Source organism: Eleutherodactylus coqui, chromosome 9, assembly GCF_035609145.1.
Source record: "Eleutherodactylus coqui strain aEleCoq1 chromosome 9, aEleCoq1.hap1, whole genome shotgun sequence".
NCBI lineage: Eukaryota > Metazoa > Chordata > Amphibia > Anura > Eleutherodactylidae > Eleutherodactylus > Eleutherodactylus coqui.
In genome coordinates, this window is record NC_089845.1 from 1,213,245 (window position 1) to 1,285,333 (window position 72,089).

Here is a 72,089-nt window from a genome sequence, read left to right on the forward strand (position 1 = left end):
TGCACGGTGGCTTGGCACGAGGGGGTGCTTTGGGAAACAGCTGGTGGATTATTTGCTCGTGCCCTGCCTCTACCCCTGGCCACCCCACTGCCTCTTCCAACCTGTCCTGTGGCTGCAATTGCCTCCCCCTCTGAAGACCGGTCCTCAGTTGGCTTATCACACCAGGTGGGGTCAGTCACCTCATCGTCCAGCGGCTCTTCCTCCGAATCCTCTGTGTGCTCCTCCCTCGGACTTACTGCCCTTACTACTACCTCACTGATAGACAACTGTGTCTGATCGTCATCGTCCTCCTCACCCACTGTAAGCTCTTGACACAGTTGCCGGAAGTCCCCAGCCTCATCCCCTGGACCCCGGGAACTTTCCAAAGGTTGGGCATCGGTCACGACAAACTCCTCCGGTGGGAGAGGAACCATTGCTGCCCAATCTGGGCAGAGGCCTGAGAACAGTTCCTGGGAGTCTGCCTGCTCCTCAGAATGTGTCATTTTCATGGAGTGAGGAGGCTGGGAGGAAGGAAGAGCAGCAGCCAGAGGATTCAGAGTTGCAGCAGTGGACGGCGTAGAAGACTGGGTGGTTGATAGATTGCTGGATGCACTTTCTGCCATCCACGACAGGACCTGCTTACACTGCTTGGTTTTTAATAAAGGTCTACGATGTGGACCCAAAAATTGCGGTATGAAGCTGGGGATCCCATAAACTGTCCTCTCTCCTACTCCCGCAGCAGCCGACTGCGATTCACCTGGACCAGGAACTCGGCCTATGCCCACACCCTCACTTGGGCTCTGCTTCCTCGACCGCGACCGCGTCCACGTCCTCTGCCCCTACCCCTCAGCATGCTGGATTAAGAATCGAGCAGAGACAGAGCGGTGTAAAAATGTTTGGGAATCATTGCTGCACAGTTGCTGGCTGCCAGCGGTAATATAACGCTAAATAAAGCCAGAGATAAATTATAAGGAAGGATGCAATCAGGACTAGCAGTTGAGATTCACCTCCAGTCCCACAGGCCACACAGTAATGTGCACACTGGGTTACAAGCAGATGTAAAAAAGGAGCCCTTTTTTAAAATTAGTTTTTTTCCATTGCAATGCAGGCAATGGATCATGTATTGGACTCTCCCTCTATGGCTGTCTGGCACCGTACACTGCGCCTGCAGCTGTCTGGTAACACACAGCGGAGAAAAATATTAGTGCTTTTTAAACATGCACTTGGAGGCAGAGAGCGCTTACGTTACACTAACTGCACCCAGCAAAAAATGACACGGAAGCGTGAACTGATGCCTTGCAGTGCAATGCTGAGGTACTACAACTCCCAGAAACCACGGAGTTAAATGCACAGGTAGACAGGAATCCACACTACCACTGTCCCTGCCTCACCAATACTTCCCCTATACTACTTAGTACAGACTGCAGCCTGAGAACGCTATAGCTGTAATGGGGCTGCACACCCGATATACCAAAAAAAAAAAGGCAAACTGCTCCCAGCACCCACAGCAGTAGTGCACTAGGTGAGCTGTGACCCTAAGAAGGACGGTTGGGGTTCTTGTAGACACTAACACCCTCCCTAAACCAGCAACAGCAGCAGCAGCACTGTCCCTGATCTCTCTTAGCGTGTGTCTGTGGCGAGCCCCAGGCGGGGCAGATTTAAATACTCGGGGGTCACTTGATCTCGCCAGCCACTCACTGCAGGGGGGTGGGATAGGGCTGGAACGTCACAGGAGGAAGTTGTAATGCCTTCCCTGTGTTTCTATTGGCCAGAAAAGGGCACAAATTTCTCAGGGAAGGAAATGCAATTGACTCGAGTACCACGTGGTGCTCGTCTCGAGTAACGAGCATCTCGAACACCCTAATACTCGAACGAGCATCAAGCTCGGACGAGTGCGCTCGCTCATCTCTAATTATAATCATTAATAACTTCAGAAGGGTCGTGATCCAGGGATTATTCTGATTGCTAGATTGGAAAGAATATTTTCCCCATAAGGGCTTAGTCAGACCAACACATTTTTCATACATTACAAGCGCGGGGAAAAAAATTGCACATTGCGCATAGAAAAAATTGTGTGAGCGGGTGCATTTGAACTCACATGTCCTATCTTTTGTAGGTGCAAATTTTATGTGCATGTAAAAAACGCACATGTGACTGCTTTTATTGGAAAGCATTGGTTCTTATAGATGCGAATCGCAAACGCGCCTAGCATGCATGCACAAAAATGCTCGTCTGACTGAGCCCTAAAAGAGGAAAATTGGCATCTACCTTGTTGGGGTTATTGCCTTGCTCTGGATCAACATTGGGTGGTAATAGTGTGCACTGGATAGACGTGTCTTTTTTCATCGTAAGATAATATATTACTATGTATTAATAATGGTAGGATAGAACATTCTAAATTAAAACTACTTGTTACTTAGGGCTGCTGCACACTGGCGAGAGCGATATTGGGATGTGATTGATGCCACAATATCGCTTTCGCAATGCTTCTTGAAGCCCTAGATGTGAGGCGTTTCTGCAGAAAAACAGCCTCCCATCCCTGCAGAGCTGAAGGAATCTCCTGCCATGAAAATCCTTGCCCCCTGAAGCACTCCCTCTGACCAATCAGAGGCAGCGCTCAGCTGTCATTCAATGCTGAGCACTGCCTCTGATTGGTAACAGCGCTCAGCCAATCAGAGGCATCGCCTACAGGAGGCTGGGAATTTCAATCCCCAGCCAGAAGAGAAGCAGAAGAGTGCTGGGATCTGCAAGATGACACACTGGAGATGACAGCGCTACTAAGGTGATGTGTTCTTCTTTTTTAGTTTTTTTTCTACAGTTATCGATTATTTTCGGGGGGATTCATGTTTCAATCCCCCTCCCTCCCTTAAAATCCTCGACACAAAGAGTCCCCTGCCACTGCTGTCACAGCAGTGCCAGACTATCGCGATACTCACCCATTGATTTCAATGGGGCTATAGCTGCTGCCGCCGGCCCCATTTGGAGGCAATGGGCGAGATCTCAAAAATAATTTTTTTTTGAGAAATCTACTAATTCTTTGCTTAAGAATGATACACTGTATATTTATTTTGAGAAATTTGTGCTTATGGAAGTGATTTCCAATAGTATTTTCAAGTTTGACCTATAATACAGATTTATTGAGCAAAATGTGGCGTGCAAAAAGTTGAACGTTTTGGCACAAGGGTTGCTTGTCTAAATCAGCGTGGCCACCCCAGCTCGACAGATTTATGTATAATTTATGACAGAAACTGCCATAAAGAGAAAGGAGAAGGTGAAAAATGTCTAGCCTAAAACATAACTTTTCATAATACAAAGTTAAGATATATGGTGCCTTAACGAATCATAAAAATAAACAGGTTTTGTTTTAACATTAGAAAGTCTTATTACCTTTCTTGCTACAAAATGTTGCAATTTTATCATGCAGGAAAATCACGGGTAGCAGCGATGCACTGCTCCTTTTTTTCCAAGAAAAAAGCATCACGAACGCTTCAAAATTGTGTGTACATAGCAGCGGTATCGCTGTCGCCTGTGTGGAAACAACCTAAGTTTGATTTTCTGGCCTAGAAAAAAGTATTTGGTGTTGATTGCAACAAAATCACAAAATGATTTGTAAGAGAATAGTACTAAAAAACTGGCAGTGGAGAAGGCGCAACACTCCAGGTTACAGCAAATAGGAAGTGACCAAAGGTTTGGGAAACTTCTTTTATTTAATAAAGTATGTGATCAGCTTATGAAAATGCGTTTCAGGGATAACCCCTTCGTCAGTTCAGCTAGTGTTTAAAACAAGCGATTGGTGGGTCCCAAAAGGGTTAATGATTAGATCAGTTTGCCTGTGGAGTGCGGGTCAGCCAGGACAGGAGCAGTTCAACTTCCCATTCAAACCAATGGAAGTTTTAAATCTATATACATAAAGGTGAAAGCCCTCACTGACTGATTGACTCACTCACTCACTGACTCACTGATTCACCACTAATTCTCTAACTTCCCAATGTTGTACAATCATGAAATTTAGGCAGGAGCATTCTGTTGGTCCTAAATAAGAAAAGTAAAGGGGTCACAACTCGAAAATTCAATGCTAAGTGCAAAAGTATTGGCACTTCTGTGTAATGTACCAAATCTCTAACTTCCCGATGTCGTATAAACATAAAATTTGCCAGGAGATTTGAGATTATCATTCTTTAGTTCCTAAATGGGAAAAATAAAGGGGCCACAACTTACATATTCCATGCTAAGTACAAAAGTATGTGTAATGTACGAAATCTAATTCTCTAACTTCCCGATGTCGTACAAACATGAAATTTGTCGTGCAAACATGAATGCTGTTATGTGACTGGTTGTTATATATTATACTGCTGAGGTAACATGAAAGCTGCGCTGTGATTTGTTGTTAAAGATTATACCGCTGAAGTAACATGAAAGCTATGCTGTGATAGGTGGTTACATACTGCTGAGGCAACATGAAAGCTGTGCTGTGATTGGTTGTTATATGTTATACTGCTGAGGTAATATGAAAGCCGCGCTGTGATTGGCTGTTATATATTATACCGCTGAAGTCAAAGTAACCTTGACTTCATAAAATTTTCTGTGCAAACAACACATAAACACCTGTATCAAATTAACTCGGATGAGGCCGGGTATATCAGCTAGTCTAATATAAATAAGCCTACATGCTTTTTCTTGCACCCCTTTGACCCCTTTGCTGTAACTTTGGTGTATGATGTTGGTGTCATTAGATGACACTCATGCTCACTGGTGCAGTAAAATCATCGAATGTGAGTTTAATACATTCAGGGACCTGTTAGGTGGGCTGAAAGTTACAATGTTAAGTCTATGGGTGGCGCTGCTGTGCTACAGGCATGTGCTGGAGTGAGTAAAGTGTTGCTAAGCAACACAGCATACAGTGCTAAGCTGCATCATACACTGTTCAACCAAGTGCGATAGAGAGATAGAGAGAGACAGCAATAGAGAGACAGAGTGAGAGAGCGATAGAGAGAGACAGTGAAAAAAAGAGCGATAGAAACGCTGAGAGAAAGCGATAGACAGAGAAACAGAGAGAGCATAGAGAGATAGAGAGAGCAATTGACAGAGAGAGAGCGATAGATAAATAGAGAGAGATAGCAATAGAGAGACATAGAGAAACAGACAGAGACAGAGAGTGATAGACAGGCAGAGAGAAAGCGATAGACAGACAGAATGAGAGCAGTAAAAAAACAAAATGAGAGTGATAGAAAGACAGAAAGAAAGAGCAATAGAGAAACCCAGAGAAAGCGATAGAGAGACAGAGAGAGCAATAGAGACAGAAATAGAGAGTGACAGAGATAGCGAGAGACAGACAGAGAGGAATAGACAGACAGAGAGAGACAGAAAGAGAATGAAAGAGACAGACTAATACCGAGACAGAAAGAGACAGATAGATAGACAGAGAGAGAGACAGATAGAGAGACAGATAGAGAGAGGCAGACAGAGAGAGAAACACAGAGAGAAACAAACACACAGGGGCAGACAATGAGAAAGACAGACAGAGAGAGACAGTCAGACAGAGAGAAAGACAGAGAGAGAGAGATAGAGAGAGAAAGACAGACAAACAGAGAGAGACATGTAGGCTTTTTTTATATGAAATATCTGCTCCAAATACAAAGTGACCCTCTAAATAATCACCTAACCAGCAGATTTATAAGTTCACAACCACCACTTTTGAAACATTTTATGTTCACGTAGCGACAACAGGTCAATCTAGTTACATAAATAGGGCCACCTTCCGTTTTCTTTCATGCGCATGAAAAAACATATTGCACTCGGATGACACTTGCAAAAAATGTAAAAACTGAATAAAAACTAAAGTAAAATGCAGAAAGTCGCAGTGAAATCAGTTGGTTTTTCACTGAACAAAATTGCACTTGCCCGTGTGAATAAGGCCTTAGGGCTCAGTCACATGGGCGTTTTGTTGCCCGATTTGCAGGTGTGCTTGCAATCTGCAAATATATATACCCAATGCTTTGCAATGGGATCAGTCACATGAACGTTTTTTATGCGGATGTGCCGAGAATTATTTGACACAATGATTCACAGAACGCATGTAACTGCGTTCTGCACAAATCGTTGTGTTCTATATATGCGCTCTATGGGGCCGGCGGCAGCAGCGCCGGCCCCACTGAGAACATATACTAAAGATCGTTCTCCTCTGCCACAGTTGTAACAGCTGTGGCAGAGAAGAACAATGTTCTCCCATTGTAGAAATCAGACCTCAGGACAGCAGGGTTTCACTGGTGCAAACATTTAAAACATCCCAAGGGATGTATGTTTATTCCTCACGATTGGATAATACAGTGACATTGCGACTGCTAGCTGCATTGTCATTCAATAGCTGAGAGCTGTCTCTGATTGGTCACAGTGCTCAGCCAATCAAAGGCAGCACTCACTCACCCATTTAAGAATTCATGAATGGGTGAGTGAGTGCTGCCTCTGATTGGCTGAGGGCTGTGACAAATCAGAGGCAGCCCATTCAGCAAACAGGGATTTTAAATCCCTGCCTGCTGAATACTACAGAAAGCAGTTCAGGAGAAGAGCCGGCTGGATGCGGCTGATCTCCGGCAGCTGCAAAAAGGTGAGTATATATATATATATATATATATATTTTTTTTTTTACACTTTTTTGGATGGTTTTCAGGGAAGGGCTTATATTTGAAGCCCTTCCCCAAAAATTAATACAGCGCTTTCTGGCAGCCCATTGCTTTCAATAGAGGCGGTTGTATTGCTGGCTCCATTGAATTTAATGGGCGAACATTGTTCTTCTCTGCCACAGCTGTGACAGAGGATAGTGGGCAGCGCCCGTGTGACCGAGCCCTTTGGGCTGATAAACGCTGCTAGCAGCGTTTTTTTCAGCTGTGACGCTGGCTTCAGTCATGCGATTTTTTTGAGCGCATCAGTTTTGCGCACAAAAAATCGCAAGAAAAAACGCCCGTGTGACTAAGCTCTTATAGAGATCATTTTTTCTAAGCCCACCCAGTCTATAACATGTCTTCCACTGCCTCCTTTGTTCACTTACTGTAGGTGGTAAAACATATGGAATTCCATCCATTCAGGGCAAGAACATATCATTTTTCTACATATTACATTTATTTATATGACATCAAAGCTAAGATATAAGGGTACAGTTCCAGAATGCGGAAACAGCAGCTCCAACTGCAGCAGCCGATGCTGAAGGATCTTGCTGAAACTACTGGTGAGATCATGCTGCTCACTGTGGCTTCTCTGGATTCAAGCACTTACCGCATTACTTGCCTTATATTGATTCTAAAGTTAAGCTTTTGCTTTTCACTTCTGTACTTTGCTAGGCCAACCATTAGAGACACTTAAACCAAACTTTGGAAATGTGCAAAATGTATATTGACGTGATACTAATCGCTTATCACTAACCATGAAATATCATGCGACATTACTTAAAATTTCATGATTGCACAGAACCCTCAGGGTTTAAATGTTAGACATCTGCTTTCTGCCAATGAGTTTTAAACTATTTATGTTTGACATCTGTTATCTATAGAGAATGAAAATCAGATGCCCTATGAAGTATGATGACATTCTTAGGTGTTGAAGCTTGTAGAACCAATTCCAAATAGATTGGACTTTGATTGACTATATTACCCTTTGATTTAGTTGCACTTTTACTGGTGTAGGATAGATGCTAATAACTTGGTAGGGAGAAGTGAACATACGTAGAAGAAATACCAACAGAAGGGGCTGAATTTGATTATAATTAACCCATTTGTAACTGCAATACACCTTTTTAGTGAGCTCACTGCAGTGTCCGAGGAGCGGCCCTCAGCCTAGGAGACAGCGGGGTAGAGTTTAGGGCTTGTCACTGGAGCTCTACCAACTCCCATCCTGAGGGTAGCACGGGACCCGTCCAAGTAGCTGAGGTAAGGCCTACAAAAGAGTAACCCACGGTGCGGTTTACCTTGATGAGGAGTTGTCACGGAGGATGAAAGAACTGGTCCACACTCACAGAGCAGGCAAAACTGGGAACAGTCGGCAGTGCTCCTTTACTTGTACAAACTTATTTACAGTCCAACACAATACAAATCAGGCCAGCAGGACAATCATTTTAGACAGGGGCGTAGCTAAAGGCTCAGGGGCCCGGGTGTAAAAGTCCAGCTGGGGCCCCCGCCTCCATTTGTATTTGTACCCATACCTAATTGTGCTAATTTACATACATGATCTAGCCCCTTGGCCTAAGCTTTCTAAACATGACTATGTGAAAATCAGCTGGTAGCTACCTTTGGCTGGTCTCACATGCCGCGAAAATCACATGAGATTTGTGTGCTGCGAGGTGCACGAATATGAACCCCATTCTTTTGAATGGGGTCATACACATGAGCGATTGTTTTCCCTGCATCGCACGAAAATATCGTTGCATGTCCCATCTTTGGGTGTTCCCTTAGAGCACCTCTCATAGCCCGTTGTTTTCAGTGGGGCCAGCACAGCATCACACGGCATACGAAGTGCATGCAAGTGTGATGTGATGCAAGGTTTACCCATTGAAAACAATGGGATACACTCTGCGATCTTCCGCCATGGCTAAAAACATCACTACTTCCCCGATGTGATGCGGACTGGTTTTAACACAAAAACCCCTCACATCCGTGGGCACATTGCACGCTGGTGAGCGTGATATGGGGCATAGTTTCACAGCCTGATATAAGACTCATCCGTGTGAAATTAGCCTAAGACCGGCTGCCGGATGGATTTGCATTGCAGAATGCGGAGCGGGCATCCGCCTCCTGATTCCGCAGCAAATACCGCCCATAAATATGCTGTGGAAAAGCGTTTTTACCTGTACACGAGCGGAAATTAATTGCGATTTTCTGCTCATCGAGGAAAAATCTTTGCATACTCTATTTTAGTGCGGATTCCGCACAGACAGCCTCCATTGAATATGGCGGGGGCCTCTGGTTTTCCCCAGCACAGGAGCCCGGTCGCCATTGTGACCCCTGCGACCCCTCACGGTAGCCAGTGACTGTAGAAATCACAAAGTGGTGCGACAGGCAGGACATTCCGGGTTCACCAAGGAATCTACAGTCTCAGTTATCTGTAGGGCTCTGTGCCCAGCACAAACACCTCTTTTGCTCCATTGAGCAACAATATTGCGGAAAGGTCATGGGCATCTGCGTCATCACCTATCGATGGTGTCAGAAAAGTAGGGATTTATTAAAAAAGCAAGCAACTGTACTGCACATGTCTGAAGGCTCGCCGTGTGGACCATCCGCAGTACAGAAAGAAATGACAGATACGCGCAGACGCCGGCCAGGCACAGGCTCGGATAGCGCTGTGAGCTCTCGGATGTGCTGTTCAGCCCAGTAGTGTGCAGCCGACCTAAGGCTCTGTTCATGGTTGTTGCTGCATTTTTGAACTTTAAATAAAATCACATAAAAAAACTGCATACACTAATAAAAACCGCATGTGGTTACAAATAGGACATGCGTTTTTTTTTTTTTTTAACTACATGCAGGTTTCTGATGCTTTTTTTAGTTGTGTGTTAAGTGTTCAAATATACAGTATATACCCAGCAGTATATATATATAATTATATACAGGAGATCTCCAGGTTACACAAGTATGCTCTATATTAGTATATACAGTAGATATATGTCCCCCTGTATATAGTGATATGGAGCATGCTGGTGTAACCTGGAAATCTTTTGTATATAATTATATATGTACAGCTGGTACAACTTAGGCTCCCTGTCCATGGCTGATATTCCGCTGCGGGGAGAGCTGACAGGTCTTGGATATAAGCCTATCTGAAATATAGGCTCACCGCGGAGAATCGTGGCAATCGCAGCATGCCACGCTTTATATCCTGTGAGCAGAGAATTGCTATGATTCTCCGCTCGTGGACGCTGGCACGGTGCTTTCCATAGTAACCCCATAGAAAGCATTACAGAGCGTGATCCACGGGCGATTTATCGCCCGCAGATCATTGCCCATGGACAGGCAGCCTTATAACAGATATACATATTTAATTACACTCCCTTCTCTACTCATCTCTGGAGCGATGTCTGGTCAGCCTGTAAATAAAAGTCCAGGACCTTTGATCACATGACCAGAGCTGGCTTATGTGATCTGCATTGCTATGCAACCAAAGGTTCTCCTGCACTTTTATTTATCCGCTGTGCATCCATCGCTTCAGCGACACAAGCCCCTCCCCCTGGTAATCGCTGGCTGGCAGTGACTGATTGGCTGCAGCTGTGACCACTCACAACTGCAGCCTATCAGTGGGAGGGCCGCGTGCCGTGGGAGTCTGCAGCCTACAATTGGCTGCCAGCTCCCCGGTGACAACTCTCCCCTCTGCGAGTGCCGACTTGCGGCACTGCCTCCCCTCCTCCCTTCTCTTCTCTCCCTTCTCCTCCCACAACCACACACTGTCGGCTGCACCAATCATGCTTCCGACAGTGCTGGTAATGCACGCAATGTGCATTTTGAATATAGCGGGGCCTCTGGTTTTCCCCAGTGGAGGGGCCCAATCGCCTCTGCGACCCCTCACAGTATGCCAGTGATTGTAGAAATCACAAAGTGGTGCAACAGGGAGGAAATCATGGGTTCACTGAGGAATCTACAGTCTCAGTTATCTGTAGGGTTCCGTGCCCGGCACAAACACCTCTTTTGCTCTCTAGCTGTCTACCCGTCTGCACTCACGTTTGGCATACACTCCACACTGCGATGGTGGCTCACTCTCTCTTTCAGTACCTCAGTGGGATAATACCACTGGCATCTCCTGGGTGTAACAGGCCCAGGGCCGGCTGGGGATGTCTCTCAGCCTCCTCCATCTCGACCCACATAGACTGAAGGTGTCTGGGTGGGTTCCTTGCTAGGCTAGGGCCAGAACAGAACACTCATTCACACTCCCCTGCAAACACATATATCTCTCATGGTCACATGACTCCAAACTTACAGCTTAAAACAATACATTTCCAGACACAGATGGCTCATTTGTGGACATTAACCCATTCAGTGCTGCAAACTCCAATACACATTTTGCTGATTCATTGCTCATTCAAAGACAAGGGAGGTAAACAAGTGACTCAGGAGTTGGTGTAAGAAGGAGGGATTTGGGTTCCTGGAGAACTGGGCTGACTTTGCTGTCAGCTACAGGCTCTACCGTAGGGACGGGCTGTATCTCAATGAAGAGGGTGCAGCTGTGCTGGGGGAGAAGATGGCTAGAAGGCTGGAGGAGTGTTTAAACTAGGGACTGGGGGGAAGGGCAAAAGAGAAATAGGGGGGTAGTCAGTGTAGCTAGCGACCTGGGTCTAAGCAATGGGAAGGGGGGTCGATCAGGGGATGGGGTTAGTATAGTTAGAACTGACAGATCAGCCAATAGTACCATTAGCAACAAAACAAATTTAAAGAACAAAAAAACTGTATAAATTGTATGACTACGAATGCAAGAAGTCTGATCAGTAAAGTGGGTGAGCTTGAAGCGAGAATGACTGATGAAAACTATGATATAGTCGGAATAACGGAAACATGGCTTGATGATAAGTGCGATTGGGCAGTGAATTTACTGGGTTACAATCTCTTCAGAAGAGACCGTGGGAACCAGAAAGGGGGAGGGGTGTGTCTGTACGTTAAATCATACTTAAAGGGCTGGAATCGGCACATGTGACGGGGGCGGAGCTTCGCGATGACGCGTACAAGGGGGCGGAGCCAAAATGCCGGTGATGCCGAGCGGAGCCGAATGGAGAAGATAGATCTGCGCAAGCGCGTCTAAAAAAGCAAGAAGACACCGAAGTTAGACGGAACCATGGCAACGGGGACGCTAGCAACGGAGCAGGTAAGTGAATAACTTCTGTATGGCTCATATTTAATGCACGATGTATATTACAAAGTGCATTAATATGGCCATACAGAAGTGCTTAACCCCACTTGCTTTCGCGAGACAACCCCTTTAATGCCGAGACTATGGGAGGATATAGGTGTAGGAGATAAACATGTGGAATCTCTATGGGTAGAAATACAGGGAGAAAAATAATAACAAAATCCTGATAGGGGTTTTCTATAGACCACCAAAAGCAACAGAAGAAACTGAAACCTTACTACTAAGGCAGATAGAAGAGGTGTCAAACCGCAATGAAGTAATTATTAGAGATGAGCGAACGCACTCGTTTCGAGTAATTACTCGATCGAGTACCGCCATTTTCGAGTACTTCAGTACTCGAGTGAAAAGTACTCGGGGTCGCCTGGGGGCGGGGGGCGCCGTGGGTGAGTGGGGGGTAGCAGCGGGGAACAGGGGGGAGCCCTCTCTCTCTCCCTCTCCGCCCCACTCCCCGCTGCAACCCCCCACTCACCCACGGCGCCCCCCGAATTTTTTCGCCCGAGTACGGAAGTACTCGAAAATCGCGGTATTCGGGCGAAAAAGGGGCGTGGCCGAGCACGTTCGCTCATCTCTAGTAATTATCATGGGGGGCTTTAATTATCCAGATATAATATGGGAAAACGAAACCTGCAAATCTCATAGGGGTGATAAGTTCTTGAGATTAATTAAAGATAACTAACTTATCCAACTTGTGCGGGAACCAACGAGAGGGAGGGCCAGTCTGGACTTAGTACTAACTAACAAACCAGACCGAATAAAGGGGGTACAGGTTGAGGGGCACTTGGGGAACAGTGACCACAATATAATCAACCTCCAGCTGTCATTCAATAGGAAGCCTTATCAGGGAGCGACAAATAAACTCAACTTCAGTAAAGCAAAACTTGATCAGCTCAGAACTGCTATCGGTAACCTTAATTGGGACAACATCCTCAAAAATATCAGTACAGAGGATAAATAGGAAAAGTTTAAAAGGATCCTAATTACCTCATGTGAGCAGTTCATTTCCTTTAAAAATAAAAGAACTTCAAGTAAAAGGAAACCAATGTGGCTCGACAAGACGGTAAAAGGGGCAATAAACGAAAAAAAGAAAGCGTTCAAACTACTAACGCAAGAAGGCAGCGAAGAAGCACTAAAATCATACAGGGAAAAAACAAAATATGCAAAGATAAGATCAAAACTGCTAAAGAGGAGGCAGAAAGACTGATCGCCAAAGAGAGCAAAAATAACCCTAAACTATTTTTCAACTATATTACAACAGCAAAAGGATTTGCAGGGAGAGCGCTGGCCCTTTAACATATAATGCAGGAGAAATCATTGAAGATGATGGAGGGAAGGCAAATCTATTAAATAATTTCTTTTCAAGCGTATTCACAAACGAAAAGGAAATGCCACACGAGATGCAGGGGAATAAAATGAACCCCTCACAAAATATCCCATACCTAACGCAGGAGGAAGTGCAGAACCGGTTAAAGAAGATTAAAACGATAAATCACCAGGCCCAGGTGGAATACACCCAAGGGTACTAAAGGAACTAAGTGATGTGATAGCTAGGCCGCTATACCTAATATTTGTGGATACTATCAAGACCGGTGTTGTACCATTGGATTGGCGCATTGCCAACGTGGTTCCAATTTACAAAAAGGGGACCAAAAGTGAGCCTGGTAATTACAGGCCGGTAAGTCTCACTTCAGTAACGGGAAAAATATTCTAGGGGTTTCTGAGAGACACCATCGAAGGAGAACAACGGAATAACTCCTCACCAGCATGTATTCATGAAGGGTTGATCATGTCAGACCAATCTGATCAGCTTCTACGATGAAGTAAGCTCTAGGCTGGACCTGGGAGAGTCTATTGATCTTGTATATCTGGACTTCTCTAAAGCATTTGACACCGTGCCGCATAAGAGGCTGATATACAAAATGAGGCAGCTCGGATTGGGTGAAAACGTGTGTATGTGGGTAAAGAATTGGCTCAATGATAGAAAGCAGAGAGTGGTAATAAATGGCTCATACTCTGATTGGGCCACCGTCGCTATCGGGGTGCCAGAGGGTTCAGTATTGTGCCCCATTCTGTTCAATATATTTATCAACGACCTGATAGAGGGGCTGCACAGTAAGATATCAATATTTGCAGATGACACAAAATTATACAATATAATCAATGCAACGGAGGACATTGTGCGGCTACAAACGGGCCGAGATAAGCTGGGGGCTTGGGCAGAAAAATGGCAAATGAAGTTCAATGTTGATAAATGTAAGGTTATGCACATAGGAAGGAGGAACGGATGTCACCAATATACACTAAATGGGGTACAGCTAAGGAAAAGTGATATGGAAAAGGACCTGGATTGCAGACTAAACTGAAGTAACCAATGCCAGTCAGCTGCTGCAAAAGCTAATAATGTCTTGGGGTGCATAAAAACTAATAAATGGAATGACGGGACTGGAATACCCAGAGAGGCTATCCAAATTGGGGTTATTTACTCTAGAAAAAAGACGGCTAAGGGGTGATCAAATAACTATGTATAAGTACATGAGGGGACGATACAAGGATCTCTCCCATGATCTGTTCATACCCAGGGCTGCAACGGTAACGAGAGGGCATCCGCTATGTCTAGAAGAAAGCAGTTTTCATCGTCAACACAGAAAAGGGTTCTTTACTGTAAGAGCAGTTAGACTGTGGAACTCTCTGCCTGAGGACGTAGTGATGGCAAAATCCATAGAGGAGCTTAAAAGGGGACTTGATGTCTTTCTAGAGTGGAAGGATATTACAGGATATAAATCTTAGGCCAATTGTTAATCCTGGTATACAGGCAGGTAGGAACTATTAGGGGTTGATCCAGGGAACAGTCTGATTGCCATTAGGGAGTCGGGAAGGAATTTTTCCCCCAAAAGGGCTAATTGGCTTCTGCTCTTGGGGGTTTTTTTTGCCCTCCTCTGGATCAACAACACAGGAGGATAAACAGGCTGGACTAGATGGACAATGTCTTCATTCGGCCTTACATACTATGTTACTATGTTACAAGGAACAAGACAATACAGACAACATATGCCAGAAATTATGGAGGGCCCCGTTGTTCTGGGCCACTACATCATTAATGGGCTTTACACCTGCACATACATCTCTTAGGCCTTGTTCATATGAGCGCTGGTTTAGCCCTCAAATAGGCATGCTAAAAAATCGTACATCACTTTTGCAAAATTCATGTCAACCGGTGATAGAGGATAACTTGTAATCATGAGGCAACCCCTCTAATAGTCAAAATAACATATATTAACCACAGATAGTAATTATGCCAGCATGCAGGTACTAATAAATATATGATGTACAACCCAAATTTCCAAAAAGTTTGAATGTCGTGTAAAATGTTAAGAAAAAAACGCATGCAATGATTTGGAAATGTCTTATAACCATATTTAATTTGGGGAGATATTTTTCCACTTCATTCAAAAAAATTAACTCAATTAGAGGACTGTGGACTGAACAGCAGAGGACCATACAGCTTCTTATCAGCGCACAGTTCAAATGTCTGCATCTCTGATGCTGGGTGCAGTAGTGCCTTTGGCATGGACAGCTTACACATCCTGACAGGCACTATGAATGCTGAGCGCTATAGAGAGGTTTTTGAACAACAGATGCTGCATGCAGACAATGTTTCTTTCAGGGAAGATCTTGCATAGTTCAGCAATACAGTGCTAAACCCCATACTGCATCCATCACAGCAGCATGGCTTCTCAGAAGATGACTCCGGGTGATAAAATGATCACCTGCAGTCCAGAGCTTTCACCACTACAAAACATTTACATAGTAAGGGCGAGCACCCACTGGCGTTTTTTTACCTGCGTTTTGCGTTTTGCGTTTTGCGTTTTTCCTGCACAGGCATAGAGATAACATGTGTTCCTGTCCACTGGCGTTTTTTTTGCGTTGCGTTTGCGTTTTTAACATAGGAACTGTCAGTTGCATATGTGTCCCTATTTTTCTCCATTGAAATTAATGGAAAAGCCGCGAAAACGCCGCGAAAACGCCGCGAAAAACGCCGCGAAAAGCGCGCGGAAAAAACGCGGGAAACGCGGCGAAAACGCTGCGTTTTTTCCCCGTGGAAAACGCAAACGCCAGTGGGTGCTCGCCCTAACATAGTATGTTAGGCTGAATGAAGACAATGTTCATCCAGTTCGGCCTGTTTCTAACCCCCCCCCCCCTCCTTGTTGATCCAGAGGAAGACAAAAAAAAACAAGGCAAATGCCAATTTAGCTTATTTGGAGGGGAAAAAGTCCTTTCTGACTCCATAATAGCAGTCAGAATAATCCTTTAATCAATGTTTGAGTTCTACCTAATTCCAAGACCTGGGTCAACAACCTGGGTCACCTAGTGTCTATATCCTGTAACATAGTAGCATAGTATGTTAGGCTGAATGAAGACAGTATCCATCTATTTCAGCCTGTTTCAACCCCTTCCTTGTTGGTCCAGAGGAAGGCAACCTTCCTGATTCCATAATGGCAGCCAGAGTAATCCCTGGATCAGCATTTGAGATCAACAACCCCGCTGGTCACCTAATGTCTATATCCTGTAATATCATAGCATTCTAAAAAGACATGTAGTCCCCTCTTAAACTTCTCTACTGATTTTGCCATCACCACGTCCTCAGGCAGAGAGTTCTATAGTCTCACTGCTCTTACAGTAAATAACCCCTTTCCGTATCGGTGATGAAACCTGCTTTCTTCTAGACACAGCGGATGCCCTCTTGTTACCATTGCGGTCCTGGGTATAAACAGATCCTGGGAGAGATCCTTGTATTGTCCCCTCATGTATTTATACATAGTTATTTGGTCGCCTCTTAACCGTCTTTTTTCCAGGGCGAATAATCCTCCCATTTCATTTATTAATTTAGTTGCCCTTCTTTGGACCCCCCCCCCCCCTTCCAAGCATTGCAAAAACTCTCCTGAGCACCGGTGTCCAAAACTGTACACAGTATTCCTTGTGAGGCATGACAAGTGCCTTGTATATTGGACGAATAATGTTCTCGTCCTTCGCCCCTATACCTCTTTTAATGCACCCCAAGACGTTATTTGCTTTTGCAGCAGCTGACTAGCATTGACTGCTCCAATTAAGTCTACAGTAAACTGGTACCCCCAGGTCTTTTTCCATCTCACTTTTCCCTAGCGGTACCCCATTTAGTGTATATTGGTGACATCCGTTTCTCCTGCCCATGTGCAGAACCTTACATTTATCAATATTGAACTTCTTTTGCCATTTTTCTACCCAAGCCCCCAGTTCATCTAGGTTCGTTTTGTAGCCACATATTATCCTCCGCTGTATTAATTATCTTATATAATCATCTACAAATATTGATATTTTACTGCTCAGCCCTCTATCAGGTCATTGATAAATATATTGAACAGAATGGGACCTAGTACTGAATCCTGTGGCACCCCACTAGTGACGGTGGCCCAATCAGAGTAGGAAGCATTTATTACCTCCCTCTGCTTTCTATCTCTGAGCCAGTTCTTTACCCAGATACACACATATTATGCGGCACGGTGTCAAATGCTTCAGAGAAATCCAGATATACGAGATCAATAGACTCTCCCAGGTCCAGCCAAGAGCTTACTTCATCGTAGAAGCTGATCTAATTGGTGTGACATGATCGACCCCTCATGAACCCATGCTGATGAGGAGTTATGCCATTGTTTGTAATGGGATGCATTATACTTGTGTGCCAATCATTTACTACGTTTTATCTATTCAATTTTTAATCCATTCTATTATCCATTGAATTTTATTCTAAACCAGCTCTTAAGGGGCGGTATGAGTTCTACATCTTCCAGCCAAGGTTATTTTTGCTGCTAGACAAATGTAACAAATTAACGTTCCAGTATTTTTCAGCATATTAGGAATAGGGGAATTTAGGAAAGCTGATGTTGGATCCTTCTTTAGATTAATATCTGTGACCAAATAAATTATATGATCGATATGGATCCAAAATCTACCCTATATGGTTCATTGTGCCCTCTTGTCCACATCTCCTGAAATTTCAGGATATATCTAGCTGGAACCCTGTATCATAGAAGGAAGACATTCCATCCAGCTTCCACCAAAGACATAGTAATGGAGAGTTTGGCTGTGGTTTGATGCCATTCGCCCCAGTGCTCGATATCCAAGACCTTAACATACAATCATAGATCATAGAATGGTAGAGTTGGAAGGGACTTCTAGGGTCATCTGGTCCAACCCTCTGCTCAGTGCAGGAATCACTAAATCATCCCAGACAGATATTTGTCCAGCCTTTGTTTGAACTCTTCCATTGAAGGAGAACTCACCACCTCCCGTGGTAACCTATTCCGCTCATTGATCACGCTCACTGTCAAAACGTTTTTTCTAATATCTAACTTGTGTCTCCTCCCTTTCAGTTTCATCCCATTGCTTCTGGTCTTTCCTTGTACAGATGAGAATAGGGCTTATCCCTCTGCACCGTGACAGCCCTTCAGATATTTGTAGACAGCTATTAAGTCTCCTCTCAGTCTTCTTTTTTGCAAGCTAAACCTTCCCAGATCCTTTAACTGTTCCTCATAGGACATGCAGACCGCTCACCATCTTGGTAACTCTTCTCTGAACCTGCTCCAGTTTGTCTATGTCTTTTTTAAAGTGGGGTGCCCAAAACTGAGCACTGTGTCCTTTTCCCACTTCTGCATGTATAGCAATTGATCAGACATAACTGCTATAATTTTATCAAAGAGTTTACTCCTCTAGCGTGGATAGGTTTAAACAAACGGTTTCATAATGAGTTTTTGCAGTTAGATCTAGAGTATCAGCTTTAAGGCTTTGAATAAATGCTCCGATCTGGTAAAACCGGAGTGCTCAGAGATTGGTAGGTTGTGAAAGGTACTGAATAATGTAAGTGGCTTAATACCTAATCTATCTACAAAGTCTTCAATCCTAAAAAAAACCTTTACAAATCTTACATTGAAATCGAGAGGTTGAAAGGCCTGGTTCAAAGTCAGGATTTTTGAAGATTGGGGTGGCAGGTTTGTGAGGCAACTAGAGGAAACTGAAATCTCAGCCCATCTTTTAAATATATTGAGTATCACAGGGCTGGACATAAAATGGCTAGTCTTCTTTTAGAAGGTAACCAAGGTCCCGTCCGCTGCAGCACAACATGACCACTGACCACCATGGGAATATCTGCTCCAGTAAGAAGGAGAATAGGAGTACAGGGTAGGCTAAAGAAGTCCTGGCAGTGAGGCTTAGGGCGAGGACCTCAAAAGTAGTATTTTCTGAAATACTAACTGTACCATGTGCCACACCAGATAGGCAGAAGGAGATTACCGAGGTAAGCAAGTGGCTCCAGAGTTGGTGTAGAAAGGAGGGGTTTGGGTTCCTGAAGAACTGGGATGACTTTGCTGTGAGGTACACAGATTCTAGCATAGGAATGGGCTGAGGGTACAGCTGTGCTAGAGGAGAAGATGGCTAGAAGGTTGCAGGAGTGTTTAAGCTAGAAACTGGGTGGGAAGACAGCCAGAGAAATAGAAGGCAAGACAATGTAGACAGTGATCTGGGACTAATGAAAATGGGGTGGAGTAGTGGGAGGCGTTATTACAGTTAGTACTGGCAGAATAGTTAATAGGGATACACTTAAAAATAATTAACAAAACCTTCTAAGCAATGTGGTGACTAATGCTATTAATCTGAGCAATAAAGTAGACAAACTGGAAGTAATAATGTCTAAGGAAAACTAAGATATAGAAGAAGTAATGGAGATCTGGTTATATGAAAGCTGTTACTGGGCGGTGATCTTACAGGGTTACAGTCTATTCAGAAAAGATCCTGAAAGGGGTAGGGGTTTGTCTTTACATAAAATCCCGGATAAATCTCATATTCCAGGATGGAGATGCACATGCGGAGTCTAAAAATAATAATACAATTCTCATAGGGGTTTTCTACAGACCACTAAATATAACAGAAGCCACTGAAAATGTATTACTGAGGAAAATAAATGAAGCAGCAAATCACAATAAGGTAATTATAATTGGGGACTTTACTATCCGGATATAAACTGGGAAGCCAAAAGCTGCGGATTTCATAAAGGTAACACCTTTTTGTTGATTACTAAACTGTAGTGATCCAGTACATCATCTTGGTTCCCTCCATAAATGTCATACATGTTTGTCATATGTTGATGTACTGTGCAAAGCTGTATTATTATTCCAGTATGTGTTTCACAGCTGCAGCGCTAGAAGGGTTAAATGTCTGCAAAAATCCAAAGCCTGCATGTAAATGTATCAGTTATGTAATGTCACGTGGTATGAGAGAGTTTATAAATGTGTGTGTTTGAAAGTGGGAAGAGAGCTTCCATCTTGTAGGCTACCCGAGATCCACCTAACACAGAGCCACATGAAGGCACCTTCAGCTTTCCTATGGTGAAGATGGTAGAGGAGGAGAGATTCCCCATGCTGCTTGGGATCTGGATGTAAACAGAGTGAGCCCCCAAGAGTGAGAGAGAGAGTACCAGTAAGTTTGACTTTGTTTCTACAAGGCCCAGTGCAGAGGTACTATCTGAGTTAGTCTTTTTCTTACGTGGCCATCTGAAGCCAGGATCACCGCATAGAGGTACACCCTTTGTCTGTAACACCCATGAGCCTGCAAGGCTAGGTGGAGGTACTAAAAGTCATTAATCTCTGTTCACACACATGCATCTTTAAGTTTAGGAGAGCCATGTGAAGGTACTGATCTTTGAATTTTTGTTTATTTACCTGCACTGTTTAGTCTACAAGTTAATTGCCTTGTATTGCCTACTCTTCATTTCAAATAAAGTTTATGCAGGCTCTAACCATTTCTAGAGACCCGTGGTAGTAAAGAACTGCATGTGGCTGAAGTTATTATCCGCCGAGGGTAATAACAGTGTATATAGGAACGGTGGCGTCACCCGCGACATTTAACCTCTGCTATTCTGTTCATGATGCCAGAAATTCTGAGATCTGCAGCATCCCATAGGGAGACCTCGGACATCAGACATGGGGAGCAGGGAGGGTAAAGTGCTGACGTGTCATGGTGGCACTTCCCAGTCTCCTTCTCAGAGGGACACACGCAGCCAAGACCAGAGTAGCACTGCAGGCCATCTAGGATAGGGAATGCCCACTGAACAGGCAAAGGGTGTAATTCTACATGGTTATCCTGGCTTCAGATGGCCGTATAGGAAAAAGACTAACTCAGATAGTACCTCTGCACTGTGCCTTGTAGGAACAGAGTCAAACTTACTGGTGCTATCCCTATGGGACGCTGCAAAAGAGAATTACCTTCACAGCATGTACAGGACCCAACTAGAGGGATGGCCATGTTGGACTTAATCTTAACCAATGGACCTGAGAGAATAACAGGGCTGCAGCTTGGAAGGTATCTGGGAAATAGGAACAGCAATATAATACATTTCAAGTTAAAGGGACAACTAATGGGTGATCAAGTGACTATGTGTGGGTGTATTAGGGGACAGTGCAGGGATCTCTCCCATGATCTGTTTATAACAGGCACTGAGTCGATAACAAGGGGGCATCCGCTAAGTCTAGAGGAAAGCAGGATTTATTACCAGCATAGAGGGGGGTTCTTTGCTGTAGGAGCAGTGAGACTGTGGAGCTCTCTGCCTGAGGACGTGGTGATGGCAGGATCCATAGAGGAGGTTAAGAGGGGACTAGACGTCTTTCTCGAGCGGAAGGATATTATAGGATATAGACATTAGGTGACCAGCGGGTTGTTGTTCTGGGTCTTATATTTAGGTAGGAAATATCAAAGGTTGATCCAGGGATTGTTCTGATTGCCATTACGGAGTCCGGAAGGAATTTTCCCCGAAATGGGATAATTGGCTCCTGCTCTTGGGGTTTTTGCCTTCCTCTGGATCAACAACACAGGAGGATAACAGGCTAAACTAGATGGACATTGTCTTCATTCAGTCCAACATACTATGCTAACTTGTCTTTCAAAAGAGATTTGTATAAGGAAACTACAAAATTACTAAACTTTAGGAAGGCTACGTGTTATCAGAGATGACCTTAACCTTATTGACTAGGACAATGTCTTCAAAAATAAGAGTACAGACAATAAATGGCAAATGTTTAAAAACTTCCTAATTACTAATTGTGAAATATTCAGCGCCAACTATTCAGCGCTATGAATAGAAATACCCAAGCTAGAGAGCAAACGCTTTCTTCAGATCTAAAGACAGGAGCATATCTTTATTTCAAGGAAAATGACCATGCTGGTTAAATTGAACTAATGAAATAATATCAATAACTCTGCGAGTCTGATCTCCCACCTGTCTCCCCAGTACAAAACCCATGTGATGTATATATGAGGCCAAAAAGAGTTAATCTTAGTTAACAACTAAGATTTTTGTAAATAATTTCATATCATTGTTAATGAGGGTCCATAATTCTTATAATCTGAGTGGTTCTTATTTGGTTTTGGAATAACTTTAATAGTCACCATATAATATTCAGAACCCAATTGATCTGTCTTCTTAATTGCATTAAAAAAGGCTACTAAATGAAGTGTAAGGCATTTGTTCATTTATTATAATATAAAACTACAAAACCATTTGAACCCAGAGGCCTAGAAGATTTTGCCAACTTAATGGATTCCCTACCCTCCTATTCAGCTGTTATGTCTTTTTCTAAATGATCTCGATGGACCAGGAAGATAACAGGTAATTTTGCCTTAGAAAAATGAATAAGCTTTCCCGTTTTGGGTAACATACATAGTAACATAGTATGTTATGCTGAATGTTTAGCATATTTTCGTGCTAACATAGTGCCTGGCTTCTCTCCCATATAGTAAAATGTAAAATTAGACCTTCTGGTAGTTAAAGGGGTTGTCCCGCGAAAGCAAGTGGGGTTCAGCACTTCTGTATGGCCATATTAATGCACTTTGTAATGTACATCGTGCATTAAATATGAGCCATACAGAAGTTATTCACTTACCTGTTCCGTTGCTAGCGTCCCCGTCTCCATGGTGCCGTCTAATTTCAGCGTCTAATCGCCCGATTAGACGCGCTTGCGCAGTCCGGTCTTCTCCCTGGTGAATGGGGCCGCTCGTGCCGGAGAGCTGGTCCTCGTAGCTCCGCCCCGTCACGTGTGCCGATTCCAGCCAATCAGGAGGCTGGAATCGGCAATGGACCGCACAGAGCCCGCGGTGCACCATAGGAGAAGACCCGCGGTGCATCTTGGGTGAAGATCCCGGCGGCCATCTTGCTAAGGTAAGGAAGAAGTCGCTGCAGCGCGGGGATTCGGGTAAGTACTAAACGTTTTTTTTTTTAACACATGCATTGGGTTTGTCTCGCGCCGAATGGGGGGCCTATTGAATAAAAAAAAAACCCGTTTCGGCGCGAGAAAAACCCCTTTAACAAGGAGAAATGCAAAGTCCTACATCTGGGCAAGAAAAATGAAAAAAGCACATACAGATCATGGACTGAACATGAGTCAACAATGTGATACAGCAGCCAAAAAGGCAAACACAATTCTGGGATGTATTAGGAGAAGCATAGAGTCTAGATCATGTGAGGTAATTATCCCCCTCTACTCTCCCTTAGTCAGACCTCATCTGGAATACTGTGTCCAGTACTGGGCACCCCACTTTAAAAAAGACTTGGGTATACTAATAGATCATTGACTGAACATGAGTCAACAATGTGATACAGCAGCCAGAAAGGCAAACACAATTCTGGGATGTATTAAGAGAAGCATAGAGTCTAGATCACGTGAGGTCATTATCCCCCTCTACTATTCCTTAGTCAGACCTCATCTGGAATACTGTGTCCAGTTCTGGGCACCCCACTTTATAAAAAGACATAGACAAACTGGAGCAAGTTCAGAGAAGAGTTACCAAGATGGTGAGCGGTCTGCAAATCATGTCCTATGAGGAACGGTTAAAGGATCTGGGAATGCTTAGCTTGCAAAAAAGAAGGCTGAGAGGAGACTTAATAGTGGTCTACAAATATCTGAAGGGCTGTCACAGTGCAGAGGGATCAGCCCTATTCTCATTTGCACAAGGAAAGACTAGAAGCAATAGGATGAAACTGAAAGGGAGGAGACACAAAACCTTCTGACAGTGAGGGTGATCAATGAGTGGAACAAGTAACCACGGGGGGTGGTAAGTTCTCCTTCAATGGAAGTGTTTAAACAAAGGCTGGACAAATATCTGTCTGGGATGATTTAGTAAATCCTGCACTGAGCAGGGGGTTGGACCTGATGACCCTGGAGGTCCCTTCCAACTCTACCATTCTATGATTCTATATTTGTCTTTAACAAAAATGTGGTATTTATGACCATATGTTGTCACTTTTATAATTTGTACTTGCAGGAGAAAAGTTCACTACATATTTAGGTTTGTAATGTAGTATTTTCCTGGTATAGCCACCTATAGATGTTTCACTTCCTTCATCCAACCTTTATCTTTGTCTTGGTCTGACTACAACAGTCTTTCTCAGAGCCACCAGCTTTTTTTGGTTCTTTCCTACTCGCAGTGACCCCTCTGAGGGCTTCCTGACTCCAGGGTTTGATTGTAGCTCTCTCAACATCTTCCATGGTAGATATATGGGTCTCCCTGCTTCTAAGACTTCAGTCACTCACCTGCCTCTACCTGAAGCTATTGACATGATTGTGGGTGGCTGACTAGGCCCAGACATCTAGTCTCACTCACTTGAAGATCTCATTAGTACCTATGAGCTCTACTGCACACACTCTCTCAAGGCGCTGAAGCACATGCTTTTCAAAGATATGCCTTAGTTCCATCTACAGACTCTGTGGTGCAACATCCACCATCAAGTCAGCAGAACAACGGTTCCCTGCTGACTGAACCTCCTCCTGATGCAGGATGACATCCAGAAATACTGTTCTTGGTATCATCAACTAATACAAGAAATGGTGATACCACTAAGACAATGGTTTGCCAGCTCTTACTCTATACATCAGATTGTGCCCAGATTCTATGAGGCGTAATAAAAATGTACAATGCAATACAATATTTTACAGTCCAATACAATATTATACAGTCCAATACAATATTTTACAGTCCAATACAATATTATACAGTCCAATACAATATTATACAGTCCAATACAATATTTTACAGTCCAATACAATATTATACAGTCCAATACAATATTTTACAGTCCAATACAATATTTTACAGTCCAATACACTATTATACAGTCCAATACAATATTTTACAGTCCAATACAATATTATACAGTCCAATACAATATTTTACAGTCCAATACAATATTATACAGTCCAATACAATATTTTACAGTCCAATACAATATTATACAGTCCAATACAATATTTTACAGTCCAATACAATATTATACAGTCCAATACAATATTTTACAGTCCAATACAATATTATAGAGTCCAATACAATATTATACAGTCCAATACAATATTTTACAGTCCAATACAATATTATACAGTCCAATACAATATTTTACAGTCCAATACAATATTATACAGTCCAATACAATATTTTACAGTCCAATACAATATTTTACAGTCCAATACAATATTATAGAGTCCAATACAATATTATACAGTCCAATACAATATTTTACAGTCCAATACAATATTATAGAGTCCAATACAATATTATACAGTCCAATACAATATTATACAGTCCAATACAATATTTTACAGTCCAATAAAATATTATACAGTCCAATACAATATTTTACAGTCCAATACAATATTATACAGTCCAATACAATATTATAGAGTCCAATACAATATTATAGAGTCCAATACAATATTTTACAGTCCAATACAATATTATAGAGTCCAATACAATATTTTACAGTCCAATACAATATTATAGAGTCCAATACAATATTATACAGTCCAATACAATATTATACAGAGCACAGAGACATTCATAAGCAAGTCTTTTATTAAAAATATACATCAGTAGCTTTATATTGGAATAAAGAAAAGGAAAAAATGGCAGAACTGGATATATGTTAATATGTGGGTGCTTACCTCAAAAGGGCTGCTTCGTAGCGAAAAACACAACTTTCGACACAGGCAAGTTTGTCAATCCTTAATCTGGTACCTATATTCAGTTTTTATATTGAGCGCAGTTACGTGCGTCTGCAGCGATCTCTGGGGTGGTTGTGTTGGCTCCAGTAGCCCATGTCCCAGCTTTCTATTTTTTTTCGGACATGCACAGTGTATTGTGCATATCAGATGGACTGTATATTGATCTGACTATATCAGCACACTATGGATTAAATAATAGTTTAACAATAATTGTTATGACAATGTGGATTTTGTAAACGTTCCATAGATTTATTGCACTATGTTTTTATTTTCTATTGTATATTTTATAATTATTTCATATTTTTAATTATAACTTTACAAAGTTAGTGATGAATTGAAGTATTAAGTGAGATACTGGGCGCACATTTTGTGAAAAATTTTTTATTGCTCTCATTAAGAGAAGCAAAAGAGCAATAACATTTTGCTCCATTGGCTAACATTTTTCTTTTTAACACATTGTGTGAGTTATACTGCTTTTTTCTGTATTGTTATACTAGTTTAGAAAAGCTCATCATGAGTCGAGATGCAAGGGTGAAATAAAATTGATTATTCACTAAGTAGTGCTGCCTCCCTCTCTGTTTTCTTTTTTTTATATTGGCAGACATTTTTGTTACTTTCAATTCACACCCCACCCCCTTGCAGAATAAACCATTCAAGCACACATGGCTTCTGAGGCCAGTAATTAATTACAGTGGTCACTAGGATAATGGACGGCACCGCTGCAGGAGCTTCTGGGACTGAAGTGGCAGGTATTGGAGCTTCGGTGCCAGGAAATTTAAGTGGTGAGCATAGGTTTTTTCTTTATTTTGTTCGCTAATCCTCTCTCTGGCAAGTTTTTAAAAACTCTGAAAACCTCATTAAATCTTTTTTTAAAGTAGCTTGAACCTACCGAAACTTATACTGAAGATATGCAAAGCCTGATCTACCCCTTTCTACCCTCTACAATTGCTTGATCATTCCATTCGATTTCTTACATTGGGCAAGGCACCTAGCTCACATGGTCTATCAAATAGTTATTATACAGAATTCAACCACAATCTGACTCTTCACTTGGTCTCAGTGTTCAAGAGGCCAGCAAAATGCTAAATCATTTTCTCTGGAAATGTATTAGCTTGAATAACAATAATGCCTAAACCTAGCAAAGATCCTACTGTACACGCACATGTTGGCCAATCTCCCTGTTGCTAGAAGAATATTAAATACATTTGGTATCCCAGAGTGAGACTCCACACCATAAAGAGAGTTTTTTGTACTTACATAGTGTGTATACTACCCCTGTTTCCCTGAAAATAAGACATACCCTGAAAATAAGACATAGCATGATTTTCCAGAATTTGTGAGGATGCAAAATGATTTTTCAGGCTTTTTGAGGATGCTTGAAATATAAGCCCTACTCTAAAATTAAGCCATGCTAACAGTTAATTTAACAAGTCAATTAAAATAGTGTCCAGGCAGCTATACATGTAAAAAAGTTAAACCTTTTTGAACAAAAATTAATATAAGACACTGTCTTATTTTCGGGGAAACAGTATTTATGAATGTATTTACCCACCTGTAAAATATATTTTACTGGTGGTGGTTTAGTTTAGTGCAGCAGAGAAAGGATTAATCAATCTAGTTTTATACTTACACAAATATAGAACTAGGCTCATGGGTGCACGTTCAGGCACACACCTAGCTTAATGAGACTCTTTCATTTTACTCCGAAACAAGGAGGAGCGGACTTGGAGGCCCACTCTTGAGTGGACAACAGGCTTTCTATGCTGACACCTGGAATTGCTACACGTAGGATACAGGATTTTATAGGATTTAGTTTAGATTTAATTAATGGAAAAGTTGCCTTGAGAAAGATACAGACTCCACGGCCATGAACACTTTATAATAGTGCAATACAGAGAGGTTCAGGAGGTACAGGGCCATGAGGAAATCACAGTTGTGCAGCATGGAGCACAAATATAGCTTGAGATTGTTTACAGCCACAACCAGTATTGAAACTATAAGTTTGCTGATTTTCAAGGAATTTGCCTTCAATAACAGATGCTGTCCTGTTACTGTTTGACTTCAAGTAAACATGAGTTTTAACTTTTCCTCTTTGGAAAAGTTAGAGGAAAAAATGAAGACTTCAAGAGCTTCTGTTAGAACTGTCCAGAAGGAAAAGAGGGTAAAGGAGCATAACAGCCACGAGCGGGAGAAGGTTGATCAGCACTGGCAAGGAGAGGAGAATAGTGCTCCAAACCCAGGACAAAGCTGCAGAAGGGAATGGTTCAGCAGAAGCTGTGACTCATCAACTGTAAGTGAGGCCAACCTCAGCTAAGACTTTAGGTGTGCACACTGATAGGGATGGTTAGTAATTACCAACAGTCTTGTTAGATCAATTCCTAATTGCCTATGGAGAAAGAGACTGAACTGTAAGGGAAATTGGGGAGCATTGGGCACTTCTAATTTCGAGACTGAGATATTTCGCAGAAGGAGTAGAAAACTGCCTTAGAAGTAAAAAATTGTTAACTCCTATAGAGAAACTCAGTATTATATTTCTGAATTTCTATGAGACTATATTGATGTTGTTAGTGCAAACCAATATTTGCTATACGATATGCTATTGGGGTCCAAATTCAATGTTAGAGGCAAGCTGAGCTCAGAAGAATAGCTATCACCACATCAACTCTTAGCATGATCAAAGTTATCTGTTTATTGATTGACAGACCGCAGCGTTTATAGAAGCACATGATCTAATTACAATAATTCAAATCTATTATAAATCATTTATTACCACTGGTCAAAGAAACATAAACATGCAAGATAAGGAATTCAACATTTAAATTGCTAAAGGAAAACCTGCGCAGACACAATAGAATCCTACATGATTAGCTTCTCATAATACAAAGATACTTTAATTATAAACAATAATTGTTTAGAGAGAGACAGGGGAACAGGTTGCAATGACCCGAGACATTCAATCTAGGGCCTTGGAATATTCTAATCATCGAGGTCCCTTCTTAGACCCCATTTACACTTAAAGATAATCACTCAAAACTTGCTCAAATGATAGTTTAAATGACAGTTTTGAGCGATCAACTTTGCATACTTTATAGTAGTTAAGTAGCTACTATAGAATATGCAGCCAGAGCGGGACACAGCAGCAGTCGCTAATAGAACAATACAGCTGTTTTGCATAAGCAAACAGCTGAATTCTTCTCTGCTCTGACTGCCAGTGTCCCTGCTGTAAATTCAAAGCGAGAAACTAGCAGAGAGAATCTTATCAGCGCAGCCGGCTGGGATAACAGCCTGCTCTGCTTAGAACAGCTAATCGCTCAATTCTCGCAAACTAGAATTTGACGATCAACGACTCGTGCACAAAAACTGCACGATGTCCCTGCATTTAGACAGAACGAGAATCACTCAAAAGACAGCTTTGAGCAATTTTTGAGGGATTCTCGTTGTGTCTAAATGGGCCATTATTCTTAAATAAATTTTAGCAAATCTTGTAAAAGGAAAAGTACAAAATAATTGACGCAGAAAATGGCTACACATAGGATAGAATATGGAGTCATATTCATTTCACTAACAATGTAAGCAAAGAGTTATTCTTATTGCTCTGAAGGTATTACTGCATTATAGTTAATAGTATCTAGTGTCTGGAGAATAGAAGGTGACATTTAAATTGCTTACCTAATACTATTTCATTGCTCACTTTTATTTCAGTGTTTGTAAATAAATATTGTATATTTCAGTTACTCCGCCTGTTGCATCATCCATTACATTGCAATATTTAGACCCACGACACCAATATTCCTTTATTTACTACATCTTGCAGCAGGCATTTTTTCCATACTTAGACTTCTGGTAAAAAAAAAAAGAATATACCGCATGACCTATAAATTTGCATTAGTCAGAGATAAATATTGAGAAATCTTCCCAATGTATACCTCTGAAGAACACTGGAAAATGCTGTATGACAGACCTAGGATTGGCTTCACTTATAAATCGCTATTTAAAATTCCGTCATCCATTTTGTGAACTGTTCTATGAATAAATGTGATATCAACTAAAACTGCTGCTTCCTTGACATAGAGAAGTAAATGCTTCAATGGATAAGAAGGGAGGATCTTAATCACTGGGAGTAGAATGTGCCAAGTAAGTAATAACTTCATTAGTAAATATATGTTTGCACAGTCATGGACAGCAAGTAATGTTTTGTGCATCAATGTAATCTATGTGTTGTATAAACCTAATATGCCATTAGAAATAAGTGAACTGGTCCACCTAGCTATGCTGTTATTAAGGTAGAAATTAGCAAGCAATCAAAATGGGAGAGCTTCAATTGAAACATAAGTCATGGGGAAAAAGTTATCTAGTGCAAGCAATTAGAAGAATTTTTCTGAATGGCTCACCTTTATCTTAATCTCTGCCAATCACTAGAAGGTTGAAACGCTTGACTATTTTAAAATCCAAGAGCAGGAAAAGCAAGATAAATTCTTTAAGGCATCATTTTCATTTTCTTTTATTTCCTTCATAGGAGAACATATATGGGTGGATATTTCTGCAATTTAAAAATGTGGACAGTACTGTAAATTGGTGACTTTCTAAACTGATAACTAATAGCTAAAGTAGTAGGTAATTTTTGATCATTCCTGAGTGAATGCATTTGGGGTATCCAGTGTAAGGGTATATTCATGTTTAAGGATGGTAGTCTTCACAAACATGTGGCAGATTTATTGCAAAAATGTCTGCAACTGAAACATCTGTTCTGTACATCTGAATGGCCCTTCGCAGTTATGGACACCTTAAAATTAATATTTATTGGGAATTGATTAAAATAGACTTGGGCTTAACACAAATAAACCAACAAAAAACACACAGTTTCTTTTTGTTACTGGGTGATAAGGATAAGGACAGACCTCAGCAAACAAGGATAAGAACAAGCTAGCCAATTTCAGTTGAGTCCAAATAACAGGACCTCAGTGGAACCATCTCTCTCACAGCTCAATAGCACCTGCCTCAATAAAGATCTCAATAGGATATATTTGGCAGGATGGCGGAGAAGATTGGGCCAAGATCTTCATATGACCTAAAAATGTAAATTACAGCACGTAAATTCCCCTATACGTTCCAAAAAGAGACAAGCTAATGGTCAATGTGTTCCTCTCTAATTTATGCAAGTTCAACTATTGAGCAAAGGTTCTTCACTTAGCGTTGTCAAACCCTTTTGGCTAGATATAAAATTATGGAGAAGGTTCTGGATAAGAATTGTGATTATAGAGAAGGTTCGGCACGTTTCTACATCAAATTTCAATGCTTCATCAGGAACCTTTTAGGATTAATCTATGACTCTCAAGATATTGTCATAGTGTACAACTTGCACCAGAATAAGGCTGACTTTCAATGTGCTCACTGAGATCATTGAATGTGAAGCCCTTAGCATACTGATCAGGCTCAACACCTATTTGAAGGTGTCAGAATAAAGCCAGTCAGACTACTCTTATAGGCTAAAATTATATAATGTCGGTATGAGACTCAAGTCACAACAGAGACTTATGCTGCTAGATATTCAGGAGTTCTGCAGCCACTACTAGTTCAAAATGATGTTAAGGTCCCTATTTGTGAGTTCATCTCCTAACCGGTATTGTCCGTAAGTGAAGTTCTTACTCAGACAGACTCAAAGTCTTAAGAGTAAGAAGATAAACTAGCATCCTTAGTGTTACGGTATACTACCCTTGATACGCCTGCTCGGGTGCCCTAGATCTCACCCACAACCCCTGTCCCTGCCTACTTGCCTCCACTCCTGGCTAACCCCAGGCGGGCATCTGGGCGGCGGTCCCTACTCTCACTAGTGACCGATAAGGGACGCAAGCGTACCTGGATGGAAAGGGTAGAATACCGACAGAAAAGGCAGATGTAAATAACCAACACAAACAATACTAAGCAGAACTGAGGCAGATGGAAAAACCTGGCGGATAATAGCAAAGTATAGCAGACAAGATGACAGAAGCAGGAGACCATAAGAGGCAGACTAGCTAGCACACTGAGGGAAACCAATAACTGGCAGTGATTCCAAATCTCTGCTCGACCTTTAAACAAAAGCCTCTGCCCAGGAGCAGAGAGAGGGAGACAGCCAATTCCCAACAGAACGCAACAAAAGAGAGCTCGTGCACGGCACCAGCTCCATGCCGGCCAGGCACCCACATCTCCGACAACCGTACAACAAGCCGGGGGGACGCGCCCCAACCGCGGGACCCCGCACACCGCCGGCCTGGGAGGATCAGCAACCACTGCATGGTAACAGTTAGTCAAGATGATATGGTGTAAAACAAGAAAGGGATAGTGCCTTCAGGCCTTGAGGTTGCTTGTTTATCTTCTTACTCTTAAGACTTTGAGTTTGTCTGAGTAAGAACTTCACTTACAGACAATGCCGGTTAATAGATGAACTCACAAATAGGGACAAGAGATGAGCGAGCACCAAAATGTTTGGGTGCTCGTTACTCGGGACGAAATTTTCGCGATGCTCGAGGGTTCGTTTCGAGTAACGAACCCCATTGAAGTCAATGGGCGACCCGAGCATTTTTGCATATCGCCGATGCTCACTAAGGTTTCCATTTGTGAAAATCTGGGCAATTCAAGTAAGTGATGGAAACGACACAGAAACGGATAGGGCAGGCGAGGGGCTACATGTTGGGCTGCATCTCAAGTTCCCAGGTCCCACTATTAAGCCACAATAGCGGCAAGAGTGGGCCACCCCCACTCCCAACAATTTTTACTTCTGAAAAGCCCTCATTAGCAATGCATACCTTAGCTAAGCACCACACTACCTCCAACAAAGCACAATCACTGCCTGCATGACACTCCGCTGCCACTTCTCCTGGGTTACATGCTGCCCAACCCCCCTCTGCACGACCCAGTATCCACAGTGCACACCAAATTGTCCCTGTGCAGCCTTCAGCTGCCCTCATGCCACACCACCCTCATGTCTATTTATAAGTGCGTCTGCCATGAGGAGGAACCGCAGGCACACACTGCAGAGGGTTGGCACGGCTAGGTAGCGACCCTCTTTAAAAGGGGCGGGGCGATAGCCCACAATTCTGTACACCAGCAATGAGAAATCCAATCCTGTGCCACCTCCATCAGGAGCTGCACACGTGGGCATAGCAATGGGGAACCTATGTGCCACACACTATTCATTCTGTCAAGGTGTCTGCATGCCCCAGTCAGACCGCGGTTTTTTATAAATAGTCACAGGCAGGTACAACTCCGCAATGGGAATTCCGTGTGCACCCACAGCATGGGTGGCTCCCTGGAACCCACCGGCTGTACATAAATGTATTCCATTGCAGTGCCCATCACAGCTGAGGTAACGTCCGATTAAATGCAGGTGGGCTTCGACCCACACTGTATGCCCCAGTCAGACTGGGGTTCTTTAGAAGTAGACACATGCAGTTACAACTCCCTGTGGACCCACAGAATGGGTGGCTCCCTGGAACCCACCGGCGGTACATAAATATATCCCATTGCAGTGCCCAACACAGCTGATGTAACATCAGCTTTAATGCAGGTGGGCAAAAAATTAATTGGATTACACTGTAGGCGAGGGCCCCAAAACATTCGTGTACCAACAGCACTAATGTATGTCAGAAAAATTGCCCATGCCCAACCAAGAGGACAGGTGAAACCCATTAATTGCTTTGGTTAATGTGGCTTAATTGATAACTAGGCCTGGAGGCAGCCCAGTTAAAATAAAAATTGGTTCAGGTGAAAGTTTCAACGCTTTAACCCCTTAATGACATGGCCTATTTTGAGCTTAAAGGGGTTGTCTCGCGCCGAAACGGGTTTTTTTTTTTTTAACCCCCCCCCCCCCCGTTCGGCGCGAGACAACCCCGATGCAGGGGTTAAAAAAACAAACCGCTCAGCGCTTACCTGAATCCCGGCGGTCCGGCGTCTTCATACTTACCTGCTGAAGATGGCCGCCGGGGTCTGCTCCCTCCGTGGACCGCAGCTCTTCTGTGCGGTCCATTGCCGATTCCAGCCTCCTGATTGGCTGGAATTGGCACGTGACGGGGCGGAGCTACACGGAGCCGGCATTCTGCACGAGCGGCTCCATTGAAGAGAGCAGAAGACCCGGACTGCGCAAGCGCGGCTAATTTGGCCATCGGAGGGCGAAAATTAGTCGGCTCCATGGGAACGAGGACGCTAGCAACGGAGCAGGTAAGTATAAAACTTTTTATAACTTCTGTATGGCTCATAATTAATGCACAATGTACATTACAAAGTGCATTAATATGGCCATACAGAAGTGTATAGACCCACTTGCTGCCGCGGGACAACCCCTTTAAGGACCAAGCCTTATTTTTCAAATCTGACATCTGTCACTTTCTGTGCTAATAACTTTTGAATGCTTTTACTTATCAAGGTGATTCTGAGATTGTTTTTTCGTGACATATTGTACTTTATGTTAGTGTAAAAATTTCATCAATAAATTTTGTCCTTATTAGGAAAAAAAATCCAAATTTACTGAAAATTTGGAAAAATTCACAATTTTCAAACTTTGAATTGTTTTCTTTGTGAGATAGAAAATCAAACACCACAACATAGTTATTAATTAACATTTCCCATAGGCCTACTTTACACAGCAATCATTTTTTAAGTGTTATTTTACTTTTTGCAGACTCCACAAAGTATATAAATTTAGCAGTAATTTTTCACATTTACTAGCAAATTTCAAAATCTAAATTTTTTAAGGACCAATGCAGTTCAGACATAGTTTTGCCAAGCCTGTATATCAGAATCCCCCATGAATTGCCCCATTTTAAAATCAGCACCCTTCAAAGTATTCAAAATGGCATTTAGAAAGTTTATTAACCCTTTAGATGTTTTACAGGAATTAAAGGAAAGTGCATCAAAAATTAGAACAGTTCCTTTTTTCTACTGATTTTCAATATAAAACCTTTTTTTAAATATAAAACAGTAGGAGTTAGCAAAGAAACAAAACTTGGAATGTATTACCCAGATTCCGCAGTTTTTAGAAATGCCCCATATGTGGACGTAGCCTGTTGTATGGGCACATGGCGGGCTCAGGAGGGAAGGAGCGCTTCTTGTCCTTTTGAATGCAGATTTGGCAGGAATAATTTTCAGACCCCATGTAGTGTTTGCAGTGCCCCTGAGGTAGCAGTACATTTGAAACCCCCAATAACTGACCCCATTTTGGAAACTACACCCCTCAGGGAATTTATTAAGGGGTGTAGTGAGCGGTTTGAACCCACAGATGTTTGAGGAATTTTTTTTAACAGTTTGAGTTCAATACGAAAAAATCCAATTTTTCACATAATGTTTAGCTTTAGGCCCAGATTTTCATTTTTCACCAGTGGCAGAAGGAAAAACGTACCCCATGATGCGTTACCCAGTTGCTCTCGAACACGGAAATGCCCCATATGTGGACGTAGCCTGTTGTATGGGCACATGGCAGGACTCAGAAGGATAGGAGCGCTTCTTGGCTTTTTGAATGCAGGTTTTGCTAGAATAATTTTCAGACCCCATGTAGTGTTTGCAGTGCCCCTGAGGTACCAGTGCATTTGAAACCCCCAACAACTGACCCCATTTTGGAAACTACACCCCTCAGTGAATTTTTTAAGGGGTGAAGTGAGCGGTTTGAACCCACAGGTATTTGAGGAATTTTTTTAACAATTTGAGTTCAATACAAAAAAATCACATTTTTCACATAATGTTCAGCTTTAGGCCCAGATTTATATTTTTTACCAGTGGCAGAAGGAAAAAACGTACCCCATGATGCGTTACCCAGTTGCTCTCGAACACGGAAATGCCCCATATGTGGACGTAGCCTGTTGTATGGGCACATGGCAGGACTCAGAAGGATAGGAGCGCTTCTTGGCTTTTTGAATGCAGATTTTGCTGGAATAATTTTCAGACCCCATGTAGTGTTTACAGTGCCCCTGAGGTACCAGTGCATTTGAGACCCCCAACAACTGACCCCATTTTGGAAACTACACCCCTCAGGGAATTTTTTAAGGGGTGTAGTGAGCGGTTTGAACCCACAGGTATTTGAGGAATATTTTTTAACAATTTGAGTTGAGAACGAAAAATTCACATTTTTCCAATAATGCTCAGTTTAGGCCCAGATTTTTATTTTTTACCAGGGGCAGAAGGAGAAAACGTAACCCATGATGTTACCCAACAGGGAAATGCCCCATATGTGAATCTAAACTGTTTTTAGGGCGCAGGGCTCAGAATGGAAGGACTTGGCATGTGGCTTTATGTACAAGCTGTGCGAAGTACATCAGGGTAAAACGTCAGGGCAATAATAAAATTAAAATTTCAGGGCCGTGTGGTAGATCTTAAAACACTCATTTATACAGAGGCCGGGTTGTGTGGGGCACGTTTCACACTGGTATATGGTGTCTTTTCTTATCCCCTGTTTGTAGCACACTCTGCACCTCTTTTGGGTCCTTCCCTTCGTCGCAGTGGAGGGAATTTCACTGAGAAAATGCTGCCCTGGTACAATTCTTGTGGCCTCGCTTCCAGAAGTACTGGGCCTCTCCCCCACCTCCTGGTCCCCAAATATTAGGTCCTTGATAACTTCCTCTTGAAATTCAAGGAATGTCCCCCTGTGGCCTGCACCTCGGAACAGCACGTAGGCATTATACAGTGCCATCTGTACGAGGTGCACGGCCAGTTTTTTGTACCACACCCGTGTTTTCCGCATGGCTCTATAGGGCTCCAGTACCTGGTCTGATAGATCGACCCCTCCCATGTACTTATTATAGTTGAGGACGCAGTCTGGTTTGGGGGTCTCTGCACTGGTACCTCGTACTGGGCAGGGGGTACTGCTGTGGCCGTGTATTGTCGTCAACATAAGGACATCCCTCTTGTCCTTATATTTAACGCACAATACATTGTCGCTGCATTGGGCCCGGCTCTCACGCCTTCTGAGCAGTTGCCCAAGCAGCGTCTTAGGGAGGCTTTTTTGATTTTTCCGAACAGTGCCACATGCCACTGTTCCTCTGGAAGCGAGGCACTGAAACAGGGGGACACTGGTATAAAAGTTATCCAGGTACAGATGGTAACCCTGGTCTAATAGTGGGTGCACCAGTTCCCACACTATTTTCCCTGTTACTCCCAGCACGGGGGGGCATTCTGGGGGCTCAATTTTAGTGTCCTTCCCTCGTAAATACGGAACTTGTGGGTGTACCCTGATGTACTTTCGCACAGCTTGTACAACTTCACACCATACCGTGCCCGCTTACTGGGCAGGTACTGGCGGAATTTTAGCCTCCCCTTGAAGTGTACCAGGGACTCGTCTACTGCAATGTTTATCTGTGGGGCATACGCCTGGGCAAACTTGGCGTTAAAATGGTCTATTACGGGCCTGATCTTATACAACCGATCGTAATTGGGGTGATCGCTGGGGGGGCACAGCTGGTTGTCATTGTAGTGCAGAAATTTTAAAATACACTCAAAGCGCGTCCTCGACATCGCCATGCGGAACATTGGGGTGTGGTACAAAATATCGGTAGACCAATACGCCCTGATTGTTGGCTTCTTTATTAGCCCCATGGTTAGTATAAGCCCCCCAAATTTTTTTATCTCTGGTGCATCCACAGGGGTCCACTTATCGGGTCTGGCATAGCTGGAGGTGGGATTTTCTTCGATAAAATTCTGGGCGTACAAATCAGTCTGGTAACAATGTGGGCAATGAACTCTTCAGAAAAAAAAAACTTGAAGAAGTCCTTCCCTCTGAGCCCTTCCGTGTCAAATTGAATCCCTGGGTTCCCAATAAAATCAGGGATCTGGGGTCTGTAATCTTCCGGGGTACTCCAGTGAGCATCTGATGCATTGGGGTCAGTGGCGGTCCTTGGACGCCTTCTCGGGGGTGCAGGGAGCTCAGACTCGCTGGATTAGGATGAGGATGAGGAGTCGGAGAATGCCAAAAAAGTGGGGTCGTCATCACCACTACCTGAGTCCGAGTCTGATGCAATGATTGCATACAGTTCCTCTGAAGTGTACCTCCTGCGGGCCATATTTATATAAAATGGGGCACACGGGGAAAAAGTTTTATTAGATGGGACACTGCGGGATGGGGTGACCACGGGACGGGGGTCGGAAAGAACGCGGAAACTTATGTGGTGTATTCACGTAAGTGTTTTTTTTTTTTACACAGACGAATACACTGACACAACACGGACTAACGACACACTACACACTAGACGGACTAACGACACGCTACACTAACTAATGACGGGTGACGGGACAGGTAACGAAATGGGAACAACAGGAACTTTTTTTGTTTTTTTGGTTTTTTTTTTACACAGACAAATACACTGACAGTACACGGACTAACGACACGCTACACACTAGACGGACTAACTAAACGCTACACTAACTAATAACGGGTGACGGGACAGGTAACGAAATGGGAACAACAGGAACTTTTTTTTTTTTTTTTTTACACCAAGGGATACACTGACTACACGCTGCGCTACACTACACTGCTGATCGCACGCTACAGCTCACTCACTACACTTCTGATCACACACTACAGATCCCTCACTCACTACACTACACTGCACTTCTGATCACTCACTCCACTCTGCTACACTACACTGCCTGATCAATCACTCACTACACTCACTACACTACACCACACTGATCACTAACACTCACTCCACTACACCACACTGATGACTAAGGGCGCCCACCCACTGGCGTTTGCGATTTTCGTGCGTGAAAAACGCAGCGTTTTCGGCGTGTTTTTGCCGCGTTTTCCGTACGTTTTTTGCGGCGTTTTTTGCGGTGTTTTTGCGGCGTTTTCGCGGATTTTTCGTGGCTTTTCCATTAATTTCCATTGACATTCATGGGTGCATTAGGAGAAAAATAAGGACACATATGCAACTGATAGTTCCTATGTTAAAAATCGCAACGCACCGCAAAAAAAAACGCCAGTGGACAGGAGTACATTCAATTCTAATTGCTCTTGAGAAAAAACGCAAAACGCAAAGAAAAAAAAATCGCCAGTGGGTGGGCGCCCTAACTCCTCTCCACTACACTGATCACTAACTCCTCTCCACTACACTGATCACTAACTCCACTCCACTACACTACACTCCACTCCACTACACTACACTGATCACGCACTCCCTGCCTAATCTACACACTAATCGCTCTTTTTTATCACAGTAGGTGCTCTATCTACAAGCACCGGATGCTTGCACATGGAGCCCCTACTGTAAACAGCGCGAAGTCCGCTACTGCGCTGTGATTGGTCAGGGAGTTTTTCCCCAGCCCGGACGCAGCACTTGTCTGCTGACTATGTCAGCAGACATCACTGCTGTGTCGCCGCGATTGTCACCGCGGCGACACTTTAATGACATGACGTACCAGGTACGTCATGTTGCGGGAAGTATCCCGCTACCATGACGTACCAGGTACGTCCAGGAGCGGGAAGGGGTTAATGAGCATTGAAACGTATAAAAATTGTTTACAAAAATTATATGACTGAGCCTTGTGGGCCTAAGAAAAATTGCACGTTCGGCGTGATTACGTGAGGTTTCAGGAGGAGGAGCAGGAGGAGGAGGACGAATATTATACACAGATTGATGAAGCTAAAAGGTCCACTTTTTTGATGGTGATAGAGAACGTAGCTTCCATCCGCGGGTGCAGCCTACGTATTGCTTACGTATCGCTGCTGTCCGCTGGTGGAGAAGAGAAGTCTGGGGAAATCCAGGCTTTGTTCATCTTGATGAGTGTTAGCCTGTCGGCACTGTCGGTTGACAGGCGGGTACGCTTATCTGTGATGATTCCCCCAGCTGCACTAAACACCCTCTCCGACAAGACGCTAGCCGCTGGACAAGCAAGCACCTCCAGGGCATACAGCGCGAGTTCAGGCCACGTGTCCAGCTTCGACACCCAGTAGTTGTAGGGGGCAGAGGCGTCACCAAGGATGGTCGTGCGATCGGCTACGTACTCCCTCACCATCCTTTTACAGTGCTCCCGCCGACTCAGCCTTGACTGGAGAGTGGTGACACCAGTCTTGCTGGGGAGCCAGAAAGCTGTCAAAGGCCTTAGAGAGTGTTCCCCTGCCTGTGCTGTACATGCTGCCTGATCTCTGCGCCTCCCCTGCTACCTGGCCCTGCTACCTGGAACTGCGCCTTCGGCCACTAGCACTGTCGGATGGGAATTTTACCATCAGTTTGTCCGCCAGGGTCCTGTGGCATAGCATCACTCTCGAACCCCTTTCCTCTTCGGGTATGAGAGTGGAAAGGTTCTCCTTATACCGTGGGTCGAGCAGTGTGTACACCCAGTAATCCGTAGTGGCCAGAATGCGTGTAACGCGAGGGTCACGAGAAAGGCATCCTAACATGAAGTCAGCCATGTGTGCCAGGGTACCTGTACGCAACACATGGCTGTACTCACTAGAAAGATCACTTTCAGGATCCTCCTCCTCCTCCTCCTCCTCCTCAGGCCATACACGCTGAAAGGATGACAGGCAAGCAGCATGGGTACCCTCAGCAGTGGGCCAAGCTGTCTCTTCCCCCTCCTCCTCCTCATCCTCCTCATGCTCCTCCTCCTCCTCCTCAACGCGCTGAGATATAGACAGGAGGGTGCTCTGACTATCCAGCGACATACTGTCTTCCCCCGCCTCTGTTTCCGAGCGCAAAGCGTCTGCCTTTATGCTTTGCAGGGAACTTCTCAAGAGGCATAGCAGAGGAATGGTGACGCTAATGATTGCAGCATCGCCGCTCACCATCTGGGTAGACTCCTCAAAGTTTCCAAGGACCTGGCAGATGTCTGCCAACCAGGCCCACTCTTCTGTAAAGAATTGAGGAGGCTGACTCCCACTGCGCCGCCCATGTTGGAGTTGGTATTCCACTATAGCTCTACACTGCTCATAGAGCCTGGCCAACATGTGGAGCGTAGAGTTCCACCGTGTGGGCACGTCGCACAGCAGTCGGTGCACTGGCAGATGAAACCGATGTTGCAGGGTCCGCAGGGTGGCAGCGTCCGTCTTGGAGTTGCGGAAATGTGCGCAGAGCCGGCGCACCTTTCCGAGCAGGTCTGACAAGCGTGGGTAGCTTTTCAGAAAGCGCTGAACCACCAAATTAAAGACGTGGGCCAGGCATGGCACATGCGTGAGGCTGCCGAGCTGCAGAGCCTGCTGACGCTTGCCCACCGCTGTGCTGTCGTGCCGCGCGACACCGACTGCTGGCGACGTGCTGCTGCTGACACATCTTGATTGCGAGACAGAGGTTGCGTAGGAGGAGGAGGAGGGTGGTTTAGTGGAGGAAGAATACACCGCCGCAGATACCACCACCGAGCTGGGGCCCGCAATTCTGGGGGTGGGTAGGACGTGAGCGGTCCCAGACTCTGACTCTGTCCCAGCCTCCACTAAATTCACCCAATGTGCCGTCAGGGAGATATAGTGGCACTGCCCGCCTGTGCTTGTCCACGTGTCTGTTGTTAAGTGGACCTTGGCAGTAACCGCGTTGGTGAGGGCGCGTACAATGTTGCGGGAGACGTGGTCGTGCAGGGCTGGGACGGCACATCGGGAAAAGTAGTGTCAACTGGGAACTGAGTAGCGCGGGGCCGCCGCCATCATACTTTTGAAAGCCTCCGTTTCCACAACCCGATACGGCAGCATCACCAGGCTGATAAATTTGGCTATGTGCACGTTTAACGCTTGAGCGTGCGGGTGCGTGGCGGCGTACTTGCGCTTGCGCTCCAACACTTGCGCTAGCGACGGCTGGACGGTGCGCTGACAGACATTGGTGGATGGGGCCGAGGACAGCGGAGGTGAGGGTGTGGGTTCAGGCCAGGAGACGGTAGTGCCTGTGTCCTGAGAGGGGTGTTGGATCTCAGTGGCAGGATGGGGCACAGGGGGAGAGGCAGCAGTGCAAACCGGAGGCGGTGAACGGCCTTCGTCCCACCTTGTGGGGTGCTTGGCCATCACATGTCAGCGCATGCTGGTGGTGGTGAGGCTGGTGGTGGTGGCTCCCCGGCTGATCTTGGCGCGACACAGGTTGCACACCACTGTTCGTCGGTCATCTGCACTCTCAGTGAAAAACTGCCAGACCTTTGAGCACCTCGGCCTCTGCAGGGTGGCATGGCGCGAGGGGGCGCTTTGGGAAACAGTTGGTGGATTATTCGGTCTGGCCCTGCCTCTACCCCTGGACACCGCACTGCCTCTTGCAACCTGCCCTGCTGCTGCCCTTGCCTCCCCCTCTGAAGACCTGTCCTCAGTAGGCGTAGAAAACCAGGTGGGGTCAGTCACCTCATCGTCCTGCTGCTCTTCCTCCGAATCCTCTGTGCGCTCCTCCCTCGGACTTACTGCCCTTACTACTACCTCACTGATAGACAACTGTGTCTCATCGTCATCGTCCTCCTCACCCACTGAAAGGTCTTGAGACAGTTGCCGGAAGTCCCCAGCCTCATCCCCCGGACCCCGGGAACTTTCCAAAGGTTGGGCATCGGTCACGACAAACTCCTCCAGTGGGAGAGGATTCGGAACCCTTGCTTCCCATTCTGGGCAGGGGCCCGAGAACAGTTCCTGGGAGTCTGCCTGCTCCTCAGAATGTGTCATTGTAATGGAGTGAGGAGGCTGGGAGGAAGGAGGAGCAGCAGCCAGAGGATTCAGAGTTGCAGCAGTGGACGGCGCAGAACTCTGGGTGTTCGATAGATTGCTGGATGCACTTTCTGCCATCCACGACAGGACCTGCTCACACTGCTCATTTTCTAATAAAGGTCTACCGCGTGGACCCATTAATTGTGAGATGAATGTGGGGATGCCAGAAACGTGCCTCTCTCCTAATCCCACAGCAGTCGGCTGCAATACACCTGGATCAGGAGCTCGGCCTGTGCCCACACCCTGACTTGGACCTCCGCGTCCTCGCCCTACCCCTCAGCATGGTGTATTACCAGTAGTTCAGAAACAGAACGCTGTAATTAAATGTGCCGCTTATTGGCCTGTGGTTGGACGCTGACTTCGCTTACGGAACGCACAGCAGAGCCAGGAAATAATTTTGCGCAAGCCTGCTGTAACACTTAGCTGGCTGCGTATGAATTAGGACAACTACCCCCAGCACAGACCCAGTACACTGAGGACAGTCACAGGCAGCCCAAATAGATTTTTTTCCCCAAATGTTTTTGGAAAGGCCCACTGCCTATATTCAATAAATATGTCTTCTGTCCCTGCCTCACCACCACTACTGGCCCTGGACTATGTATAATTACTGCAGGGCGCAATGCTCTGCACGGCCGATATCAAAAAAAAAAAAAAAAAGTGCAACACTGCAAAAAGCCGCCTCCACACTACTGCACACGGTTAGATGTGGCCCTAAGAAGGACCGTTGGGGTTCTTGAAACCTAAAATACTCCTAACGCTCTCCCTATAGCAGCAGCACCACCAGCAGCACTGTCCCTGATCTCTGTCAGAATGCATCTGTGGCGAGCCGCGGAGGGGCCGATTTATATACTCGGGTGACACCTGATCTCGCCAGCCACTCACTGCAGGGGGGTGGTATAGGGCTTGAACGTCGCAGGGGGAAGTTGTAATGCCTTCCCTGTCTTTCTATTGGCCAGAAAAGCGCGCTAACGTCTCAGAGATGAAAGTGAAAGTAACTCGAACATCGCGTGGTACTCGCCTCTAGTAACGAGCATCTCGAACACGCTAATACTCGAACGAGTATCAAGCTCGGACGAGTACGTTCGCTCATCTCTAATTACAGTACAATAGATTACTACGATATAGACATAGAGACAGTAAATTACTGCCTCAGTGAATAGTACATCTGAACAGGGTTGTTTCCATAGAGTGTCCATAGAAATGTCTGCAATAAATCTGCAAACTGAAAACAGCACAAATCCTTTGCATCTGCACTCTGCGGCTATATTATCCTGCAAGGCTTTGTGGCAGTCAGCCTAACAGGAAGTAGTGCCCTGACATTAGGCTCCCCTTTCCTTAGGTCTTTAGCAGCATGCAACCCATCCTAGTTATATTCTAGGGTGGGCTTCGGACAGGCAGGAAGGATGCTGGGCATTTTATTTCACAGAAGTGATTACCCTCTAGACAAAATGAGGAACTGTGGCTAAATAAAGGTATTTAGGGATTTATGTACATTGACATATTTTTTTTTTTTGCTGTAAAACCCCCTTTTTATCATAAACTTTCTTCAATTATTTTTAACATCTTTTTGTAGTTGAGCTGTTGAGCATGTTAATGTAATGTGGTATGTTTGTGTAACATTCCATTAGTGCCTTAACATGCATAATGATATGCCCCTGCAAGGTATTAGGGGGAAAAAACACATAGACGTCTTTTTCTTCGCTTGTGTGACCATGATAATCACAGTCATATAACAGGCAAAACCAAACCACTGATTTAAATGGAGTTCAGTGTTTTGTTTTCACTATCGAGATTTCTTGTCCATGACTACTACCGCTGAGAATAGGTAGGACATGCCCTATGTTCCCCACATGTAGTGAATATGTTTGGCGGGGAATATCGAGCAGCCACTATTTTCCTGCGACTTTTTTCAAACTCCTGCGCTCTGGCACGGAGTGTGAAAAGCCTGCGAAGGGGAAGACATTTATGTCGTTCAGGTACAGCTAAATAGTTTTGTAACTACTTATTTTAACTTCTATTTCCCCCATGACATCATATAAGACCTCTGGGAGTCATTCACAATCGCAGAGAAATCACAGAATGTAAGTCAGATTTTCACGAACCTACATTGCACTCGCCCTGTGTTAAAGGAGATGTCCCGAGGCAGCAAGTGGGTCTATACACTTCTGTATGGCCATAATAATGCACTTTGTAATGTACATTGTGCATTAATTATGAGCCATACAGAAGTTATAAAAAGTTTTATACTTACCTGCTCCGTTGCTGGCGTCCTCGTCTCCATGGAGCCGACTAATTTTTGGCCTCCGATGGCCAAATTAGCCGCGCTTGCGCAGTCCGGGTCTTCAGCTTTCTTCTATGGAGCCGCTCGTGCCAGAGAGGGGCTCCGTGTAGCTCCGCCCCGTCACGTGCCGATTCCAGCCAATCAGGAGGCTGGAATCGGCAGTGGACCGCACAGAAGAGCTGCGGTCCACGAAGGTAGAAGATCCCGGCGGCCATCTTCAGCGGTAAGTATTGAAGTCACCGGACCGCCGGGATTCAGGTAAGCGCTGTGCGGGTGGTTTTTTTAACCCCTGCATCGGGGTTGTCTCGCGCCGAACGGGGGGGGGGGTTAAAAAAAAAAAAACCCGTTTCGGCGCGGGACATCTCCTTTAATACAGCCTGACAGATCGCGTCAGACTAAAGTTGCCCTGGATTATGATTAATGACTATTTTCTATTGCGGATATCGTCCGCTGGGAGTGAAATGGGTTTGTTAATATCTCAATCACTTACTTTCTGCTGCACACCTTTACCTCCAGGTCTTCATGTTACCTTTCACAAGTTACCACTACATTGCTATCTTTACTGTTTTTCGCTTTACATTACTTTACATTATGAAGATATGTGAATTTTATTTGTTATGTTCAAGTTTTTTCGTGAATTTTGTGAATCTCTCTAAGCGTTCTAATGGATTTTTCTTACCTTGTGGTTCAATTCCTCACCATTGAGAAGAGATCTATATAAATGCTCAGACTCTACAACAGTTGCTCTGCAGTTAACACACGTTGAGGCAGATTTATTAAGGCTGTCTAATATGTAGGCAAAGTAAAGTTAGTGAGGCGGTCCAAAGGTGCGCCAACTCTATCACAGTATTGCCCACTAACAGATTTGTTACATTTTGGTAGACGTTTGATTCAGTTTCCTACTTTATCCTATCTGTTGGGCAGTACACATTAAGGCAAGTTTTTGGTACTTACTGTAAACACTAGGCCACATCAATACTAAGATGGTACATTTTACAACTCGATACATTTATACCTCTTTTCCTAGACACTTTTGAAAAGTATTCAGCCAGGTGGAAAGATATCTTCTTTTTCCATATTCACAGTAATTAATAAATTTGCCTTAAACAATTTGTGCCAAAATGTTGGTGTAACTAATGCCAGAATTCTGGTGCAACAGGAACTTACCCCTTTCTTTTAGCTGTAGAGCACAATTCAAAGTTGTACTTTATCGGTGCTAGTAGTGAAACGGTAGTCCGGGACCTTGATGCCTTTGATTCTTTTAACATGCCCTGTGGAATAAAACACTTTGCAATATAGTTTCCTCACCTTCACCCCATGGATCAGTATCCTTGCAGGCAGTTTACATGACTCTGTCTGTATGTATTTTCATGACTTCCACCTACATCATCATATCCATGGACTCTCTTGTGGTCCAGTCCGTGTGCACCGGGCTGGTCTAGTGCTAGCAGGCAGATTATTGTGAACTGGAAGAAATCACTGCCAAAAGTTGTAACAGTAAACACTTTAGGTTTGTGGTGCAAAATTGAGCAGGAGCGGTAGAAAAATGCTAAGGTACCTGGGTGGGCTTTGATAGTAGTTAAAAACGCTAGTGGAGGCTTTTTTCATATAATGAATATCCAGCCGAAATCCCTTTTAACCTTAGAGGGCACATGCAACGGCTTAGTCATAGTCTTACTCCTTGGGTGTGAATGACATGCATTTGTTTTTCCACAGTGTGGATAAGAATGACCAATTCATGGCAATATCTGCATTATAGAAATGATTTTATAATTCTGTAGTTGTAGAGGTTAGACACAATTTTTTCCATGTCATAAAGTAAGTTATTTAAAAAAAATGACAATGAGAGATCAAGGTTGTTCAGGGTGAAGGGAAATATATTTTTCAGTCCCACCCAGACAGACATGAAACAGAAAATACAGCACTATACCATAGACATATGGGTTCTTCTTAAAAAAAAGTCACCAAGGAAACAATGAAGATGCAAAACGTCTTTCATCAGTAAACTTTATTTGAAGTACTCTTCTCAAACTGATGGACACTGACCATCTTATATGTATACAGATCAAGCACATAAAGGGTCACAGTAAGACAGACTGTCAGAGTCATTTCATCAAGAACAGCTTGCATCCCTTTCATCAGCTGGATATGTATTTCTTTTACTTGATGCACTTGATGACTCTTCGTCTGCAGGTATCTTAAGCATTTAGAGAACACAAATGACCTGTTAAAATAGTTTCCTCTATGATTTACTGCTTGTCTACTTTGTGAGAAGTGGAATAATGGATCCTACATCGTATTAGTAAAATGTATACGTTAATGTAGATGTGAAGAATGAAAGTTTGTTGCATTGGCACTTGCTTTCTGATGTACTGTTCTAGTATAGGATGCTGATTTCAGACACCAAAAGTGCATGATGGACCCCCTTAACAATTCTGCTTCAGCTAACAGAAAGGCTTGCTGCACTATTGACCTCACTTCATCCGGGGGCATCTTTTATGCAGGGGCTTTTAGTGTGTTTGAGAAACAATCCATCTATCACATCATAAGTACCTGTTTGCAATGGTAAGAATGTGCATTTATTTTGTATTTCATTTTATGATCCAGTATTTAGTTGGCGGTGCTCACTGTGATGGAGTCTGCTCAGGATGAGAGGAACAATGAAGAGGAAGAGGAGGTGGAAGTGAATGAAGTACTTAATCTAACACGGAAAGGCAGGGAGAGTTATAGCAGCTTGCAGGGGGGGGGGGGAGAGGCAGATGTTGTGGAGCAGCATTGTAGCAAGATAGTGAATAGGGCGTGGCAGAAAAACCAAAGGGCAGAGCTGCTACCCTCAGCTACTACTAGCCACAGCACCACCAACATCAGGCCCACAGCTTGTTCACAGGACTTGAGCAGCTTGGGAATTGTATGAAACCACAGGTGATGATGAAAGAGCAGTCATCTGTAAGGCTAGTGGATACAGATGCCGTCCGCAACATGATGCTTCGTGCTAACTCACAATTTGCCCGATACCCACAAAAACTGAAATCACTCATCACTAGTTTAAAATATGTCATTCAGAATAAATCCTTGTATCAAAATTCCATTTATAGAAAACTTGCTCCCATAACTTAATAATAAAACACTCAATCCCTTCCTGAATCCACCATCACAACACCTTATAGCAGTGAGTTCTGTAGTCTCGCTGCTCTTGCAGTTAGGGATCTCCTTCTATGATAATGATGATGATGATGATATAACCTTTTCTCTCTGCCATTCTCTGCTTGGTTAAAAGGGCTCGATATAAAAAGATCATTAGAAAGATCTCTGTACTCTATTCATGTATTTGTACAAGTCTTCTCTTTTCCAAACTGATCAACCTGTATTGGTACTGCAATCCACCTATTCCCTTAATTACCTTGGTGCCCTTTCTTCTACCGGCTCTAGTTCAGCTTTGTCCTTCTTATACACAGGTCCAAAATTGTGCACAATATTTCATGTGGGGTTTGGCTGGATAGAAGCACAACTTAGTTCTTTTCATGACTATTTATGCCTGTTTTGATACATCTCTTCTTTTATTAGCCTTTGCAGCAGCTGCCTGGCATTGGTTGTTAAAGTTGTGTTTACTGTATCCCCGTCTTTTTCAGAGTCAGTTTTTTTCCAAGTATTTTCTAATTAATACACAATTATAGAACTTTCCTTGGCCCAAATGCCTAACTCTGCATGCCTTTCTTTTGTTATTTTCGTTAGAGAGTCTAGTATCATCTGAAAATATCAAAATTATATATTGTAAACCCAGGAGAAGAACCCCCCAATACTTACCTCATTTACACATATTTTGCCCTAGTAACAGCATTTTCATTCAACATACAAACCTGTTATGTGGCACAATATCAAATGCCTTTGAAAAGCAGATACACAACATCCACAGCCTTACTCTATTCCAGTCTAGAACTTACCTCCTCATAAAAGTTCATCAAATGAGTTTGAGAGAACAGAATCCTCGTAAACCCATACTGATTTTGTGTTATAGGGTTATGGTATTTTTTAAAACAGGTTTTTGAAGCTCACTATTAGAATGTTTGCAAAGGTTCATTCAGCAATACTCTATATAGCACCCACTCCATTGATTGGCATCACTTGGATAAGCCATCGCTTTATGATTGGTGTGGTGCTATCTAGCTTAGCACGAGTTTTCCATCAAAAGTTGTACTTCTAGCCACCCAGTTGTACAAGGAAATGTAAAAAGTCCCTTTTACTTGATCTGTGCTGCAATTCTCTGCACATCTGGTAGACAGAACGTTGGTGTACAAGGCTATGGACTGAAGGGGTGCAATGCTAAATTAACTTGTGGCCCCTTCTTCCTCAGGATCCTCAACAATTAAAAAGTGATTATGTCTGAGCGACATGTCATCACACTACAAGACGAGTCTACCCCTTTAAATATATAATAGTTGAGCAGCGCTTTCAGATATGTTCAGTTTTCATTATATCATCTAAGAATTGATGCTCCCAAAACCCATTTAGAAATCTACTACAGGGCTACTTTGTGCTATCACTCTTGTGTGTAAGCTTTATTCTTAGAATGGCATGTATTAAATATTAAACTATATCAGCATAATATATTCTAAAAGACAATGCATCATATTTTTTTCAGTAGCTGGTACATCATACCTGAGTACCTGACCTGAGTTTTCCATTAAGATGTGCACAATATTTTTAAGGCTTCCCCTGGTAACAGATAGAATTAAGGTTCTTAATTAGACTTGATCATTGAATAAAAAATTGACAATTCCCTAACTCAATTCCCAGTCCGATTATATCAATAATACATAGAATGTTCAGATGTGCTCAGAAAAAGGAGACCAGATATAAGTTTTTGGATGGAATTTAAACCAATGCAATATGATACAAATGGAGCACCATAGCTGTGTTTATATATCACACTAAATGCATCAAAACCTTAGTAACATGGAAGATGCCCAATCATATCCTGAATCCTTTGCATTTAGATTCATTATTTCTATAGAGAATGTCAATTAACTGTATAAAAGATAATATAAAACTAAATCGAACTGTTAGCATAATACAAACATAAAAGATACTTAACGAATCAAAAGCTTATGTGATTGTTCTCAGCAAGAGAAACGACGTAGTCTTGTAGATATGAGACCTTTTAATGGCTAACAAAAATACATGATGTAATAATAGCGAGCTTTCATACCAACGCAGGGTACTTCTTCCGGCTTAAATGGATTGGATCTGAAGAGGCATGGATATTTATACACACTTATAACATACATACTTATGACAAGGCACAGATATGGTTGTGATTGGTTCGCACTTAAAAGGAATTCTGCAACATAAAACAAACTTTTTTTGTCTAGGCACTGATAGCGGAGTGAAAGTTTATGGTCTTTGTTTTCAAAAGCTTATATAATGCAGGAGCAAAGTTCTTGGACTTAGATTTCTAGAATCATGCTCACTGCAGTACAGCTATATTAGCTATTCAAAGGACACACTCAGTCCAAATGATCTTCAGTGTCATCCAATGCCTTGATTATGTTCAGCATTAGTGAGAAATGTCTCTCACCGACAATCTGACACTATGGCCACATGTACTAATACAGTCTAGTAGTTAGACACATAACCTTTGAGTAGGGAGTCTGAATACGCACCAAATTTGGAGAATCCTGCTAGAGATTAGACATTCTGTAGCTGGAAACTTCGCCAAAGCAATCAATTATCTATAACATGTGATAAAATGATTTTCATGATTCAAGGTCCAACAATGGCTGCTTTGGCCAATATCATTTATCATGTTACAAAGCCTTTCAAAAGGTTGGATATTGACTAAATAGGATACCTACATTCTCATAGGCGGCACTAGAGAATCCACTTTTTTCTTCCTAGAGGAGTGCTAATTGTATACATTTTTTTCCAAGGAGCATTGCCTGGCCTATGAGATTCCCTACCCCAGCTATGGTGGTCTACATAAGGAGAAACAGTACAGAACTATATTAAAGACTGACCATCAGGTGTCTGACTGTACAACTACTAGCAGGAGCCTCGGCATGGAGAAATCCTGCAGACTAACACATAGTGGGTAAGTATATCTTTAGCTTGCTAGTTTAATTCATTTCTAAGTTCAGTGTTTCTTTAAGTTGTGGATACAATAGAAAGACTACATTTAGAAAATGATAAATAAATGATAAGCTTCCCTAAAAATGATTTGAAATTTATTTAGAATCTATTTTTGAATACCCTCTTTTTGTATTCTTTCATCAGGGCTTACATGGTAAAAAAGAACAATTGATGTATAAATTAGAGCTGGACGGGCTCAGACGTGTTTCTTACTAATGGAGATGCGATCAAAGACAATCAAATAACACATGACTTCTGGCTAATACTATCCACACATGAAGAAGGTGGAATTATTTCACAGTCACACGGCTTAATGTCTGACCATTGTCTATGTGTATAGCATCCCTCACTCTCCACCCCCCATACCGGGCACATCTCCACCCCCCCATACCGTGCACATCTCCACCTCGCCATACCGTGCACATCTCCACCCCCCCATACCGTGCACATCTCCACCCCCCATACCGCGCACATCTCCACCCCACCATACAATGCACATCTCCAGCCCTTTACCTTCTGTATCCCCCCATTACTTGTAGTATGTAAGCTCATTAGAGCAGGACCCTCACTCTTATTGTTTCCATCAGCTGATTACTATGTAACCGTGGTTCTGCAATGTTTGTACTTTTGTCTTTCTGTATCCCCCTGTCTATGTAAGCGCTGCGGAATATGATGGCGCTATACAAATAAAGATTATTATTATTATTTAAGAAAATTCTATTTATGTATCTCCTATCTATCTATCTATCTGTCTCATATATGAATATATTTATCTATCTATCTATCATATCTATCTCTATCGTATCCATCTATCTATTTATTTATTTATCTCATATCTATGTGTCTAATATCTATCTATCTCATATCTATCTTTCTATCTATTTCATATCTATCTATCTCATATCTCTTTATCTATCAATCAATCTCATATCTATGCATTTATTTCATATCTATCTATTTCATATCTATCTCATTTCTATTTATATCTCATATCTATATATATCTATATCAAAGATTATTGCTGTGTCCATCCTGTTTCCACCGCAGTAATTGTTCCAGGATGGTCACACATAGTCTTGCCTCTCACTGGCTATGAGGAAGGGTCCCTGGTATGGTGAGCGGCTGCTTCCGAGGCCCCCAGATCTTTTCTGATTTCAGAGACAATGAGCAAATAATAAAAGATTGAGACAGTGATCCTGCAGAAAAGCAAAACTGAGTATGTGTGACCATCTTGGAACTTTTAATGAGGTTGACAGGTCACAGAAAAACTCTTCAATAGAAACAGCAGGTGGTGCTATTCTAACATTAGTTCTGGAATATCCCTAGAAACATTTTTTAAATAAGTGGAAATACAAAAAATGTATAGATTCTAGGACTGGATTTAACTATAAACAATATGTTTCCTGGGACAACCCATTTAAAATGGCATCTGGCTAAAACGTAAAGATGTGCTTGGTCAGATAAAGCTTCTGGTCAGGAAGAGGTTAATAAGAGAAGAAAACATTTTTCTATACGTCAAACCACTAATCAGAATTAAAATAATGTTAAAAGTTTGTCAAATATGTATTAATAATATTTTTTAAATCTGTATATATTCCTCTAGCAAGCCGTCGTGTATTTTGTGTAGTATTTTGTACTAGATCTACTCCAGAGGATCCACATGGAGTGGATACAGCAAACAGTGCAGATGTAAACCTAGCCCTAGTTCTAATTCAGTGATTATGATGTGGTCTATTTAATGCAGCGCACCGTATGTAAGAATTTTGGTGTAAAAAATGGTCTTCTAGAAGCAACATGGGGTCAAAAGTAATTTTTGTAGATATACTATATAAAATGACATTTTTATGCTCCATTGAATACTGCACATTTGTTGCCTACTTATCTCTCCTATGGCTGAGCATTAGAGATGAGCGAGCACACTCGTCCGAACTTGATGCTCGTTCGAGCATTAGGGTACACGAGATGCTCGTTACTCGAGTCGAACACCACGCGGTACTCGAGTCAATTCTATTTCCTTCCCCGCATGTTTAGCGCCATTTTCTAGCCAATAGACATGCGGGGAAGGCATTACCACTTCCTGCTGTGACTTGCCAGCCCTGTCCCACCCCACAGCAGTGAGTGGCTGGCAAGATCAGGTGACCGCCGAGTACTTAAAGTGGTCCCGCCCGAGGCTCGCCTCAGACACACGCTGGCAGAGGTTAGGGAAAGTGCTGCTGCTCATTCAGGGATAGTGTTAGCGTAGGTCCTGTCTTCAAGTACCCCAACGGTCCTTCTTAGGGCTACATCTGACCGTGTGCATTACTGTTGTGGCTGGCTGGGAGCAGTAGTGCACCAATTTTTTTTTCATGTCGGGCTGTGGAGGCCATTTCATCTATAGCGTTCTCAGTCTGCAGTGTATTATACAAAGTTTAGGAAAAGAGCAACTGCTGATATAGGGAAAGTATTAGAGTAGGATCTTGTCTTCAAAAACCCCAAAAGCTCCTTTGTTGGGCTACAACGGACCATGTGCATTATACTTGTGGCTTGCTGGGAGTTGTAGTGCATCCATGTTTGTATTAGGCATCCAGTCCTGTTCCCAGCCTGTCAGTAATAGCGTTCTCAGGCTGCTGTGCCGTACAATCCCGCTCTCACCGTGAAACTGCACTCAAATATTTCCTAGCCTACTGCGAACGACTTCGTTTATACCGTTCTGTGTCTGCAGTGCATTAGACACAGAGTGTTGGGGCACAGGCACTTCTATAGGGAAAGTTATATACACTATACAGTCCTGATCCTCCGTGCAAAAACCCCAACGGTCCTTCGTAGGGCTACAACAGACCGTGTGCATTATACTTTTGGCTTGCTGGGAGTAGTACTGCATCCATTTTTGTATTACTCATCTAGGCCTGTTCCCAGCCTGTCAGTAATAGCGTTCTCAGGCTGCAGTGCTGTACAATCCCGCTCTCACCGTGAAACTACACTCAAATAATTCCTAGCCTGCTGCAAACGACTTCATTTATAACGTTCTGTGTTTGCAGTGCATTAGACAGAGGTCCCACCGCTAAACAGTACTGTAATATTACCGGGCCACTGCAAAGTATTTCAGCTCTGCCGCTGTGCAGAGCGTCTCACAATACCCTTTCCTTGGTGGGGTTGAGATCGCCGCAGTTACCAGCACTATCCACTGGCTTTAGAGTCTTCTCCCACTCCACACAGCCTCTATTATCTACAAGTCTCTGCGAGCAGTAAATTACTCCTAGGTATCAGCGCAAGACAGCGGGTTAATTTTTTCAAGTCACAGCATAGATGCAAGTCTCTGTGTGCGGTGAATTAAGCCACAGTTGTCAGTGCTGTACAGTGGGGTAATTTATTTGGGCCCTGCTCTATTCTTAATCCGCCATGATGAGGAGTAGGGTTAAGGTTCGAAGACGTGGATACGGACGTCCACGTGAGGGTGTGGGCACAGGCCGAGTTCCTGGCCGTGGTGAATCACAGCTGGCTGCTGCGGGATTAGGAGACAGGCATGTTTCTGGGGTCCCCAGCTTTATATCACAATTTATGGGTCCGCGTGGTAGACCTTTATTACAAACAGAGCAGTGTGAGCAGGTCCTGTCGTGGATGGAAGAAAATGCGTCCAGCAATGTATCGACCACCCAGTCTTCTACGCAGTCCACTACTCCCGGCCTAGGGACTGCAACTTCGAATCCTCTGGCTGCTGCTCCTACTTCCTCCTCACTCCATGAAAATGACATATTCTGATGAGCAGACAGACTCCCAGGAACTGTTCTCGGGTCCCTGCCATAAGTGGGAAAAATTGTTCCTCTGTCACCTGAGGAGTTTGCTGTGACCGATGCCCAACCTTTGGAAAGTTCCCGGAGTCCGGGTGATGAAGCTGGGGACTTCCGGCAACTGTCTCAAGAACCTTTTGTGGGTGAGGATGATGATGAGACACAGTTGTCTGTCAGTGAGGTAGTAGTATGGGCAGTAAGTCCAAAGGCGGAGAGCACAGAGTATTCGGAGGAAGAGCAGCTGGACGATGAGGTGACTGACCCCTCCTGGTTTGCTAAGCTTACTGAGGACAGCGCTTCAGAGGGGGAGGCAAGTGCAGCCACAGGACAGGTTGGAAGAGGCAGAGGAGTGGCCAGGAGTAGAGCGAAGAATCCCCCAACTGTTTCCCAAAGCACCCGCTCGCGGCAAGCCTCCGTGCGGAGGGCTAGGTGTTCAAAGGTGTGGATGTTTTTTAGTGAAAGCGCGGATGACCGACGAACAGTGGTGTGCAACCTGTGTCACACCAAGATCAGCCGGGGAGCTACAACTACCAGCCTCACCACCACCAGCATGCACAGGCATATGATGGCCAAGCATCCCACAAGGTAGGACGAATGCCATTCACCGCCTGCCATTCACCATATGGGCCGACGCTTTGCAGTTGAAACAGAAGACGGGGGATGCCAATATGTCGCTTGATAGCCAGACCACCCTCATGTCTATATCTCAGTGCGTTTTGGAGGAGGAGTAGGGGGAGGAGGGGGAAGAGACAGCTGGGCACACTGAAGGGGGTACCCATGCTGCTTTTTCTCATCTGTTCAGCGTGTATGGGCTGTATAGGGGGAAGATCCTGAAAGTTATCTTCCTAGTGAGGACAGCGATGTGTTGCGTACAGGTACCCTGGCACACATGGCTGACTTCATGTTAGGCTGCCTTTCCCGTGACCCTCGCATTAGACACATTCTGGCTAACACGAATTACTTGGTGTACACCCTTCTCGACCCATGGTATAAGGAGAACCTTTCCCCTCTCATTTCCGAAGAGGAAAGGGGGATGAGAGGGATGCAATACCACAGGGCCCTGGTGGAAAAAGAGGTGCTAAAGTTCCCATCTGTAAGCGCTAGTGGCAGAAGATGCAGTTCCAAGGGCCAAGTAGCATGGGAGATGGGGGATCAGGCAACATGTCCAGCGCAAGCAGGGGGACACTCTCCAAGGCCTTTGCCAGCTTTTGGCTCCCCGGCAAGACTGTGTCACCAATCTCCAGTCAAGGCTGAGTTGGAGAGAGCACTGTAAAAAGATGGTGAGGGAGTATGTAGCCGATCGTACCACCATCCTTCGTGATGCCTCTGCTCCATACAACTATTGGGTGTCAAATCTGGACACGTGGCACGAACTTGCGCTGTATGCCCTGGAGGTGCTGGCCTGCCCTGCTGCTAGCATCTTGTCAGAGAGGGTGTTTAGTGCAGCTGGGGGAATCATCATGGAAAAGCGTACCCGTCTGTCAACTGCCAGTTCTGACATGCTTACACTCATAAAGATGAACAAAGACTGGATTTCCCCAGACTTCTCTTCTCCACCGGCGGAGAGCAGCGGAACCTAATGATTGTTTTCGCTGCAACCGGAGAAAAAAGCATTCTCTATCACCAGAAAGAAAGGGGGAATTAGCTTTATCAATCACTCTCGGATATTATTACTCCTCCTCCTCCTAAAACAGCATGTCATCACGCTGAACTGCCAATTTTTCTGCGGCCCAAAAGGCTCTGCTTACAATTTTTTTTACAATTTTTCAATGTTTCAAAAGTATTGTATTGATATTTTAACAGAAACCAATTTTTTTTTCACAGGGCTGCCTCCAGGCTCTGTTACAAATTAAGCAACAGCGAGCTGTATCTTTAAAAAATGTTTCTAGGCTTTACCTGCCCTCGCGGTTCAGCAATTTTTCAGGGCTGCACTTGTACTCTTGGTACACCAATTTATCTGGCCCTCGCCTGTACTGTTATCTAACTAATTTTTTCGGCCTTCGCCTACATTCATGGTACACCAATGTTTCATGGGTTCGCCTTTACTCTTGCTACAGAAATGTTACAGGGGTCTGCCCAAGCAACTCAAAGTCTTCCCTTTGCAGTGTTGAGCTATCTGACACCTACACAGAATGAATTGTGTGGGGACACATGGATTTACCATTGCTATGTAACTCAGGGCACCTTGGGTCACATAAGGTGGAGGCTGGGACCGAGCCTGACCCTGGGCCCGCTCACGTGCTTCCCACACAGACTATTGCATTTCCCAAAGCATCCACTCACGGCAAGCCTCCCTGCAGAGGGCTAGCTGTTCAAAGGTGTGGATGTTTTTTAGTGAGAGCGCGGATGACCGACGAACAGTGGTGTGTAACCTGTGTCGCACCAAGATCAGGCGGGGAGCCACCACTACCAGCCTCACTACCACCAGCATGCACAGGCATATGATGGCCAAGCATCCCACAAGGTAGGACAAATGCCATTCACCACCTCCGGGTCACACTACTGCCTCTTCCCCTGTGCCCGAACCTTCCACACAGATCCAATCCTCCTCCCAGGACAAAGGCACGAGTGCCTCCCGGTCTGCATCCACACCCTCACCATCACCGTTCTCCACTCTATCCAGCAATGTCTCTCAGCGCAGCGTTCAGCTGTTGCTAACACAAGCATTGGAGCAAAAGAAATGTGGGCCGAGGCCTGGGTCCTTGGCGGGGTGAAACTCTCGGTCACGGTTCTTTGGCCTTGTTATGCCACCTCCTCCTCCTTCTTGGGGTCAGGGGATCAGCACTGGGCAACATGTATTTTTTCTCGTGTTACCACAGTTATCTGAGACACTGGTTTGGGCCAAACAAAAGGAGCGTTACTGCATTAATGAGACGTTCACAGCTGTACTAGCATTAGAGTCCGCTTTATGCCCAAGATTGCTGAGGGTGTGTGCAGAGGCCGAGGTCCTTGGTGAAGTGAAAGTCTGCCATGTTTGTTCACTGTAATTGCTTCATGTTTAATACTTTCCTTGGGTTACTTTGGCTCGCCTATGTTGTGGGTGCACAAAGACTTTCCATAGCGGTGTTTTACCTGTCTGGCACAAATCCACTGACTTACTTGGGTAGGGTGCAGAGTGCAGATGGCTTTCCTATTGCGTTGTTCAGCTATCTGACACCTACACAGAAGGAATTGTGTGGGGACACATGGATTTCCCATTGCTATGTAACTCAGGGCACCTTGGGTCACACAAGGTGGAGGCTGGGACCGAGCCTAACCCTGGGCCCGTTCACGTGCTTCCCACATAGACTATTGTGTTTCCCAAAGCACCCCCTCGCGGCAAGCCTCCCAGCAGAGGGCTAGGTGTTCAAAGGTTTGGATGTTTTTTAGTGAGAGCGCGGATGACTGACGAACAGTGGTGTGCAACCTGTGTCGCACCAAGATCAGCCGGGGAGCCACCACTACTAGCCTCACCACCACCAGCATGCACAGGCATATGATGGCCAAGCATCCCACAAGGTAGGACGAATGCCATTCACCGCCTCCGGGTCACACTACTGCCTCTTCCTCTGTGCCCCAACCTTCCACACAGATACAATCCTCCTCCCAGGACAAAGGCACGAGCGCCTCCCGGCCTGCATCCACACCCTCACCACCACCGTCCTCTACTCCATCCAGCAAGGTCCTTGGCGGGGTGAAACTCTCGGTCACGGTTCTTTGGCCTTGTTATGCCACCTCCTCCTCCTTCTTGGGGTCAGGGGATCAGCACTGGGCAACATGTATTTTCTCTCGTGTTACCACAGTTATCTGAGACACTGGTTTGGACCAAACAAAAGGAGCATTACTGCATAAATGAGATGTTCACAGCTGTACTAGCATTAGAGTCCGCTTTATGCCCACGATTGTTAAGGGTGTGGGTAGAGGCCGAGGTCCTTGGTGAAGTGAAAGTCTGTCATGTTTGGGCACTGTAATTACTTCATGTTTAATACTTTCCTTGGGTTCCTTTGGCTCGCCTATGCTGTGGGTGCACAAAGACTTCCCATAGCGGTGTTTTACCTGTCTGGCACAAATCCACTGACTTACTTGGGTAGGGTGCAGATTGCAGATGGCTTTCCTATTGCATTGTTCAGCTATTTGACACCTACACAGAATGAATAGTGTGTGGACACATGGATTTCCCATTGCTATGTAACTCAGGGCATCTTGGGTCACACAAGGTGGAGGCTGGGACCAAGCCTGACCCTGGCCCCGCTCACGTGCTTCCCACACAGACTATTGCAGGTCCTACCTCGGTCATGTTTTTTGGCCTTGTTATCCCACCTCCTCCTCCTGCTTGGGGTCAGGGGATCAGCACTGGGCAACATGTATTTTCTCTCATGTTACCACAGCTATCTGAGACACTTGTTTGGGCCAAACAAAAGGAGCGTTACTGCATTAATGAGATGTCCACAGCTGTACTAGCATCAGAGTCCGCTTTATGCCCACGATTGCTGAGGGTGTGTGCAGAGGCCGAGGTCCTTGGTGAAGTGAAAGTCTGTCATGTCTGGGCACTGTAATTGCTTCATGTTTAATACTTTCCTTGGGTTCCTTTGGCTTGCCTATGCTGTGGGTGCACAAAGACTTCCCATAGCGGTGTTTTACCTGTCTGACACAAATCCACTGACTGTCTAGGGCAGAAAAGTAGGCCGAGGCCCTTAGCGCATGTTTGGGCACTCTGATTTCCTCATGTGTAATACCATGCTTGAGTTCCTTGGGCTCGCCTATGCTGTGAGTGCACAAAGACTTCCCATTGTGTTGTTTTACCTGTCTGGCACAAACACACTGACTGACTAGGGCAGAAATGTAGGCCGAGTTCCTTAGCAGGGTGAAACTCTGCCATGTTTCGGCGCTCTGATTTTCTCATGTGTAATACTATCTTTGTGCACCGACAGCATAGGCAAGCCCAAGGAACTCAAAGACTTTCCATTGCGGTGTTGAGCTATCTAACACCTACACAGAATAAATTTCCCATTGCTATGTAACTCACGGCACCTTGGGTCACACAAGGTAGAGGCTGGGACCGAGCCTGACCCTGGGCCCGCTCTTGTGCTTCCCACACAGAGTATTGCTGCATTGTTGAGATGTGTAGAAGTTCTGGCACCTGAGTCCCCTTTATGCCCACGTTTGCGGCTCCTGACAATTTTGTGACGGAGCTGGCACGGGATTGGAATGATGATCGTACGTCAATTTATCATCAATTCTCAACAGCATTGTGGGCTATCGCCCAAACTTTCAAAGAGGGTGGCTGCCTGGTCCTGCCAACCCTCTGCAGTGTGTGCCTCTGTTTCCTCCTCATCCAGTACGTGCTTATAAATTATCCCATGGTAATGTTGCCCTTGGACAGCTCTGAACTTACAACTCCAGCACTTCAAGGCATCAGTGCTAACAACAGAGCCATCACATTTCTTGAAAAGATGGATAACAATAATAATAAACACAAAGAGAACAGACAAACTCGAAGCAGACGTTGTCCATTATCAGACATGAACCTAGAACTACTTAGCTACAAGACAATAGTGGAAGCCTCTTCTTTCTAACTCCTCCTGCCTCTTCATCTCCAGTGGAGGTGAAAAAGAAGAATAAAGATCTTATTGTCCTTTATATATTTCTTCCCCTTCTTCTCCTTCTCTTTATTCTTCTTCTCCTTCACTTTCTTCTTCTTCTCTCTCTCTCTCTCGATTGAAGGAGGAAGAGGTGAAAGAAGAAAGAGCTAGAAGGATATGAAGGAAGCAGATGCAAGAACAAGCATGATGGCTCAGTCTTTAGCACTGTTTCCTTGCAGTGCTGGGTTCCTAGCTTCAAATCATTCCAAAGAAAACATCTGCATGGACTACATCTGAATATTTTCTCTGTTTTCTCCTTCCTCCTCCAGAGATGGAATAGCAAGCAGGGTGGCTCAGGTGCTGACAATACTGCCTGGCAATGCTGGAGTTCTTGGTTCAAATCTGACCAAATGATGTTTTTTTTTTAAATTCTCTTTGTGTTTATTTGCATTCTTATTCCCCTTCGCTAATTTCACTGAGGCAGAAGAATTAACTATACTTCTAGGTTCAGTTTGTATAAAAGATAACATCTGCGTGGACTACATCCGGATGTTGCCCTTGGTCAGATATGAATCTACAACTCTAGCATTGCAAAGCAGAAGTGCTAACAACTGAGCCACCACACTTGTCTATTCAGCTCCAGAGAAGGGGAATAATATTACTGGATTTATCCCTTAAAACATAACTTTTATTAATACTTAAAATAAATATATATATATTCTTTTAGAAGACTGGGCTGGAACAAGACAAAACAAAACACAACGTACTTCCCCCCCCCCACCCACACACACACACACAGTCTACAGGAAAGATGGGTTTCAAATGAAATCGCCCCATAAAATACCGAATGAGTTGGGGGGTATGTCCCCCAGTTATGGTAGGGAAATAACAAAACACCCAAGTACAAACACCATCTAGATGTGTAGTAAGGTCTACACTTCCAAAGATGTGGTTAATGATTAACCACCTATTCTAGCAAGGGGTTCCTTTAAAGAGGTCTATAAAGATGTAAGTCGAGACCCCCTCGTGGAACATGATTTTCCTCTCCATATTTCGAGACGAGAGTGACTGTGCAGGAATGGTGCTAGTGGAAACTAGTAATGACCACTATCCTAACAAAGGGCTGTGCTGTGCTGCCAATGCCTTCTTGTCATTGGAAGCATTGATGTATAGTTCATATGATTCAGTTCAAATTTGCATGATATAGTTCTAATTCATATGGTTTAGTTCTAGTTCATATAGCTCTAGTTCTAATTCACATGGTTCAGTTCTAGTTCATATGGTTCAACGCGTTTCTGTTGAGTTTTAAACTTCATCAGGAGCCTTTATAGAACTTCCTTTTCACCCTTCAAGCAGTTGTTTTAAACTTCAATCTACAGGGGTGCTAGCAAAGAGGGATAAGGACCAAGTATGAAACGTACTGTATAGGATACTAAGATAGCAGAATTGCACCAACCTACAGTGTGTCTCTTGTTGCAACACGTGGTCCCTAGACCTAGCTAGTCTGCTAGTCTGGTAGGACAGGAAGGGTATACTTGCTCTACCTAAGCATAAGCCCTAGCAGTGCCTTATCAGAAAGGAACAATATCTTGCACTACCTAAACCTAGGACCTAGCAGTGCCTTTAAAAGGAGAATAATGTCACTAACTAGACCTTGTAGTGATATGGTCAAATGACCTGAGTTCCCCAAAGTTATTTCCCTGACCTAAATAAAATGCCCATAGTAACTGGAACCCCAAACCAAAAATAAATAAACAAAAACAGGTCTAGCAGAGGCTCCAGCCTTGAAGGTAGACTGGATACTAATCACCAGCCCTAATCACAGAATGATCTTATATAGCCCAGATTAGTGCCTGCTCACAGAGAGGCTCACCTTGAGGCATGAATCAATGTTGTCTGCGTCAGTAGTTCCACCTCCAACTTCATCCTGTGGGAGGGGAAACATACGACCTGCTTATAAGTCCACCCTTTAACGGTATCTACAGATACCCTGTATTTGTACCTGAATACAAATATAGGGTAGTGAGTATATCCTGCTGTGGAGGCAGCCTGGATCATTCGCCCTGATTATTATCCAGGACCGCCTTGATCTAATACACTACCAAACAGCCGAGGGCCCAGTGACGGCTCATTTGGCCCATATTACATAACTGATCATGTGACAACTGTCACGTGACCATCCAGCATCATAGCATGTCATCACTGAGAGAGTGTAGGGAACCTTCCCGTCATATCAGAGGGTGTGTTTCTAACAGTTTCCTAACCATAAGGTCTGCTAGTAGGACGCCCATCGTTTCTAGGCAACAGCCACGTCACTGAAACTACCCGAAAAAGTAAGCAGTGGTCTCCAAATGTGACCTTAGTGCCATGTAGCTTGAATAGGAGCTAACAGGCACTGTAGCCATATGTTACGCCTATGTTGATGTTATCTAGCATCAAGATTATCAGCGGGTGTTAACTATTTAGGCTCTTTACTCTTAAGCTAGTATTCCATCTGAGACCAGCAGGACTCCAATAAGGTCAAAGACGTGAGGAAGCAACTGATAGATAAAGAACGGGGGTTATGAGAACACTAGTTACCAGGACTATTATTCAACAGCAGATAAAGAACAAGTAGCTTCAAAGTTCAGCAAAATGCTAGAGTTGTAGATTCCTATCTGACCAACGGCAACATTTGGATGGAGTTTTTCAGAGTCCATGCAGATGTTATCTTTTATGGGATCTGGAACTAGAACCCCAGCACTGAAAGTTAACAGTGCTAACAACTCAGCCACACACAGCTCTGTCTCTGACTTTAATTTGTAAAATGATTTAGGAGATTTTGCAAAAAATGGCACAATTTTATCGCCCTGCCAATCACAACGAGCAGAACTAGTCAAAAGTTATTTGAAAGCACAGTTAGATTTAAAGGCAGTGCAAAGACACATGGTTTCCTAGTGCAGAGTTGTATGGCTACTATATGCTGCCATACAGGCTCTGTCGGGTTCCAGAAAGACTCTGTAGGTGATATTGTCCTTTAAATGTAATGTTTTTACCAGCTTCTGACAAAGAATGCCATATAGAAGCCCAATGTTCTGGAATAGGAGCCCTAATATAGCTCTGTACAAGATGGAAACATAACATGGCTGTGTGCATCAGGTTTAATTCAAGTACATATCAAAAATATGACACTTCAAAAAAGGCCCCTGGACTGAATCTTTTTTCCTTAGGGTGATATCCTATTTTACCATAAATCCATTAGGCACAACAATTTATTTGTCAGTAACTATGCGATTGCTTATGTTTTGTTTTCTAATATAAACTGGTACTATTTGTGATACTAAGATTTCTTTGGCTATCCAGATACATATGGGTGATATTGTATTCATTTGAATAGTGTGATCTTCCTTCAGTACTAGTGATTGTTATGATAAATGTCTTCACTTTAAATCAGACTAAATAATACAATTTTAACTGCAGACTAGAATGTTTTTAATTTGAAAATATATTTAACCACAATCTGAGCCGTTTGGATGCGGTCTATTTCCAAGTTCTGCAGAACTCTATTTTCCACACCAAAGAGCATTCCCAGCTTGGGTTCCAAATTCTAATTTCATACAGCCCCCGTACATTTGCTTGCCTCCTTTGTAATGAATAAAAGAGAACTCATTGTTTTTCTTAATGTGACATGCAAAGTATTGACTTGTAGTTCGCATTCAGTTGTCTAACCTCCCATGTAAAAGATAATCACAGACGAGTCAGCATTTTCTGCTACAGCGATTACATTTCAAAATAAACCATATTTACATGGTTTTTGTGTTCGAATTGACTCTTAAGGTGATCTTGCAAAAAATGTAATTTAATTCAATGCTTTGAACATTTTAAACAGATATATGCAGTGTTTTTTTCTTAGAATACATTTATTGGACGGTGAATTTGATTATATTACATACATTTAAACGAGATGGTACTAATCATTTTTAATAACATTAAAACTTTAAATTAATTGTAAAATGTTATCTATATTTAAAGTAGAGTAAGTACATTGTAAAATCATAGAAATCCTTACCTAATTTCTGTATTATTGGCTGTTATGTGAATTGGTTAGATAGTCAGACCTAGAATGCATAGGGTTTCCTTAAAACTGAATTTCATCAATAATGTTTTCAGCTTAAATTACAGGGTAGAAAGGTGTGAATTTAGTACCTTCATCATAGACAACAGTTTTCAAATTGATCTTCGACAAGCTGTTGATTTTTAAAAGGGAAGCTACAGACACAGGAAAAGTAGTAGTATTTCACATGGGGGGAGGATAGAATCATAGAATGGTAGAGTTGGAAGGGACCCCCAGGGTCATCTGGTCCAACCCCCTGCTCAGTGCAGGATTCACTAAATCATCTCAGTCAGATATTTGTCCAGCCTTTGTTTAAACACTTTCATTGAAGGAGAACTCACCACCTCCCGTGGTAACCTGTGCCCCTCATTGATCACCCTCACTGTCAGAAAGTTTTTTCTAAGATCTAATTTATGTCTCCGCCCTTTCAGTTTCATCCCATTGCTTCTAGTCTTTCCTTATGCAAATTAGCATAGGGGTGATCCCTCTGCACTGTGACAGCCCTTCAGATATCTGTAGATAGCTATTAAGTCTCCTCTCAGCCTTCTTTTTTGCAAGCTAAACATTCCTAGATCCTTTAACCGTTCTTCATAGGACATGATTTGCAGACCGCTCATCATTTTGGGAACTCTTCTCTGAACTTGCTCCAGTTTGTCTATGTCTTTTTTAAAGTGGGGTGCCCAGAACTGGACACAGTATTCCAGATGAGGTCTGACTAAGGAAGAATAGAGGGGGACAATGACCTCATTTGATCTAGACTCTATGCTTCTCTTAATACATCCCAGAATTGTGTTTGCCTTTTTGGCTGCTGCATCACATTGTTGACTCATGTTCAGTCTATGATCTATTAGTACCCCCAAGTCTTTTTCACATGTGCTGCTGCTTAGCTCAATTCCTCCCATTCTGTATGTGATTTTTTTATTTTTCTTGCCCAGATGTAGGACTTTGCATTTCTCCTTATTAAATACAATTCTATTAGTCACCGACCACTGTGCAAGCTTTTCTAGATCTTTTTGAATACTCTCTCTCTCTTCCCTAGTGTTAGCTACCCTCCTAGCTTTGTATCATCAGCCAAGTTGATCAGTTTCCCTTCAATTCTCTTCTCCAGATCATTTATAAAAATGTTGAACAACACTGGGCCTGGGACAGACCCTTGTGATACCTCACTTGATTCTTCCACTTGGATGCGCAGCCATTTAAGACAACTCTTTGAGTACGAACTCAGCCAGTTCTGAATCCACCTAACAGTTGCCTAATCAATCCCATTTAGAGGACCCATCATCAAATAGGAACTGCTCTTTGACATCCCTGGTTCCGAATAGAGCATATGGACAGAGAATGTAGTGATCAGACAACCTCTTTGCTGGCAAAATATCGCATATGCTTTAACCCCATAGTGACGAAGCCTATTTGCCTATTTGACGGAGCCAAACTTTGGAAATCTGACATGTGTCACTTAACATATCATAACTCTGTAAAGGCTTTGCATATTCAAGTGATTCTGACATTTTTTTTGCCATATATTGTACTTCACTTAGGTGGTAAAAATAGACTGATAGAATTTGTGTATATTTATTAAAAGTGCCAATATTGGGAACATTTTGAAAAAATTGTCATTTTTTCACATTTTCAACTAATATATTAAATATGTGCAAACATACCGTACAAATCTTTGCTAAGATATATATTGCCATCTGTTTACTTTATTCTTAATGCATGTTTGAAAAACTTTCATTTTCTTAACCATTTAGGAGACGTACAAATTTAACATTGTTTTTCAACATTTTGAGTAACACTTTGTTTTCCTACACCAAGCCAAGATTGCAAAGGCTCATAGGTGTCAGAATGATAGATATCCCCACAAATGACCCCATTTTAAAAACTACACACCTTAATATATTTACAGAGGGGTGTCATGAGTATTTTGACCCCACAGTTTTTTTTTTCAGGAATTAATGCAATTTAGAAAAAATAAAATGTAATATTTTTGGAAATATGTCATTTTAAAGACATGATTTTTTTCAATAGTGCACTTGAAAATGAGGATTGACACCCCAAAATGAATACCCCTGTGCGGTCCCCGGTGACATTTCCTGGTTCCCGGCTACCTTCAGGGCCGGGAGCCAAGATATTTTACTTGCGGACTTCTGCGCATGCTCGTGATGTCATACGTCTGGCGCGCATGCGCAGAAGAGTGGCAACGGGTCCTGGAGGACCCCTTCACTGCAGGACACCATGGACAAGGTGGGTGAGTATGCTCAGCTGCCCTGATGGATCGGATCCATCGGGGCAGCTGAATCTTTAACTTTTTTAAAACTTTTTCTTCACTTTATGGTGATCGGCGCTATCCATTGAATAGCACCAATTGCATTGTTGGGGGAGGGGCTCCACGCAGCCTTGGATGACAGCTCCATGCTTTCGGCTACCTGCGGGCACCGACAGCATGGAGCTGTCCCGTCCTCAGCCAAGAGGGCTTTAATCTAAAGAGGATGCATGTTTTTACGTCCCCTAGGATTAAAGCCCACTTAGCTAGGACGTAAAAAGGCAATAGGGCCGTCACTAAGGGGTTAACACTTTACTAGTATTAGTCACCATGGCAGAGGAGTCCTTTTATTCGTAGCAGGGTGTCACAGAAAGGACCAAAAATTATAAAATATAACTTTTAATATTCTCAATTAAAAAATGGCGTATCCACATTTAATTTCCTTTGAGTGACAAAAGCCACACTTTAATTAAAAAGAGTTGAAGGGATTCTCATCTGTTTTTGAACTTTAGATAAAAAACAATAATTTTTTTTTTCTACATTCAACCCCTAAGATTCATATGATGTTATTCCTAATCCCAGCATACCACTACACCTATCCTATCCTTGGTTAGTTTGCTCAGGAAATTCTCAAATATATGCACTTCTTATAAGGAAACCACACCGTTCCCAAATAAGTCAAATATTATAGGATGGTATCTTCAATATGTGCTTCAAGTGCAGTGAACAACGTGACCCCTGAATTCAATAGTAGGTGTTCATGACAAGGTCAACGTCTCTGTGGTTATCACACATGTGTAAGCACCTCTGTTAGGGTTATATATCCCTCAGGGTTCCAGGGTGTATGTGGTATGTACCAGTGGTTTTTACTTCCAATTTCTCCAATAGACCAGGCTATTGTGTTATATTCCACATATATATCTGGCCTGGAGATTATGGTAATATTTTCAGTCCACAACAGATAAATAGTTCGCCCCTGAGCTCTTATTTATTGCTGCTCATTTATTAGTGCCACATTGTTTTATATCATGAGCCCCCTAGTTCATGCATCAGACATACCAATGCCCTTTATCTGATCTGGACTCACATTCCCACCAGTATGTCACCTAGGTAGATCTAAACCAGATCTTTTCATATAGGGTAGGTACTAAGATGTTGATGCTTGTTTGATACTACTATGATCTTCAGCCCTATATCAGCTGATACCCACAAACCTCTCTCTTTGATTGGGTTTAGACATCTGATAATGATTCTTTCTAAACTACCAAAAGTCTTAGCAGAGCCAGATATTGTTTACTCTAGCTCCCTTACCCCCCATCGACACATTCCTACAACTTGGGTTTTAAAGCTGTTTCCTCAGGATGGAGTGTTAGAGGTAAATATGAACCAGCCCTTATGGCTGTGATAGATATATAGATAGATAGGACAGAGACGGTAAGTCAGGTGTAGACAAGGGCTTACATATCCGTTTACCGCCTCCCCTTTACTGGGGGCTCATCCCGTTTTCTCCAATCAGCATTCGGTAACAGTCCTCGCCATACTGCCGTAGTATCGCGATGACATGCGATCTTGTGCATGCGCATTGGAGGCCACAGACCAAGGTGCCCCCAACTTACATCAGCAAAACGGCCCAATGACGTAAGGGTGCCACGTATCCATGGCAACCACGTACAGTGGTGCCAGGGTGCCATGGACCACTGTGGTGAAAATATAATTGGCTATTTGGAGTCCTCCATTTGGTATTATATTGTAATGCAAGCCTATGTAAATGGCTATTTATGTTCCTTCATTTGTATCTTAAATGAACATTCATGTGTGCTTTAAACCTGTTTGGTGTAGGCTTAGTTATCCAAAACAGTATTAATTGAATGAACTACAGTTACAATGTTAATTGAATCTAATACAATTACCAGAACAATGTTTATTGTATTAACTACAATTCCGTTTGTATAGCTTTGTCTGAACTCTGTCCATATACATTGTATCAACATGAATCTGCTGAGTCTTGTTAATCCTGTGATATCATCATCATTGTCTAGGGAATTGAGCTTGTTGATTCAGAACCTTTCATCAATGAAGCTGGCTACTTCAGATGGTAGGGGGTCTCAGATTGATAACATCTTGGTTGCAAAGCTTAAAACATATGGCAGATGACTAAGTACGTTATAGTGTATAAGGTGTCAAATTGTAATGCAGATCTGATGCATCTTGTACCTGTAAGGCGAAGATGATCTCTTACACTGTTGGTCCATGAAACCTGTCTGCTTCTCACTGTGTCTTCTCCAGTGAAAAGATGATCTCCAGGCAGAAGTGTTTAAGGAAAGCTTCTATTAACAGATGCAGTTTGTAAGTATGTTCATGTAAGTCTTTTGTATTGTAAAGTGTGTTTATGTTTTATCATTTGCTGTATGTATTTTACCTGTAAAGAATCATTGTAAACATTTACGCAATATCACCTATTTTTATGTAACTTTGTTTTATCTTTATTAGAGATGAGCGAGCATACTCGTCCGAGTTTGATGCTCGTTCGAGTATTAGGGAGCTCGAGATGCTCGTTACTTGAGACGAGCACCACGCGGTGCTCGTCTCGATTAAACAAGCACTGACCATTGAATTTAATGGAGCCGGAAATACAGCTGACTCCATTGAAAGCAATGGGCTGCCAGCTAGCGCGGGATGAATTTTCGGGAAGGGCTTAAAAATATAAGCCCTTACCTGAAAATCATCCAAAATGTGTAAAAAGTAAAAAAAAAAATATACTCACCTTGTCCCGGCAGAACGATGTTAGCCCATTGAATTCAATGGAGCCGGCAATACAGCAGGCTCCATTGAAAGCAATGGGCTGCCGGCGAGCGCGGGATGAATTTTCGGGAAGGGCTTAAATATATAAGCTCTTCCCTGCAATTCATCCAGAAATGTGTAAAAATAAAAATAAAATATTTACTCCCCTAGTCCCGGCAGATGGAGTTCAGCTGCGGCCAGCTGGCAGTCCTCCTGAACTGCTCTGAACAGCTGTGAGTAGTATTCAGCAGCCGGGGATTTAAAATCCCCACCTGCTGAATGAGCTCCCTCTGATTGGTCACAGCCTGACCAATCAGAGGCATATCTCACTCACACCCATTCATGAATTCATGAATGGGTGAGTGAATGCTGCCTCTGATTGGCTCAGCGCAGCTCTCAGCTGAATGACAGCAGTTCAGCACCACAGTGCAGGGGACAGCAGGAGAAGACGCGGCTGTGCCCCGGCAGCTGAAGGGAGGTGAGTATCTATTTTTTTTGTTTTTTAAATCACTTATAATTCATTTCCAGGGAATGGTTTATATGTAAAGCCCTTCCCTGAAAAAGAATTCAGGTGTGCCAGCGGACCATTGTCTTCAATGGAGTCACCGGCAGCAGCAGCGGCTCCATTGAAGAGAATGCCTGCATTTTTATTCTTTTTTACACTAAAATCTTTCTTTTTCAGGTAAGGGCTTATATTTTTAAGTCCTTCCCGAAAATTCATCCCGCGCTTGCCGGCAGCCCATTGCTGAATTCAATGGGCTAACATCGTTCTTCTCTGCCACAGCTGTTACAGCTGTGGCAGAGGAGAACGATCTTAATGCTGACATAATTTTTATTTTTTTTTACACATTTTAGGATGATTTTCAGGTAAGGGCTTATATTTTTAAGCCCTTCCCGAAAATTCATCCCGCGCTCGCTGGCAGCCCATTGCTTTCAATGGAGCCGGCTGTATTGCCGACTCCATTGAATTCAATGGGCTAACATCGTTCTTCTCTGCCACAGCTGTTACAGCTGTGGCAGAGGAGAACGATCGTTATGCTGACAGTGGGGGGGGGGGGAGGGGGGGTCTCACTCTTGCCACTATTGTGGCTTAATAGTGAGACCTCGGAGCCCGAAATGCAGCCCTGCATGTTGCTCCTCGCCTGCCCCATCCATTTCTGTGTTTTTTACATGACTTTGGTGATTTGCTAAGATTTTCACAGATGAAAACCTTAGCGGAGCACCAGTCATATACAAAAATGCTTGAGTCGCCCATTGACTTCAATGGGGTTCGTTACTCGAAACGAACTCTCGAGCATTTTGGTGCTTGCTCATCTCTAGTCATTATCCTTCCGAAGGATACCCCAGTATTGTTCAAAGATTTGCTACACCTCTGACCATGGGCTAAATAAAGATCTTTTGTACATATCTATTCGCTGCGTAGAGTGCTGCCTTCTTCGTTGTTTTACTTCGACTATATTGGGATTCTGGATCCAGTCCCCTTGAATGCGAGCACCTACTGCTCTGGGATTTCCAATTGAACCATGAATTGCGGTGAGTGCTGCTGACAAATACCTTTTTCACACAACCATTTTTAATTAGTGTGTGGTTTTTGTCACTTAAAGGAATCTATACGTGGATACACCATTTTTTAATTGAGAATATTAAAAGTTATATTTTATCATTTTTGGTCTTTTCAGTGAAACTCTTCACCAGTATGTTAATTGGTGATTAAATCGGTATCTATTTTCAACATCTGCCATGCAAAAGAATAGAAAATTAATATACTATATGACCAATTTAGAAGAATTCAGAGAAATTGCACTACTAATAAAGAATTTAAAGACCAATCGAAGATCTTAATATAGAATTTTAGGAATAAAGGGTATCCAAAAAGTCAAATCAGTGTGCAGTGTGATTCTCAATAAAACTTCCACAAAACTGCTTCAAGAATGAAAACATCATTTGAATCCAAAACTATTTTTATTGCCCAATATAGTTAAGAGCACCATTTTATTAAGACATTTTTAAGAAAACATTGGAATATTTTAAAAGGAGACCCATTTCTAGAGGAGGAGATTCCCAAAACACAAAAAGTCATTTTCTGTAGAAATCATAACCTGAAAAACATTTTAGCTGCTTCCTGCCCACACCCCACAAATAAAGCTCTTTAGCCTTTCTTTGGGTGCTTCTTGGGGGGGGGGGGCTTACAAATGTGGTATCAAAAATTGCAAATGTTGTGGAAACATACAACACGGAAGAAATCTGCCTAAAGAGTGGAAGAAAATTCCACATCAAACAATTCTTAAACTGCGGGTCCTCATATGTAATATATCTGATTGAGTGTCAATATGGTCCTCAGTACATAGAAAGGACCATCAACACCCTAAGGACCAGAGTGAACCAACGTTGCTCAAATATAACGAGAGAATATCTGTTACATAGTGTAGCTAGACATCAATGCAGTGCTGGATGAACCAATGCGATGACTGTGATTGGTTTATACAGCGCTGCTTTGATTGGCTGAGCAGCGGTGCAAGAACCAATCAACAGCTATTGCGTTGTAAAGTTGGGATTCATGAATTGGCTGAGCTGCGACTAATCACAACAATCACATTGGTTTATCAGCACTGCATTGATTGGCTGAGCAGCAGTCGAAGAACCAATCACAGCCATCGCTTCCTGGAGGTGGGCT